At 49.7% G+C, this 71,186-nt stretch overlaps 1 protein-coding gene and 1 long non-coding RNA gene across 2 annotated transcripts; both read right to left on the bottom strand.

The window, feature by feature from the left end:
- Positions 1–46,847: 46,847 nt before the first annotated feature.
- On the bottom strand, positions 46,848–67,221 carry CIMIP2C (ciliary microtubule inner protein 2C). Its single transcript, XM_075063498.1, has 4 exons — positions 67,157–67,221; positions 65,263–65,536; positions 63,629–63,741; positions 46,848–47,791 (listed from the first exon to the last, which is right to left on the bottom strand). Exons 1-4 carry the CDS (start codon positions 67,219–67,221, stop codon positions 47,647–47,649), a joined length of 597 nt encoding a protein of 198 aa, XP_074919599.1. The 3' UTR covers positions 46,848–47,646.
- On the bottom strand, positions 54,289–63,256 carry LOC142046462 (uncharacterized). The gene is made up of 2 exons (XR_012655411.1): positions 63,209–63,256; positions 54,289–55,254 (listed from the first exon to the last, which is right to left on the bottom strand). It is a non-coding gene; the product is annotated as an uncharacterized LOC142046462 (long non-coding RNA).
- Positions 67,222–71,186: the final 3,965 nt, after the last annotated feature.

Here is a 71,186-nt window from a genome sequence, read left to right as displayed (position 1 = left end):
TCCTGGCACTACCCACTTTTCCATGGACTATCCAGTGCCTTCACTGTCGTCCCCCTGGTGCCAGGGTTCCCATCAGAGGTGACTAATGCATCCATACAGCAGCTTGCTGTGCAGGAGATGAAAGGCAGGGCGCAGGTTGCATACAAACATGCTAGGGGTAGGAATAGCTCAGTGGTTTGAGCATTGGCCTGCTAAACCCAGGGTTGTGAGCCCAACCCTTGAGGGAGCCACTTAGGGATCTGGGTCAAAAATCAGTACTTGGTCCTGCTAGTGAAGGCAGGGGGCTGGACTCGATGACCTTTCAAGGTCTCTTCCAGTCCTAGGAGAAAGGTGTATCTCCTATTATTAGTGTTTGTATCCCAGCCTCACGTAGCTCTGATTTATTGCAGGCTCTCACGTTCCTGACGAGGGCGGAAATTGTGCAGTAAATGAATCTTTAGGCTTTTTTCTTTCGCTTCATCACTGCTGCTGGGCTGTGGCTGTCACGTCTTCGGAGTGAATTTAGTGGTGATGAAAGTGGATTCACAGCCCCACAGAATGAAACCCGGGGCTTAGCCCGATGTGGAGTCCGCACAGACAGCAGCTGCACCCCTAGTGAACTTGTCTCAATCCTCAGCAGGCGGTCCCTTCCAGAAGAGTATTAAAGTATTAGGACCATTTAGGGGTCTCCATTAAAGGGTGCCCATTGACTTCAGTGGGGTTTGGATCAAGCCCTTAGATACAGGTGCCAACTCTGTGGGTGCTCCGGGGCTGGAGCACCCATGGAAAAAAATCATGGGTGCTCAGCACCAACTATCAGCCTCTCCCCCTCCACCCAGCACCTCGTGCCCAACACGGTTCAGCTCTTTAGTGGTATGCAGGAGGCGCTGGGGGGGAGAGGGAGGAGCGAGAGTGGGATGCGCTCAGGGGAGGGGACTATTGACCTGAATTTAAGGGCTAGTTTATTGTGGCTCACCACTGATCTGATCAGAAGATATTTTAGGTTCTTGTCCCAGTTCAGGCTACAGGGGTAGAGAACACAGTGAGTTTAGTATTGGGAAAGGACTCTCGGACACTTATACTGTGGACAGTTCCAACTTCTTAAGATCTTTATTAAAATGAATGAAAGAAGAATAAACGTTACAAAACGCAGAGTCACAAAGAAGTGATACAGTTCTATGACCCCTGGTGGTATCTAAAACACTGCTTAAGCTAGCACACTCCCACTCTTCCCTGGAGAGCTGGTAGCAGGAGATAGAGGAGCAGCCTTGTATCTAGCAGGCCTGAGGAACTGATGGTCCAGGCTTCCCAAGTGGGCAGGGATTGGGTTTGAGAGTCGAGCAGCTGGGCTGCATTGCGAAACTGAGCTGGTAGCTTGATAGAAGATAAGGAAAAGCGACCCCCTTGCATGGTTCTTTGCCCTCTTACAGGGTCCTGATGCTGCCCAATACGTGAATCTATGATGCCCAAATCTTATTTCCTCATCCACATAAACCTTCAGGTACACTTACTCTATAGGCTAACACTTATGACATATATCTGTAAGCAGAGTCAGGAAGAGCACTACCCTGGCATCTGATGGTGAATTGTAGGGAGTGTGGAAAGAATTCCAAGAATTTCAAAGGGTGTGGAAAGATTTGCATTGGTATCCACCTCACACTTAGCATAAGCCCACAGCAACTTGGGATGGTGATTTTAACAGCTCTGGGATCCCCAATTTCTTTGTTATTTGGGGCAGAAAAAAGAATAAGTTTGTTCACCCTGACTTGTATTGGTAATGGGAGCTGTGGGACTGCAATTGTGACGAATGACTCAACCCTCAAGTTGCGGTGGTACTTGCTAAACATGGTGGTGACAGAGGGTTCCAAAAACCCTGACAAATTGGAGAGAGGTTGGGGTTTGAGTGTGTGTACTTATAGAGTAGGGATGCCCCTTTGAGGGCCTGGAACACCAATTGCAACTACCTCCTCTCTCCATACTGTGTAAAGAAGTAGACGCTTAATTTGGATTCCATTAGGAGTCTATCCTAGGAAAGACGCTGAGAGCTGAATATTCCAATATGGCCAGATAGTGCCACTCCAGCGCACAGGGTCCCCCTACTAAGAGCTGAATCTGAGTGCTGTGTTTAACTAGTGGGTGGGAGGTCTGAAGACCTATTGTTAAGTGGCTGGGCAGAGCAGAACAGTTTGAGAGCAGCCCAATGGAACAGTGAGCAGAGTGAAGTGGGTTGCAAGGGTGGCTGGAGGAGTCCGGCACAGCTGTTGTTGGTTAGAGCTATCGGTCATGGGCAAAGCTGCAACAAAACTTCCATGCGAGAGGTGAAGCAGTTGGCCCCCTGGCCCATGGAAGGTGCCCCTTAACACCCTGTTGTGGACTTCTGGCCCACAGTTTCACCCCAGGCTTGGAGGGAAACTCTGGGCCGTTATAATTTCTGGAAATCTGGAGGGTTGCACTGACCAGAGACTTTTGGCGTTCTTGTGGACTTTGGGCGGATTGGACCTTAAGACCTTAAGGGAAAAGGACATTGGCCCAAATGTACTGGGGAGGTGGGTTTTTGTTTATGGTTTTGTGTTACAAACCTGTTTTGTGGTTGTTTCTCCATGGTGATGCCGCATTGATTCCTTCCTTTATTAAAAGGACTTTTGTTACACTCAGACTCCGTGCTTGCGAGAGGGGAAGTATTGCCTCCTAGAGGCGCCCAGGAGGGTATGGCATGTAAGTGTCCCAGGTCACTGGGTGGGGGCTCGAGCCGGTTATGCCTTGTGTTACTGAAACGGAACCCCTGGATACTGAACCTGGCCCTTGTTGCTGCCAACTCAGAGGGGCAGAAGGGTTACATATCCATATGTATTGGTATTGATTATCTCATTCCTGAAAGCGTTACCCTTGGCCTAACTCATGACTTACATGTTCTGCGGTGTGCCCTGCTGTTACCAGTCTGCCCCAGATCTCAGGTAGACAGATTCAGTTCTTTGTTCGGTTCCCCATTCAGTCCCCAGAGTTAAGCGAGGTGACCGGTAGCCATTTATCTGTGCCAGTGGTTACAAACACTCACACTGACTCGCTCTAGCTAATCATACAGGATACAGGCCTGTGGGTTGCTTGCATTACAGCCAACTATTATGAATAACCATGAGTAACTCTTATGAATACCATAAACTGGAATTCCACATAAACAAACCCAAGGAAATACTACGATTCACTAATAATAGGATATAACACAATAATATGAATCAAACCAGTAGGAAAACACATTATGCAATATAGCAAGCTAGCAAACTGGCCTTATGGGCAACAGGACGGAACAGGGTGGAGCTTGGATGGGAAGAGGCGGGGCAGGGTGGGGTCAGGGCTTGGGGGAAAGGGAGGAGTGGGGGTGGGCCTGGGGCCAAGCACCCCCTGACTGCACCTATGCCTTTAGATACCATGGATAGGCAGCACAGAAACAACTGTAACAATATAGGTGCTCATCCTGCCCTCACTACAAGTATGCGAGCCCATTTCATGCATACATTAAATAACACAGCTAACATCTGCTCCTCCTCCTGCACAGGGAGAACTGTGTGCCATGCAGGAGAGCTGCCAGCTTTTTTGGCGCCCTAGACGGCAGAGGGTCCTGCCCCTGAAATACCACCGATGACCAGGGCGGCTGAAAATCGGGCAGCTGCAGTTGCTGCCCCAAATGTTAGCACCCTAGGCAACCTAGGCGGTCACCTAATGGGTTGCTCCGGCCCTGGTGCCATGGTTTGTTTAGGAAGGGTTTTGTTTGTGGGGAGGGGGATTATTTTATTCAATGCACTCATTGCTCTGTGTTACACGAGAGAAGAAAGGTGCCTGCTGCTTGGAGGGGAAGATGGGCCGGTTGGGGTGGTCCTTCATTTCCAAGGGAGTTTGTTCCACAGTCTGGGACTGGCCCCTGAGTGGATGCTGCCTGCCACACAGAGGAGCTTAAAGAACATAAGAACATAAGAACAGCCGTACCAGGTCAGACCAAAAGTCCATCTAGTCCAGTATCTGTCTACCGACAGTGGGCAGTGCCAGATGTCCCAGAGGGAGTGAACCTAACAGGCAATGATCAAGTGATCTCTCTCCTGCCATCCATCTCCACCCTCTGACAAATAGAGGCTAAAGACACCATTCCTTACCCATCCTGGCTAATAGCCATTAATGAACTTAACCTCTATGAATTTATTCAGTTCTCTTCTAAACCCTGGTATAGTCCTAGCCTTCACAACCTCTTCAGGCAAAGAGTTCCACAGGTTGACTGTGCGCTTTATCCTGATGGTCTGGAGTTCATAGGTTGCATGCCCATCTAATCCTTGGCCTCTCTGGCTAATTAATGGCAATCACAGTGGTGGGTTTTGGGATACAGATACTTGTACAGTGGACTAAGAGCCATCAAATTCATTTCACCTAAGCCCTCTGTTTCTGGGTGACTAGTCCCTTGGAGAGGAGATGGAGCCAGCCACCCCTGGGCCATAATTAATTCTCTGCTTCCCAGCCTAAGGGGGTGGGACTAGAGAGGGTCAGATGAGAGATAATGGATGCCTGGACCTTAAAAGAGGGCTGAAAAAGCTCAGTGTGAGGACTGGAGCCATAGGGCATGGGCAGGGTCTTAGGGGAAGGCTGTGCGCCTGGATCTGAGAACAGGCTCTATGGGGTGGGCTGAAGAGAAGCTCTGAAGGGCAGAATAATCTTTTGGTTGTTTGGACTTTTGCTGCCCTGGAAGGAGATATTTTTTGTTCTGACTTGGTTGGTGGGCTAAGCCACATCTCCAGCTCAGAGCAGTCTGGGGAGACCTTGGTGAAGGAAACTGAGGCAAGGACTGCTGCAGTCATACTCCCTTAGCGGGGTGGGGTGGGGGGATGAGGCAGCCATGCCCCATGGCACCATGGAAGAGCCATGAGATGGTGACTTCTTTTGGTCACTGCTGACCAGTGTTGAATTCAAACTAATGTTTAAGAGGTGAAAGACCATAGCTCATTGCCAGTGTCACTTGTCCTGTTCCCCATTGTGAGAGATCGTATTTATAGGGACACCAGATATTAAAACAGAGGTAAATGCATGATACATTAAACATCTGAATCTTGATTCTAGCCTGGTTTTCCTCACCGTGAGCTCACAGATAGCGCTGTCACTTTCGCTGAGGACTGCAAACGGTTTTGTTAAATATTAACACTCTTCATCTCACCAGCATCAGGGTCTTTTGACTCAATTCATAGACGGGAGATTGTTCATTTCAGAGCCATACCTAGCATTGATTTCAGTGGGTTCCTGGTCGCGCTCTCTAACTTGCTGTCTTCTTTTTCAGCATTCATGACACTTTCAGGTGTTTGTGTCCAAAACTGAAAGATCCTAGAGAGGAGAAACTGACACTGGAGCAAATGTGCACCTGGCCAGAATTAAAGGTAGTCCTGCAGAGTGTCGATTCATACCGGCTTTAAAACAAGAGGAACAGAAAACAATTTGCAACCAGCATTGGGAAGTAGCATCAGAACCTCCACCTAAAGAACCTCCAGAGATCAATGGGAGTTTGGGATGGTCTATATCCCTTGCAGCGAGTGGCACTTGTAGTTATAAAAGAGCCTGGGAGTTGGAAAATCTGGGTTCTCTTCCTGGCTCTGTCACAAACTCTTCGTGTGAACATGAGTGGGTCACGTTGCAGCTCTGTGCCTCAGTTTCCCCTTCTGGAAAAAGGGGGATAATGAGACCTGCCTCAGAGGGCTGTTGTCAGGCTAAACTCAGTGATGTTTGTAAAGCATTTGGGGATCCTTGGATGGCAGGTGCTATAGAAATACACCGCATGGTGGGCTCATTCACACTGGAGTGGCACAGACCTGCAGCAGGGGCTCCACAGAGCCACACAGCCCCAGGCAGAGCGTTGGCAGGCACAGTCCCTTCGGAAGCATCAACGTGTGCAGTGGAAGTGCACAAACGTCATGTCTCTTAGCCCCCCTCTTTGCAGCTGCTAGCTCCACTTCAGGTCTCTGATCCTTTAAGGGTGGCTTGTTCCTCTGCTTGGGAGACCCCAAGAGTTGCCTTTGCTGGCAGGGAGAGGACTAATAAAGCTATTTTCTCCCCTTCTTGCCTGAGCTGCCCCCTGGCACAATCCAGGCATGTAGCCTCCCACCTCTGTGTGACAGCTGCTATTCCACAGCTGTTTCCAACACCACCCATCTGTCTCTAACTCGGACATAAAAACTGGCTCTGTGCTCAGAGGTCATGTGAGATGCCAGCCCAGGGGCAATATTTATTTTCATAATGATAAAAAAAAAAAGCAGGCTCAGTTCTTTATTATAATAGAACCCTGGGGGGACCAAGCCAGGATCAGGGCCTCTAACGAGATGATCTGCCCCTTTAAAGGCTAGAGGCCAGCCCTGTCCAATTAGCTCAGCTGTCATCCCTGGGATGGGACATGCAGGACAGGTTAATCTGTAGAACCGGCTGGCTATGGAGGGGCTGATTCCCCTGTAAAGATCATCAAGGGGGTGGTCAGGGAGTGAAATAACCAAAGTGAAGATGAAGTGAGTGACCTCAGGAGAGGCTTGCCAAGGCAGGGAACGGCTGCTGGGAGTGAGTGGCTCTCACAGGGAACCCTGAGTCGTGAGGGGAAAGGCTTCAGGTAGGGAAGGGTAGAGAGACCCCAGCTGGAAAGACTGGGAGGGTGGGCTTTATTTGGGGGTTGATTTTGTGACTTTGATAAATCCAGCCCCAAGGAGGGGTGAGGCTGAACCACAGAAGAGTTTTTGGTAGTTTGATTTAAGTGGCCTTGAGTTGAGAAGGAGGTAAACTGAGGCAGGGTGCCTGCAGAGTGACTTCAGACCGCAAGGAGGTGCTCAGGAGGCAGCTGGCTAAAAATAAGTGATTAACACTAGCTTAGGATGTCAGCCCAGTCTCACCCTGTGGTGGCAGCACAGACATAACTGTAGGTACCTAAGTAGCTTTTGAAACTGGGAACTTGACTGCTAAGTGACTTTGGTGCTTTTGAAAATGTCACCCCTAGTTCCTAATGATCTTTGGGTGCCCGGCTTGCGACACCTTGAGAAGGTCTGATTTTTTTTTTTTATTTTTCCAGGAAACAAGGAGCAGCTGTCTTTCCATTTAAGGTGTGCCGGGTCAGACACTCAAAACCACCAGCCGAGCTGGCAGAAATGGTTTGGTTGAAAAATGAGGTTTTGTCAAAACTTTTTTTTTTTTTTTTTTTATAGGAAAATGTCACCTTTGAACTCTGACAGGAAGTGAGGGAGTGGAACGGTATTTGTTCAGAATTGAAGGCTTGGATTCGCTTTTCAACAACTGGAAAATGTTTTAAAGTCCAAAACTTGATTCCCCCCCCTACATCTTTTGCTACTAAATTCAATAGAATCATGCCCAGTATTGGGGTGTCCCCCCGTTTTTTTCTTTTCCTTTTCCTGCTCTGTAACTCTTCAAAACATAGCCAGCTTTGGGGAAGTTAGAGAGCGGCAAAAGGAACAACAAGGCCAGTTGTCATTTGAAAATGTTCCTGGGGTTTTTTTTGGCCAGCTCAGACTGACCTGCTTAAATCTTGGCTCTGACCTTTATCGTCGCTTTCCTACATTTGCTGTCACCCATCAGAGCTGTGCAGAGGCCGGGTAAGCCCAGCAAGGCATCCATGCCAGGGGCAGAGCGCTGGAGTTTTTACATCGCCTGCCAAGTGTGAGTGTGAGGTTTTGTCCAACTGCTGCCAATGGTCCCTCCCCTCCCCCACTGTGTAATTAGACACCTTCATTATCAGCAGCCTGCTCCTTTCCCAGGGTGCTGGACACAATACGTCCAGATCACTGTAATAACAATCCCTGTTTGTTCATTACATTCTCTCTGTGTCATAGACAGAGCTAGGGGCTGGAGGGGAAAGCAGCTGTTCATTCTGAGCCCCTGCTCAAGAGGGAGGTTGGTACCTTGGGCTCTGAGATGAGATCCCAGGATGACAATTGAACGAGGAAAAGATTATTTCTGCTTTCCCCCTAGACACGCCACCCAGTGGTAATGACTAGCTAAACTTTCAGCCGGGCTAGGACATTGCTCTAATTGTCTAGCAATTACGGTTGCTAATTTACATGTCCTAATTACATGGATTTATACTAATTAGAAAAATTAGGATGAACTGTGGAGGGACAGTAACCATTGTGATCAACCCAGCAACTTTGTTCCAGCAGCGCTGAGTGCTCTCAGAATAGGGCAGAGACACAGACAGAGTAGACATGCTCAGGGTTGAAACCCAATCGGCTGCCCCCTTCTGCAGCTTACCACCCAGGCCACACACTTGACCTCGTCTGCCATGAAGACTTGCCCTGATTCAACCTGTGCGACTTCCTAGCGTAGAGGAGGTGCCAGTTCCCAGCAGGAGCCAGTGCCAGCAATGCAAATCGCAGCTCAGCTTGTCTACATGAGCTATATTGGGGGCTGGACTCGCCAGTGCAGACGAGGGTCAGTTCTATTGTTGCTGCCTTCTCTTCTGTTCTCCGGCAGTTTTCACCTTCTGCACTGGGGGAGTGAAGAGCCTTCTGGCTATCTCAGACTGCCTCCTTCTCCTGCCCCAAACCCCCCAGAGTAGAGGACCTCTCTTGATTCCAGTTACCAGTGCACCCTTTCCTAGAATCATAGAATCTCAGGGTTGGAAGGGACCTCAGGAGGTATCTAGTCCAACCCCCTGCTCAAAGCAGAACCAATCCCCAACTCAATCAATCAGTCCCAGGCCAAAATAAGGATTCTTGACTTTGGAGGGTCTTGCAACTTTTAGGGCATGACACCTTCGTGGCTCTTCCTTAACTATGGGGGTGGGTTTCCCTGGGGGAGGGAGGGGCTGTGTAGTGGTATTGTGAATCAGAGTTAACGTCAATGGAATTTCACCAGTGTAAGTGAAATTGGAAAAAGCTTGGTTTTTTCCATCATGGCCGGTCGTGGGTAGTTAGTAAAGCGTATGTGGGCTGTGTTCTCATACTTGTCTCTGCTTATCCCTCATCTCGTTTATCTGTAACCCATATTAATAGCAGCGTGGGTCTTTGTCTCCTTCTAATGACTGGACCAGGTAAAGACACTTCCGTCTGCCCCTCCTCCAAGCTAGCAACTAGGGCACTGCAAATCCATGGCTATCTGCTTTATAGCCGTGGGCCATTTTTGCAGCTCGGATGCAGATACAGAGTTTGTATCCACCCAGGGCTGTGCAGCACCGCTCACCCGAACGGAGTCACCCGGCCCTCAGGCTGCACCTCGGCTCTCTTAATCACACAACAATGGGCTGCAATATGGGGCAAACGCCCACTGGGCATTCTGGAAGGTGTAGTCCCCAGCTTGCTTGGACTGGACGGAGGAGGTAAACTACTTTAAACTCCTGGGTGGCGAGGGTGGGCACTGTGGGTGTTAGAGCCACCATGGCTGCGTAGGGGTGTCAAAGCCGCCCAACAAGAGGGTAGCGCTGCACACGAGGGCCCAGGATTGCAGCCTCCCCGCCCAGAGCAGGGAAGGAGATATGTGGGGACAGAGCGGGCAGCGGGTCAAGAGATCTCTGGGGAGAAGTGGGAGGTGGTTGGGGGTCAGGGGCTTGGCACAGCTCTGTGTCATTGCTGCGCAGCGACCTGTACAGCTGTTAGCAGAGTCCTGCAGATCTGCAGATATCCACTTTATAGCCACAGATATCTGCATCCGCGGACAGTTTTTGCAGGATGCAGATACAAATTTTGTATCCATGCAGGGCTCTCTTAATGACTCTTCTGCACTACCTGAACGGGCTTTAAATTGTGGTTGAGTCTAGAAACTAAAAGCCTCAGGATATTTTAAATGAGAAGCTGAATTTCCCTTTGTATAAGCAGGGGAATTCCAAGAGGGAGTAGGGAGGCGGTATTACTCTGGATTGGGACTTAATGAGAGCAGGTTTGGGAACGCTGCATCCAGTTCTGGTGTCCACACTTCAACCAGGGTTTTGAGAAATTGGAAAGGGTTCGGGAGAGAACCACGAGAATGAGCTGCGGTCTGGAAATCATGCCTCATAGGGAGAGACTTAAGAAGCTCTACCTGGTTAGCTTACACAAGAAAAGGTGAACAGGTGATTTTTTTTCCCCACAGTCTGCAAGTACCTGCATGGGGAAAAGATTTCTGACTCTAGACAGCTCTGTCAATTACCAAAAAAGGCAGAACAAGAGCCATTTCTGGAAGCTGAAACTAGACAAATTCATACTGGAGAAAAAAGTTCAAATTTTCATCAGGGAGATTAATTAACCTTTGGAACAGGGATGCAGTAGATTCTCCATCACTTGGAGTCTCTATAGCAAGGCTGGAGGGCTTTCTAAGGCCATGTCTACACGAGACCTTAAATTCGAATTAAACGGCTTTAATTCGAATTTATGGAGCACCCATCCACATGACGCAGCCCTCTAATTCGAATTAAAGGGCTATTTAAATCGATTTTAGTACTCCTCTATGATTGCAAAAGGATACAGGAGGGACTCTTTCCAATGCAGGATTAAAGTGAAAGAACTGAGACAAGCATACCAGAAAACCAGAGAGGGAAACGGGAGATCTGGAGTTGCTCCTAAAACATGCAGGTTCTATGCAGAGCTACATGCAATTTTTGGGGCTTGGCTACCAGTCGCCCATCCTTAATCGTGGATTCAGATGACCTGATTTCAGTTTCAACTGTGGCTGAGGATTCTGCAGAGGGGGAAGATCAGGAAGAGGTACATGAGGGAGACATTGCTGATACCACACAGCTCTCAATTACCAACAGCAGCCAGGAGTTGTTTCTGACCCAAGATTTAACCTTGCAGCAGGCTAATCAAGCCACTATCACAGAAAGTGAAGCCATGGAAGGGACCAGCGGTGAGTAAATGTTTAAATCAGTCATATTTAAAAACTAGCGTTTTTTAATTATCAATTTTTAAGCATGCGTTGTCATTTCTTTTTAGCCATTACAGTTACATGAAAAGTTCCTTAACATGTCTGGGGATGCAATGAAAATCCTCCCAAGAAATCTCCATGAATTGATATTGCAGGAAATCAAAGTGCCTTTTCAGTAAATTTTGGGGCAATGCTGCCTTAGCCGGTCCTCCAATGAAAGATGCTTTGCCCCTCCAGGCATGCATGCCTGAATTTGGAATCATTGCTTCACAAAGCATAGATGCATAAGCGCCAGGACTCTGATCACAGGCATGAAACATTCACTCTGCCTCTTGTGCTGTAACTCTCACCAGAGTTCTGTCGTTCATTGTGACCTGGTTTAAATAAGTAATTTGCTTTGTCATTAGGAGAGAAAACATGGCCATTATGCTCCTGTAATGCCACTCGATGTAGCTGGGGGGAGGGGACTTGTGCTGCGATGATGCTTTAGCAGGAAGGGGTGAGACAACATAAAGACTTACCATGGCTGCTTGGAAGCAAATTTATAATGGTAGTACCAGCAAGCTGCATCTGTACTGTGCTCTGAGCCCAGGGACAGAGTCTCCCAGTATTAAAAGATGAAAAATGTGACCTTGCAGTGAAATCACATGTCCTGCGTAAGGTGCATAGTTTTGTGCTGTGTGAGTGAGTGGAATCATTGTTCTAAGAAATGTATCTTTTTACATACTTCTCTCTCTTACCTCCACCATACAGCTGTGCAGTGTTCTTTACTCACTACCCCATCTGCCAGGCTACCCAAGAGACAGAGGAAAAAGAGAACGAGAGACGAAATGTTTTCCGAAGTCATGGAAGTCAGCCACAGTAACACAGCTCATCATAGTGATTTGAAGGAACTGATAGCAAAATACAAGAAAGATGCCAGTGACCGGGGACAGGAGAGACGCTCGAGATGAGAGGTGGCGAGAGGAAGACCGGCAGGTAGAAGAGAGGTGGCGCAAGGAAGACAGGCAGGAAGATCAGAGGTGCAGGAGGAAGATAGGCGCTGGCGTGATGGAACGCTGGAGCTGCTGCGTGATCACACTGATATCCTCAGACGCATGTTGATTGTTCAGGAACAGCAGCGGGGTTACAGAGTGCCACTGCAGTCCATGTTTAATCACCCTCCAAGCTCCCCAGGTTCCATATCTCCCTCACGCAGACGTGTTAGAACGCGTGGGGGAAGGCTTCCTGCACCAGCACACTCCACCCCCATGGAGAGCCCAACCAAAAGGCTGTAATGAAGCTGAAATGTATTTCATGGGCTTTTCCTTACCTGTGATCCTCCTCCCAAAGCACAGCTTTCAGGGATACCTAGATAAATCTGTGCCTCTGAATATAGTTCCTTTCTAATCAGACATACATCCAAGGGGGGAGGGTGCTTTTATTACAGGGAATGATCCTTTAAAAATGAACGCATGTTTTTAAAGCAATAACAAATGAGTTTTAATAAAGATTAAATGATTTTTAAAACATACTGGCTTTCTTTCCTTCAGCCACATGTAATGAAAGGGTGGGGGTTGATTTTGAAAGTCCTGCAGCAAGCTGTAAGTAAAGGGGGACGGTGGGTTGCTTACAGGGAGTCAATAGAGGCGGAGTGTTCATCAAGGGCAAAGAAGCACTGCAATCACACCATACCCTGGCCCCGCGACAAAACACATTTTCAGGGCTTCTCTGATGCGCACCGCCTCCTGGTGTGCTCTTCTAATCGCCCTGGTGTCTGGCTGCTCGTAGTCAGCGGCCAGGCGATTAGCCTCAGCCTCCCACCCCGCCATAAAGGTATCCCCCTTACTCTCACAGAGATTGTGGAGCACATCAGCAAGCAGCAATAGCTACGGGGACATTCTTTGGGCTGAGGTCTGAGCGAGTGAGTAATGATCGAGAAAGCGCCCCTTTAAACGCCCAAATGCACACTCTACCACCATCCTGCACTTGCTCAGCCTGTAGTTGAAACAGCTCCTGAGCACTGTCCAGGCTGCCTGTGTATGGCTTCATGAGCCACGGCATCAAGGGGTAGGCTGGGTCACCCAGGATAACGACAGGCATCTCAACATCGCCACTGTTATTTTCTGGTCTGGGAAGTAATTTCCTTGATGCAGTCGTTTAAAGAGAGTACTGTTTCTGAAGACGCGCGCGTCATGAACCCTTCCTGGCCATCCCACGTGGATGCTGGTGAAACGTCCCTTGTGATCCACCAGTGCTTGCAGCACCATGGAAAAGTACCCTTGCGGTTCACGTACTCGGCGCCCTGGTGCTCTGGGGCCAAGATAGGGATATGGGTTCCATCTATGGCCCCTCCACAGTTAGGGAATCCCATTGCAGCAAAGCCATCCACTATGACCTGCACGTTTCCCAGAGTCACAAACTTTCGTAGCAGCAGCCTAACGATTGCTTTGGCTACTTGCATCACAGCAGCCCCCCACGGTAGATTTTCCCACTCCAAATTGATTCGCGACTGACCGGTAGCTGTCTGGAGTTGCAAGCTTCCAGAGGGCTATTGCCACTCGCTTCTCCACAGTGAGAGCTGCTCTCATGTCAGTATTATGGCGTTTCAGGGCAGGGGAAAGCAAGTCACAAAGTTCAAAGAAAGTGCTCTTACGCATGCGAAAGTTATGCAGCCACTGGGAATCGTCCCACACCTGCAAAACTATGCGGTCCCACCAGTCTGTGCTTGGTTTCCCGTGCGCCCAAAATCGGCGTTCAATGGGCAGAAGCTGACCCATTACCAGCAGTAGCTCCAAAATGCTGGGTCCTGCGGTTAGGGAGAGATCACTCTCTATGTCGTCATCATCACCATCATTAACATCGCTCCTGTCGGTGCGCACTGTCCCTCCTCAAACTCCAGTCCTCCTCCTGTCCCTCCTCCTCCACCTCCTCCTCCCCTCTCCTCCTGAATTTTCAGGTCATGGCTCAGCATAGACAGCACGAGAGTGCGCGAGCTGTTTAAAACTTGCACGATTGCATTACTGGTGCTCAGCAGGGTCCATGGTCTCAGCAGGGTCCATGCTTGCTGTGCTATGGCGTTTGCTCTCTTCAACCCCAGGAAAAACGGCGCGGAATGGTTGGCTGCTGCTTTCACAAAGGGGGGGGTGAGGCTGTACCCAGCAGCACCCGGGACAAGTTTTTTGGTCCCAGCAAGGCAGGCACTGGGCTGAAAACCAGGAAGTGGGAACTATGGGATAGCTGTGTCACAGCTACCCACAGTGCACTGCTCCTGAAATCGAAGTAAGACCGAAGTAAGACATGGGCCATGGACGCACAACTTCGATTTGAGATTCGTGGTGTGGACGCTCTAATTCGAATTTATAAATTCGGTTTTATAAATTCGATTTAGATAACTTCGATTTACTTCTGCCGTGTAGACAAGGCCTAAAAGAGACACTCTGGCTCAAGCAGAACTTATGGGCTTGATACAAAAATTATTGGGTGAGTCTCTCTGGCCTGTTATACAGGAGGTAAGAGTTGGGAAGCGTAATGGTCCCTTCTGGCCTTAAAACTTGCCTTGGAGGAGCTCTCTAGCTCAGGCATTGGTGGCTTATGCATTTAGAACTAAAGGTTCCAGGTTCAAGCCTCACAGCTGAGCTAGCCAGGAGTGTACAGCAGGTGAATCTGTGATTGGTCCATAGTACCCCCCTTGGGGGTATCTAAGCACCAATCAAAAGTGCTGCTGTGGTTTGGTTGTTTCAAGGCTGATGCTGTGTTCTAATGCAAACAAAATTCTATCCTTTGTAATACAACCAGAGAGCAACTTTCACATTTCCAAATCACTATGGCAGAAAATGCACTTTTCCTAAGACCCACCCAGATGTACTTCCAGGATCACAAGGACCCATCCTGAATCTCCAACCCCAATAGTGCTTAATTATGTAGACACACGTGTCTTTACTGCCCACATTTGTCCATGGCATAAGAAATACTTTCCTCTTTCCCTGAGAATAGAGAGTTAAAAAAAGAGTTAATTGTACTTAAAGAGTCAAATGACTGCTTGGGCGGGTTTGATTAAAATCCAAGAAATAAATGTATTTAGATACACAGTACTTGCCGTGGGTATTGTTTTTACATGTTTAATTAAAGTCATCTGCATGGAGGGCTTCATACTGTGATTGTGTGTATTCACTGAATCTGAGTAACAGCTCTGCTCTGCCAGCACCTGGAGCGGATGTTTTACGAGAAACATTTCGATTGTCAGACAAATTCAGCCAGGTGAAAAACCCAAGAAACGTTGACAAAGATTTTCAGGGAGGGTCCAATAAAAAAAATTGTATTTTCAATACAAAAAAAATCATTACTCAACAAGCTGAAAAATTCAGCCAGCTGTGAAAATAACTCCTTGGTGCCATCATTACAGTAAAGGTGGGCAAATAGATTTTGTGTCTGGGCTGGTAGATTTTGATTTTGCAAGGCTGTGCTCTGGGGTGTTGATTTCACGCCCTCCAGGGACCACAGTGATCATCTAGATAGACCTCCTGTATCACACGGGCCAGAGAATTTCCCTAAAATAAGTCCTAGAGCAGGCCTCTTAGAAAAACACCCAGTCTTGATTTAAAAATGGCCTGTGATGGAGAATCTGCCATGATCTCTGGTATTTTATTCCAATGGTATTTTAATTACCCTCACTGTTAATTTATGCCCTAGACTGAAGAGCCCATTATTAAATATTTGTTCCCCAGAGGGTACTTACAGACTGTGATCAAGTCACCCCTTTAACCTTCTTTGTTACACTAAATAGATCGAGCTCCTTACGTGTTTCACTAGAAGGCAGGTTTTCTAATCTTTTAATCATTCTTGTGGCTCTTCTCTGAACCTTCTCCAATTTATCAACACCCTTCTTGAACGGTGGGCACCAGAACAGGATGCAGGATTCCAACAGCGGTCACAGCAGTGCTAAATACAGAGGTAAAATAACCTCTCTGCTGCTACTCGAGATTCCCCTGTTAATGCATCCAGGGATGGCATTAGCCCTTTTGATGACAGCATCGCTCTGGAAGCTCACATTCAGGTGCCTATCCACAAGGCCCCTCCACAACTTTTTCCAGAGTCACTACTTCCCAGGTTAGGGTCACCCATCAGGTAGGTATGGCCTGCAGTCTTTGTTCCTAGATGTATGCATTTACATATAGCCATGTTAAAACACACATTGTTTGCTTGCAACAATCCAGATTGCCCTGTATCAGTGACCTGTCTTCTCCATTATTTACCATTCCCTCAGTCTTTGTGTTCTCTGCAAACCTTCTGAGTGATTTTCTTTTCTTTTGGGGTCATGGATAACAATGTTACATAGCGTAGGGCCAAGGCCCAAACTAGAAATACACCCCCTCGATGTCAAGTATCAGAAGGGTAGCCGTGTTAGTCTGGATCTGTAAAAGCAGCAAAGGATCCTGTAGCACCTTATAGACTAACAGACATATTGGAGCATGAGCTTTCGTGGGTGAATATCCACTTTGTCAGATGCATGCCCCTCAATGAAGACTCCCTGTTACGTGTTGAGACCTATCAGTCAATTTTAAATCCATTTAATAGTGTGCCTTGTGAATTTTGTATCATTCTAGTTTTTTAATCATAGAATATCAGGGTTAGAAGGGATCTCAGGAGGTATCTAGTCCAACCTTCTGCTCAAAGCAGGACCAATCCCCAGACAGATTTTTTCCCAAATCCCTAAACGACCCCCTCAAGGATTGAGCTCACAACTCCGGGTTTAGCAGGCTAATGCTCAAACCACTGAGCTCTTAAAGGTTATTTGGTACCAAGTCCAATGCCTTACTGAAGTCTATGTCTGCTACCTCAACACTGCTACCATTATCAACCAAACTTGTCATCTCAACAACAACAAAAAAAAGATATTGAGCTATTTGACAATATATATGTTCTATAAACCCATGTTGCTCGGCATTCATTGTATTATCTTCATTTAATTCTTTGTTAATAGAGACCCATATCAGCTGCTCCATTATCTTGCCAGAGTCAATGTCAGACCAATAGGCCTATAATTGCCTGGGTCATCCCATTTATCCTCTTTAGATATTGGCATATTAGCTTTCTCCCAGTCTTCTGAAACTTCCCCGGTGTTCCAAGACTTAATGAAAATCAGCATCAGTGGTCTGGGAGCGTCTCAGCCAGCTCTTTTAAAACTTTTGGAGGCAAATTATCTGGACCTGCTGATTTAAAAATATCTACATTTAATAGCTTCTGTTTAACACCCCGTCAAGACAGTAGTAGAATGGAATGAGTGTTATCATCAGATGATCTGACTACATCATCTGTTCTTTCTCCAAATACAGAACAGAGAGATGTTCTGGCCATTTCTGCCTTTTCTGAAGTGTTATTGACAGTACTACCCTTTCCATCTAGTAATGGATCAGTACTGTTATCAGAATTCTTTTTGTTCCTCATATATTTGAACTCCTTGTTATCTTTAACTCTGCTGGCCATCAAATTCTCCATGTGTCCCTTTGCTTCCCTTATCCAAGACACATATGATAATCTTCAGAAGTTTGAGAGCAAGATGCACCTTCTAGGGCTTGGGGCTTCAGCTCTGTGGGGCACACCTGCTGGGGCTCTGGGCTTCAGCTGCATTCCCGCTGAAGCCCCGAGCCCCAGCGGGTGCCTGCCATGGGGCTGAAGTCTCATCCCTGCAGGACAGAAGCCCTAGCCCTACCACCCTGCTGCAGGGCAGAAGCCCTGAGCTCCTCCCGCCCCAGTCTGGTAGTGGAGAATGGAGGGAAGAGGGAGGAAGGGGGGGCTCTGTGAGCTGCACTTTAACTGTAAAAGAATTGCATGCGGCTCACTAGCCAGAGTTTGGCCACCCCTGTTCTGTACTGTGTTTTTTGATGTTTTTTTAAAGCTGCTATTACATCTCGTCTAAAACCAGGTCTGTGTTTTAACCAGTAGAATCTTCTTCCTCGATGTGGGACTGTGACTTTTTGGACATCTAGTAAAATGTGCTTAAACAATTCCCAATGATCATTCACATTTTTCTGATTATATTCTTCCTCCCGGCTGATCTGGCTCATACGTGTTTTTAGGCTTTATGAAATTGGATCTCTTAAAGCAGCAGGTTCATTACTGGTTTGGACTTTATTCTATTTGTACTTTATAAATGTGACCAAATCAGGGTCACTTGTACTGAGGCCACCATTACATTTTAGTTCTTTGATCAGTTCCTCTTTATCTGTCCAGATGAGGTCAAATACAGCATTCCCCTGTGTTGGCTGTAACACTTCTTGGATTAGGAATTTGTCAGCTGTAATATTAAGAAATTTCAAGAGTGGCTTAGTACTGGTAGCATGAGATCTGCAGCAAACTGGGAGGGATTGCAACTGCTTTGGAGGACAGGGTCAAAATTCAAAATGATCTGGACAAATTGGAGAAATGGTCTGAGGTAAACCGGATGAAGCTCAATAAAGACAAATGCAAAGTGCTCCACTTAGGAAGGAACAATCAGTTTCACACATACAGAATGGGAAGAGACTGTCTAGGAAGGAGTATGGCAGAAAGAGATCTAGGGGTCATAGTGGACCACAAGCTAAATATGAGTCAACAGTGTGATACTGTTAAAAAAAAAGCAAACGTGATTCTGGGATGCATTAACAGGTGTGTTGTAAACAAGACACGAGAAGTCATTCTTCCGCTCTACTCTGCGCTGGTTAGGCCTCAACTGGAGTATTGTGTCCAGTTCTGGGCACCGCATTTCAAGAAAGATGTGGAGAAATTGGAGAGGGTCCAGAGAAGAGCAACAAGAATGATTAAAGGTCTTGAGAACATGACCTATGAAGGAAGGCTGAAAGAACTGGGTTTATTTAGTTTAGAAAAGAGAAGACTGAGATGGGACATGATAGCAGTTTTCAGGTATCTAAAAGGGTGTCATCAGGAGGAGGGAGAAAACTTGTTCACCTTAGCCTCTAATGATAGAACAAGAAGCCCTGGGCTTAAACTGCAGCAAGGGCGATTTAGGTTGGACACTAGGAAGAAGTTCCTAACTGTCAGGGTAGTTAAACACTGGAATAAATTGCCTAGGGAGGTTGTGAAATCTCCATCTCTGGAGATATTTAAGAGTAGGTTAGATAAATGTCTATCAGGGATGGTCTAGACAGTATTTGGCCCTGCCATGAGGGCAGGGGACTGGACTCGATGACCTCTCGAGGTCCCTTCCAGTCCTAGAGTCTATGAATCTGTCGCTCAGACTGAAGTCTCCCTTGAACATGCAGATTTTCGTTCCCTACACATTGTATTATGACCAACTCCTTATGCACCTGCCATCCTGTTCCCTAGGGTGATTTGGTGGTCTGAAGCTGATTCCAGCTAATCCCCAATCTTGTGCTTTATCTGTTAGGACGCTGACCCATCAGCATTCAAGATCATCTTCCAAATTGTCAATAACTCAGAAACTGGTAATGCTCTTTTCAATGTATTATTTCCTGCAACACTTGGAGCATTTCCCACAAAATAGAACACCTGTTTGCTAGCTAGTTTTTTGTTAGTTGATTCATTAGTTCAGTTTTTCTTAATTTAACATTCACAATTGGAGCAAAATTAATCATCTGACATATTTTCACCATTTGTTATGCACCAGCATTTCTTTCCTTGACAACTTCATCTGTTAGTAGAGCCCAACGTATTCAAAGGATCTTTCTTTAGAAAGTTGGCAGGGGATTTACTTTCAGGAAGTTAAGGGTTTTGTTAAAACGGTGACTATGGGATGAAAATTATACCATCCCCACCCCAAAAAGATCCTCTTTTTGACTGACTTTCCACAATGTGTAGTTTGAGGGGAGGGTGTTTTTGGTTGTTGGGGGCTTTTTTGTGCAAAGGGCAAAAAACTCAGCAAGGCCTTTTGTGATTATTTCACATAGTCCTCGTGTTTCAATTACTAAGCCATTTCCTTGAGACTGTGAATGCAAAGTTTCCCTCAAATCCAAAGATTTAAACTACAGTACTGGTGTTTGCAATGCAACATATGTCTCAGAAAATGTTTTTGTTATCCCCACACAATGTCAGAACAATGCTACACTCTGTAGGAACAGTGATTATCGTTATCTGGATCACAAGCTCTTTCAGAGACGAAATTTAAAGTCAGCTTGTGTCCTTGGTGTCTGTCTCTGGATTCTCTGTTTCTAGCTGCATATTCAGTGGTCCTGCTGTTGATATTAAAGCTTGGATTCCCTTAAAAAGCTGTAGCTGTAGCGCTTCAGCGTAGACACAACCTATGCCAATGGGAGGTGTTCTCCTGTAGGTGCAGGCAATCCATGTCCCTGAGAGGAGGTCACTACGGAAGTGGGAGAATTCATCTTTTGATCTAGCACTGTCTAAACCAGGGTATAGGTCAGCCTAGCTATAACGCCCAAGCCCCTGAAAGACAGAGCTATGCCACTATAAGAGCCCAGTGTAGACCAGCCATCAGTGATAGTTTGCTTTATGGTCTGTTCAGTGTTGGCTGACAGATCTTTCCTCCTTCCTATTACTTTCTCAGCTCCTCTCTCTCTAGAGACCCGATTCGAAGTCCAATGTGCCCCCCGGAAAGACTCCATTGACCTCATTGGGTTTTAGATCCGCCCCGAGATGTCTTACAGCCCCGTGTACATGCATTGTCGCTTGACTTGGTGACTTACCATTTCTCTCTTGGAAGCAGCAGGAATTAGTGTGTCTTGGGGCTGGTCTGCCCTGAAAACTTACATCAGCGTAGATATGTCTCTCAGGGATCCACAGCCCTGAAAGACGTAGCTATGCCAACATAAGTCCCAGCGTAGACAGCGCTAGGTCAACTGAAGGATTCTTTCCTTGGCCAACCTACCCCTATCCGGGAGGCAGATTATCCATGCCAACTGGAGAACCCCTCCCCTCGGGATAGTTAGTGGAAATCTTCAAGTATAGACAAGACCACGGTCTCTCTTTCTAGCTGTCCTCAGGCAGGTCTTCACCTCATGGCCTGAGGTTGTGCTATAGGCTGCCCACCTCCATTTCTGCCTTCAAGGGGCTTCTTAAATAAACTCCACACAGGATTTTTATTTTTTTATTTTATTTTTTTTGTCCAATAAAACCCCTTTCCCCAGGGTCTAATTTATTAACCGAAGACACAAACCAAAACTTAGTCCTGGGACTTCTCTCTCCCCTCGAGTCTGCTCTCTGCAGCTCTTCCCTGCCTTGGCAGGCCACTCTCAGCCCTATCTGGCTGAGTGTCTTTCTGCTCTTGTGGAGTGGTAAGAAGTGCGGTGTAGTCGGTCAGGCCTAGTGGTCTGAGCTGGAGCCAGGTGTCAAGCTGAGAGTTGGAACTGGGAGTGGAGTTGGAGTCAGAAGCCAGAGGATGAGCCAGGACTGGTAGCCAGTGGTCAGGACAGAGCGTAGGCATCAGAGAGGAGGCATGAACTGAGGGCAAGGACACAGGAGCGAGGCAGAAACCAGGAGCAGGATCTGGGACCAGGGGTTGAATGCAGATCACAGGAGACAGGCTAAGAGTGGGGTCCGATGTGGGGCAACCCCAGAGTCTGTGGGATGGCTCGCACAGCCCACCCTACAAGCTTAGGTAGTGCATGGGGTGTTCTGACAGGATATCATGTGGGGCCCAACCTTCTGGGGCTGGAGGGGTGCTGCTCTGTCTGTCTCCCTTGGTGGTATGAGGGCATTTGAGACCCTGCAGCCCTGGATTCTAGACCTGCGCCCTCAGATCCTTATATGATATTTTCTGACCTTAGCCATCTTCAGTCTCTGCTCTTTTCTCTTCCTTTAGCCTCCATCCTTGCTGCTCTTTGCAGGGGAATGAGCTGCTCCCTGCTCAGGTGTCCCACCTCCGTAGTAGCTAGGTTGGCTGGCCCTAGGGCTGTAGCCCTCAGAGGGGCAAGCCTTCCTGTTACCCCAGTCTCAGTACTTGTGTGGCCCTGGTTACCACAGTACCTCAGCCCCTCACATCCTGCACTGTCATTATCCTCACAGCCCCTCGGGAGGTAGTACAAGCACGATGCCACTATCCCATTGTACAGATGGGAAACTGAGGCACCGAGAGGCTTCACTGCAGAGTGAGCCCAGGAGCTGGGCACCCGGCTTAGCCTAGCCTGGGGATGAACAGACACACTGCAAAGCCCTATCCCAATGACTGCACTGCGCTGCCCTGTGTGTGCTGGTAGGACCCCTGGGGCAATGTCCTGTGGTTCTTTGTGCTGTTCCAATTCATTCTGAGCGAACTGTGGGAGAACTTTCTGGTCCCTTGGGGCACCAGGGAAGGATTGGGATTTTTTCTGTCCTTACTGCAAAGTGGATGGGTTACATAGGGTTGCCAACCCTCCAGGATTGTCCTGGAATCTCCAGGTATTAAAGATTAATCTTTAATTAAAGATTGTCATGTGATGAAACCTCCAGGAATACGTCCAACCAAAATTGGCAACCCTAGTTACCAATCGCAATGAAAGCACAACCTGGCTTAGCCAGCCTGGGCCGGACCAGCTAGCCTGGGTTGAATACCCCACTAAACTCAGGCCAGAGGGTTTTGTGTGTGGATGGGAGGGAGTTAAAGGAAATTCCCAGGTCAAAGGCCAGACTAACTGCAGTTAAGACAGATCCTAAGGAACATGCCAAAGGGCACCCAAGGTGTCAGTGGCAGAGTGGGGAACTGAACCTGGCTCTCTGAAGTAAACGCTGGCACCACCCCATCGCTCCCTTTGCCAGACATCATCAGTTCTATTTTATTACTGCTTGACAGGGGTTATTTCTCCAGCAGAAGTGACTCCAAGCAGGGCTCTGGAGTCAGAGAGAAAGTGTCGGTTTCCTGGTCTCCAAAATATTTATCAGCCTGAGGCCGGAATATTCCTCCCACTCACAGCGCATCTGTCCTCTCACTGGGTAGATTCCTGGGGCTGCTGGTTTCAGGATCTCAGTGCCGCATGGTTGTTTAGGACTTGGCCGTTTCTCCCTGGTGTACCATGTGACCCTCTCTCTGATGGGTACAAGACAAGCTCCTGACTTTTCTCTCTGGGTTTTTACCCTGGCTGAAATACCCAGGTCACCCCAACCTGCCTGCAGACATGTGCAGCTCGGAGCTAATCGTTCTGTGAGCAGAACATTTACGGGGATATTGTCCATTTTTGTATATCGCAATCCCCGGGCTTCCTACAGCGCAGCATGGAGGGGAGCAAAACCCCCAGCAGGAGCTGTGTAAAAGTGGTGGCAGGTTAACGCTGCTTGAACCCCATTAACTTCCCTGCACAGTCTGTGACCTCTACCTCTGGCAGTTTGCAGAATGCAGCCAGGGACTGGTAGGCAGTAGCCATGTGGCTACCAGTCAGCAGCACATGCTGGCTGGTGAGGAGTCACCAGGGCAGTGCAAAGCTGAGAGGCACTGATTTCCTTTGCTTTTTCTAGCCTCCCCCTCTGGCAAGGGGAGGCGCATTAACTGACTTTAGTTCTTACAGAGTTGTGTGTTCAGAACTAGTTCTCAGCATGAGTCACCATCAGGGATTGAACACAGGAACGATGCCTTAAGCCACTGTAGTAGGCTTATATTCTCTTATGCAGACCAGCCACTTTGGCATGTTCCTGGTTAATATCTGCTTAACTGCCTTTTAAAGGGATGTCTGAGGTATAGACAGGTCCCTGCAACACTTTTTTGCTCAGGCTACAGTCACTAAACAACTCAAGATCGTCTCTTTGCACCACACCGAATGAGTCAGTCCTTTCTAATTACAATGACAGCAAAAGGGACATTTCATGAGGGATTTGTTCTGTCGGGCTCAGCAGATCCCTGAGCAGCCAGACGTGGCACAAAACTCTCCCTTGAACAAAACAAACTCACTTTGGGTGCTGGAAATGCCGGGGTCCGTGTTTCCTGCCATTCTCACAGACGCCATGGCCTCTGCTCAGAGTACGTGAGAGACGAGGGCCATCTCGCTCAGTGTCGTTAATGGATCGTTTCTGATGAATATTTTGTATTTGGTAAAAATTCCCTGTAAGCCATTCACGAGGCTGCCTCTGCAGGCATTACCCTTGCTGCAAAGACAGTAAAGAAGCAGCCATGCATGTGTGCATAATGGAGAAGCGGCGTTCTCCACCAGACACATCCAGTGCTCTAGCCTGTGTTATTTATGCAGATTGCTCTGTGCTGAGTATCTGTGCTGTGAAGAAATGGGCAATTATTCTCCTTTGTAGGAAAATGCTTTTTACAGAGTTGCACAGAGAACAGACAGACTTCTGCCTCTGCGCTTTCAGCTTTTGCCTGGTTTTTGCTGCTGAACTTTGACAATATGGGACACGTTATTTGTCTGAGGCTGGCCTTCCAGCTGAGATCAGTGCTAGGTGCAGCACAGATCCAGGATCTAACATTTCTTGCCCTGAAGAGCTTATTATCTAAACAGAAACGCGTGGGAGAGAGGATGTATCCTGCATCTTTGAAGGAGGTTCGACTGGATGACCCTTGCAGTCCCTAGTACCCTTGGCTCCAGTTCTCCACATAGATCTAAGGCACAGAAAGATAAAATGACTTGCCTGGGGTTGTCTGAAAAGTCAATGGTTCAGCCAAGAATCACACCCACATTTCTGCCCAGTGTCGTACCCACAAAATCACCCGGCCTCTCTCCATTGCTAATGCTGCAAACATTGACTGTCAGACCCAGCGCTTGCTACCATGAGTAGCCCCACTAGCTTCAGTTGCTTTGATCTGGGGCAGATGTAATCATTCAATTATTCAACCTACAGTGGAAGGTAAAATAAAATCACGTTTGGCTTTGTGGTCATGAATGTGAGGTCCTGCCTGTGCTGAGTGCCAGCTCGGCAAACGCCTGGCTAAATGAAGTAAGTAAGAGAGGACAGTCATGACATATAACATTGCTAATAAAAAAGCAAGCACAAATTGCGGGAGGGGGAACATGGGTGGCAGGTGAAGCCCCCCTTTGGGAAGGCTAGCCCCAGACTCTGCCCTTTCTGCCTGCACCCCCGCCCCAGGCTGGAGTCCTCAGGCCCCTACCCCTCTCACAGTCGGAATCCTGAGACCCCCCCCTGCACCCTCACGGCTGGAGCAATGAGTCTCCTCCGCCCCACCTGGAAGAGCCCTGAGTGCTCCCCCTTGGCTGGAGGAGCTGGCCAAAGCCCAGGGCGCCGAGTCCCCTGCCCCACCTGCCCAGAGGAGCCTTGACCAAGCTCCCCCAACACCTGCCGGGAGGAGCCCCGAGCCATGCCCCACCTGCTTGGAGGACCCCGAGCCAGCTGAAGCTATGCTGCACCTTCCCTCCCCATTCCTTCTCTAGCCCCCAAGCCACTTGGGGGAAGTCGCACCATCACAGCGTCTCTTCCTGAAGAAGAACCTGGGCTTTTGATATGCCTCATGCAAGTTCCAGGGCGGCAGAAGAAGTGGTATCTGCTACTCAGCTTCCTGGGTTCATCAGTAATCTCTCTGGAGTCCAGGGAGATGACTGAGGAGCCCTTAAAGCTTGCAGGAGGGATAGCTCAGTGGTCTAAGCATTGCCCTGCTAAACCCAGGGTTATGAGCTCAATCCTTGAGGGGGCCATTTAAGAATCTCTGGAAAAAATTTGGCTGGGGATTGGCCTGCTTTGAGAAGAGGGTTGGACTAGATGATCTCCTGAGGTCCCTTCTAACTCTGATATTCTTTGATTTAAACCCACAGCCAGTCATATAGCAGCAGCACCCATGAGGGGGAACTAGGGTTGCCCATTTTGGTTGGACACCTTCCTGGAGGTGCCATCACATGACATAATCTTTAATTCCTGGAGACTCCAGGACAATCCTGGGGAAAACTCATTCAAAGGGCATGTTAGCATGCAGGGCTGGCTCCAGGCCATAGAGCGCCACGCGCTTGCTTGGGGCGGCATGCCGCGCGGGGCTCTCTGCTGGTTGCCAGGAGGGCAGCAGGCGGCTCCGGTGGATCTCCTGCAGGTGTGCCTGCAGAGGGTCCGCTGGTCCCACGGCTCTGGTGAAGCATCTGCAGGCACACCTGCAGGAGGTCCACTGGATCCTCGGGACCGACGAGTGGCAGAATGCCCCCCACGGCATGCCGCTGTGCTTGGGGCGGCAAAATGCCTAGAGCCAGCCCTGTTAGCATGACAGACAGCAGGACTGAGGCTGGCACCCTCCACTACATTTCTGACCTCAGCGACAGTTCACAGCTGGTTTGCTGCAAACAGTGCTTCTCATTGTCTCATTGCATCCCCCCTCCCTATCCCTCTCTTACATGTGTCTGTCCAAAGAACAGGTGTAACCTCAACAACAATACTGCGATCAGCCAGTCCAGAGGCTCTCAAATTGGGGGTCGGGACCCCTCCGAGGTTTGCAAGGTTCCTACCTGGGAGGTTGTGAGCTGTCAGCCTCCACCCCAAACCCAGCTTTGCCTCCAGCATTTATAATGGGGTTAAATGTATTTAAAAGTGTTTTTAATTTATAAGAGGGAGTTGCACTCAGAGGCTTGCTGTGTGAAAGGGGGCACCAGTACAAACGTTTTGGACCCACTGATCTAGTCTGACCTCCTGCAGGACACAGGCTGGAGAACCTCAGCCGTTCATTTTGCGTCAAGCCCAGAACTTCCAGTTGCGCTAGAGCATATCTTTTAGAAAGAAATTTAAAGGTCCTGTCTACACTACAGACCTATTGTGACGGGATCCCCAGAGTACAGCCTAGACTGTGAGACCGCTGAGCCCCCTAAAACGCTTCAGCCCAGGCTCTCTCTCAGTGCTGTGCTAGTGACAAGTAACAAAACCCATCCAGGTGCTGTGATCCTGCAGCCAACAGGCAGGGACACCTCAGCTAAATTGCATGAATGCTCTTAAGCCACTCATGAATTATACAGAGAGAGATCCCAGCAAATCTCCCCAAGCCTTGCACCCCAGTGATGTCCTATCTTACCCTGCTCAAGACCTTCTCTCGAACAGCGCAAGCTCATTAATTAGTTCGCCACTTCGGCAAAGGGAAGTGGACATGCACCAGCCTTTGTAATCTGAGCTGTGACGTTACAGCCTATATGATTTTATAAAAATATGCTAATGGATGAATATAATATAACTGGAATATGCTTCATGCGAAAGGGCTCTCGTAAGGTATCATTACAAAGCTTATAATCTACTGAGTGTGGTCATCCTATTTGTATAAATGTAACACTCCTGCATCTGAAACTAGGAATATGAAATATAACTCTGAGGGCCTATTGTAATCATGCAAAGTTGGGCCATTAATGGTGGTTTGGAATCTGGATGACTCCCATTAACCAGGGCAATTGACAGGATGGCTCTGTTTGCAGACAGGCCTTCCTGTGAGTCAGGCTGGGAGGAATGAAGGCTTGAAGTCCTGCAGTGACACGTGATCATGTCACCTGAACTGGAATCCATCTTTAAACTGGTGTCTTTCCATTGAGAGGAGAGGGTGGGAACCCAGAGAGGGACAAAGGATTCCTGCCTTATGCAAAAGATATATAAAGGGGCGGAACAGAACAAAGGGAGAGAGGAGCCATCATGAAGAATCCCCTAGCGACCACCTGAGCTGGAACAAGAGCTGTACCAGGGGAAAGAATTGTGCCCAGGCCTGGAAGGGGTCCAGTCTGAGGAAAAACTTACTGAAGCATCTCTGAGGGTGAGATTATCTGTATTCAGTTTGATTAGACATAGATTTGCACATTTTATTGTATTTTGCTTGGTGTCTTACTTTGTTCTGTCTGTTACTACTTGGAACCACCTAAATCCTCCTTTCTGTATTTAATAAAATCACTTTTTACTTATTAATTAACTCAGAGTCTGTATTAATACCTGGGGGAGCAAACAGCTGTGCATATCTCTCTATCAGTGTTATAGGAAGTGAACAATTTATGAATTTAGCTTGTATAAGCTTTATACAGAGTAAAATGGATTTATTTGGGTTTAGACTCCATTGGGAGTTGAGCATCTGGGTGTTAAGACAAGCACATTTCTTTGAGCTGCTTTCAGATAAACCTGCAGTTTTGGGGCAAGTAATTCAGACTCTGGGTCTTTGTTGGAGCAGACGGGAGTGTCTGGCCCAGCAAGACAGGGTGCTGGAGTCCTGAGTTGGCAGGGAGAGCAGGAGCAGAAGTAGTCTTGGCACATCAGGTGGCAGCTCCCAAGGGGGTTTCTGTGATCCAACCCATCACATGAGCCATTTCCCCAAGCACTTTAGACAAAATCACAGGTAAGGCTAAAACATTAAACTAAGTTTATTAACTACAGAAAGAGAGATTTGAAGTGATTATAGGTGTTAGGCACGGAGGTCAAAGTTGGGTACATAACAAATAAAAATAGAATCACAGTCTAAATTCTAACTTTAACAGACTAAGCACTATTTGAATCAAACAGCTTTTCACACCACACTTCTCAGCCTGGGACCAATGTCCCCAGTTCAAGCCTTTGGCCTCCCGACAATCTTCCAGCTGTTGAGATGGGGGAGGAGAGAGGCCAAATGATGATGTCACTGTCCCTCTTTGATACTTTCCTCCAGCTGCTAGAAAGATCCTTGCTGTGTCACAGGAATGAGGCCCCCGTCCTTCGTGTCCATGCCCTCTGAGGAGTCTCTGGGAGGGCCATTGGGGGAGCGGATTCCTCTTAATGGGCCATCAACGCCTGTCTGGCCAATCTTGATGTAAATCTGTCTTGTCAGTTGCTGCTTTGTTGCCACTGAAAGGCTGGCTCTGGGTGTTTCCCGCTGACCACGTGTTTCAGCCACAAACACGCAGCGATACTTCATAGCCTCACATACAATGACCGAACGCACAATTCGTCAGGATAGTAACATTCAGCAGATCAGGACTTTTTGAGTGACATCTCACAGGGTGTACTTTGTCTGGAACATATTGTAATCATATCACAGTGGTGAATATGGGGGCGAGTTTGAGGTTCAGTGTCACACTTCTATTGGTATAATTAAGTCACTCAGGGGCATGAAAATTTCACACCCCAGAGCAACATCCTTATACCCACCTAACCCCCTGTGTCCATATTGCTATGTTGGAAGGATTGCTTCTCCCATCAACACAGCTACCGCCTCCTGGGGAGGTGGATTCACTACGCTGATGGGAGAGAGTTTCATTGAAGCACCACAGCAGCGTAGCTGCACCAGTGCAACATTGTAAGTGTAGACGTGCACAAAGACTTCAAGTGATGGAGAATCCACTCTGGCCCTAGGTAAGTTGTTCCAGTGGTTAATTACCCTTGCTGTTAAAAAAATGCATGCCTTCTGTCTAAGCTGAACTGGTCTGTGTTCCTCTAGTTCAGTGTTCCCAAACTAGGGGTGCCACTTGTTCAGGGAAAGCCCCTGGTGGGCTGGGCTGGTCTGTTTACCTGCCGCATCCGCAGATTTGGCCGATCGCAGCCCTCAGTGGCCATGGTTTGCCGTTCTCAGCCAACGGGAGCCGCAGGAAGCAGCGTGGGCCGAGGGACGTGATGGCCGCTGCTTCCCACAGCCTCCATTGGCCTGGAGCAGCAAACTGCAGCCACTGGGAGCTGCAATCAGCCGAACCTGCGGACGCGGCAGGTAAACAAACTGGCCCGGCCCACCAGGAGCTTTTCCTGAACAAGCCACGCCCCTAGTTTGGGAACCACTGCTCTAGTTATTATGTAGTCCTGCCTTGAGTGCAGGGGCCTGGCCTAGACGACCTACTGAGGTCCCTCTCAATCCTACCCTTCTATGATTCTTCTCTGAGTCCTTTTCATTTCTGTACAATACAGTTCTTCAAAGCGGGAAACCAGGTCAACATTTCTTGCTGGGATGGAAAGTGCTCTTTGGGGAGGGGGAGTGACTCCACTGTTGGCGTTTGGCTCAACGCGGCCTTCAAATCCTGTGAAAATGAAGAACCGTTTCACGTTTCAGTTCTGTGCATTGGAACATTTCTGCTTTGCTTGCTCTGTGGCGAGGAGTCCTGTGGTAAATGCAAACCCAAAGCCCTTTACTCCAAACCCCATTGGTCGGTTGCTGTATCTCAGTCATGTTTCTTATGCCCGCGAAACAGTCCTACTTCTTCCCATCTCTCTCCAGGCCTTTCAGTCATTCTCCTACCACCTGTTTCTAGACCCCCACTCACTTTCTACTCGGTCCTGTTTGAGAAGTGAACGCAGCATTTCCCGGGAGGGCTTCTTGTTCATGTCTCTAATTGTGTTAGAATGTTTTCAATCTTCTTTCCTAGCTCATTCTTTATTCACACTAATGTTTTGTTGGCTCTGCTTCACCCAACCCCACACACTGAGCAGATGTTTTCATTGAACTGTCTGTAATGATACCCAGGTCTTTCCTTTGAGTGGTTACGTGTCATTTAGAGCCCATTAATCTGTATGAATTGTTCAGATTTATTCCTCCCAATGCACATCACCTTTTGCCAACTCTGAAAATCATCAGCCATGTCCTGGTGCTGTTCAGTCCTTCTGGGGTGCTTCATGGCCTTCTGTAGCCTTAGCTAGTTTAAATAACACTGTTTCACCTGGCATTTTTCCCTGCTCACTCCCTGTCCCAGATCATTAATAAATATTGTTGCCTCATTGGCCAAGCCATTAGCCAAAAATCAGAGTCCTGAAGGGTTGTTTCTGTTAGGAGTAGACATTGGTGATATGAGACTGGTGAATTCTTGGCATAATCCAGTCTGGTTGCAATGGACGGGTCCAAAGGGTATGTCTACACTGGAATCAAGAGGCCATGACTGCAGCTCATGTAGGCTGTTCCAAGACAACTTTGATAGCTTAGATCAGGAGTCAGCAACCTTTCAGAAGTGCTGTGCCGAGTCTTCATTTATTCACTCTAATTTAAGGTTTCGCGTGCCAGTGATACATTTAAACATTTTTAGAAGGTCTCTTTCTATGTCTATAATATAGAACTAAACTATTGTTGTATGTAAAGTAAATAAGGTTTTTAAAATGTTTAACAAGCTTCATTTAAAATTAAATTAAAATGCAGAGCCCCCTGGACCAGTGGCCAGGACCTGGGTAGTGTGAGTGCCACTGAAAATCAGCTTGTGTGCCGCCTTCAGCACGTGCGCCATAGGTTGCCTACCCCGGCTTAGATCAAAATTAGCTCAAGTAAGAATAGCAGCATAGCCAAGATAGCCGGAGCAGTTGCATGGACTAGCCTCCCAAGTACATCCCCACCAAGGATCTTAGATATTTACTTGAGTGGTGAGGCCATGCTATGTAGCCATGAGTGGTAAGAAGGAACTGAGGGATAGTTGGCCAGGCTCCACCCTTCATGCCCTGAAGTTGGTGGAGGAGGAGAGGTGGGGTGATGTGAGGACATCTTGGCTACAGGCCTGGCCCCAGCAGACCAAAAAAAATCTGATCTCAGAAGCATGGGACACGTGCACCAAGAATGGAATCCAGTTGGACAACAGATCTCAAAGAACCACAGTTACGGTCAAGCAAGTAACCATTCTTTGCCTAACTCACAAATCACCAAGTCTGCCACTCTGGCAGCCACTGTGCCCAAGAAGCTCCACCTCTTTGCATCTTCTCACAGTCACTTTTACATTTCCATCTCCAGGCTTTTTGCTCCAACACACACAGAGTCACACAAGCCTGCCTCCAACCCCTGTGTTTGCAACCAGGGAAACTCCTCAGTCCATGCAGCTTGGCCTCTCAGATTGTTTGCAGCTGGTTTTACAGCTAGTTCGAAAGAGGCATAATTGATCCTTCTGGCAAACACACATTAGCTTTAATGAGGTCTGTGATTGTCTTTGGATCCAAGGCCTCACACCCATAGCAGCTATTAGCACCTTTCAGCATAACAACAGATGAAACAACATTGCTCCTAATACAGAACCTTCCAGCCTCCTGCTGCTAATCTTTGGCCATGAGGAAAATCCACCATTTTATTTCCTATCTCTTAGCCAGTTTCTGCTCCAGGACAACACTTTGCCTCTCATCCCAGGACCATTCCGTTTTCTTAGGCTACGTCTACACCACAGGATAAATTCGAATTAGCTTAAACCGATTTTATAAAACAGATATTATAAAGTAGATTGTGCGCTTCCACATTAGGCACATTAATTCGGTGGTGTGCGTCCATGGTCTGAGGCTAGCGTCGATTTCTGGAGCGGTGCACTGTGGGTAGCTACTGTAAAATAATGAGGCCAATAACATCCATTTGCGTCCACACTAACCCTAATCCGATATAGTAATATAGATTTTAGCGTTACTCCTCTCGTTTTGTAGGAGTACAGAAATCGATTTAAAGAGCCCTTTAAATCGATATAAAGAGCAGTGTAGTGTGGACGGGTGCAGCGTTAAATCAATTTAACGCTGTTAAAATCGGTTTAACAGCATAGTGTAGACCAGGCCTTACTTGTCTCTTGTGAGGGACTTTGTCAGAGACTCTCAAACGCAATATAAATCGCATCAGCCAGTTGTCCTTTATCCTCTGCTTTCATGATAAGCTCAAAGGCTTCTAACAAATCAGGGAGGTAAGAATTTCCGTTGCAGTGGCCATGCTATTGTCTCTCTTGTATCAAGTATCTGGAGTTAGTCTGTATTCACAAAAACAACGGGGAGTCTGGTGGCGTCTTAAAGACTAACAGATTTATTTGAGCATAAGGTGCCACTGGACTCCTCATTGTTGTCTTGTATCAGTGATCTTTTAGGTGTCTTATAATTCTATTTCAAATTGTTTCCACCAATTTACGTGACAGCAGCCCGTCAAAGCACATTAGGGCACTTTTAGTGCATGGCTGCAGGGTCAGCGTGGCCACTGGGGGGCATCAGGGCTCTGAGCCTGGGGCAGCTGACTTGGGCTCGCAGGGCTCAGACTGCCAGGCTAAAAGTAGCAGGGCAGATGTTTGGGCTCGGGCTGGAGCCCAGGCTCTGTAACCTGGTCAGCAGGGAGGGTCCTGGAGCCTGGGTTTGTTTTTCCTTAGTGTGTGGAAGGCTGGTGCCCTAAATCTCCTTACAGACAAGTTCTTATTACCAAGATCACCCGTCCAGCCTTTTCAACAGACAGAAACCGCACTTGCAGCCCTCCAGCCCTCTGCTATAGTAGCCAATGTTCTGTCTGACCAGTGCCGATAGGGCCCCCATGACCCTAGTATGGGAGCACCTCCCAATTTCTTAGTCATGTGCAATCTCGCATTAGCCTCAATTATCTGCTTATATGGCCCTCAGTGCTGTGATATCTGAGCATCTCCTCCTCATTCATAGATTTTATCTCCCCCCACCCCGCCGCCCCCATCCCTTTGAGGCCGGGAAGTGCTGTTCTACACATTAAACCAATGGGGACCTGCGGGGTAGGGTAGAGTTAGTGACCTGGCCAAGGTCATGCCAGGAGTCTGTAGCTCAGCCAGGAACCGAACCTGGGTTCAAACTGTTAACAACGCCATTGTCTTCTGCTGCATGTTCCACTACCACCCCCTGCAGGAATCCTGGGGGTACTGCAGCCAGTAGGAGTATCTGCTTTAGTGCAGCCATGCTGTTAGGGTGCTGGGCTGTTGATTCTCTCCCCTTCCCCCCGTTAAAGCTTGCAGCACTCCCTTTTCGGGTAAGCATTTGGATGCCATCTTTACAGCAGAGTTCTGGGAAAGGTTCCTTGCAGGAGGAGCACTGCCCTCCTCAGGACAATGGGATGCATTACTAATATCAATGGAATACAGGGGCCCACAGAGTTCAAAATGTTGCATCCGCTCGCCAATAATCCACAGTGTCAAACAAGGCTTGGTGTACAGTGACCTGACACCACTGATTCTATGACAGCTATGCCGGCAAACTCTTTCCACTCTAGACAAAGTCTTGGGATCGCTGCTATTTCAAATGCTCCGTTGTCCCAGCAATTGAGGGGATTCACAGACAGCCTAGTTCTTACAGACAAATGAAGGGTCTGATCCTGCAGACACTTAAGAAGGTAACTTCACTCCCATGAGTAATCCCATTGAACTCAATGGGGTTGCTCCTGTAAGTAAATGTACTTTGCGTGTATAAGCGTTCGTAGGCTGGAACCTGTAAACTTGCATTTTAAGTGTTCCCAATTAATATTTCGTGGCTAAAGCTAAGTACTCAATAAACCAAACTTGGTTTTCAGCTCAGTTACAGACAGTTGAACTGACTGCAAGCCCCTGGATGATGCTTTGAATGGCAGAGCCAAACTTTATTCAAAAGAAAAATGACAAGTTCAGCAAACAGGCCTATGGTTACCATTGGCACTGGTGTTACCATGATACACACACAGAACAGTGGAACAGTGGACTGGTGTATCCATGGGTGATCCCCTGACAACAGCATGACCAGCCTTATTACCCTGTAACCTAACAGTTCCCTTTGGCTGTTAATTGGAGCTCTCCTAATTTAGCAAGGCCACTCATTTAATTCTCCATGATAATGCTAACTCATCTTAAACCCACCCATTACCATATTCACATTTCAGCCACTTCTTTAGTGACGGTTTACATCACACACTATTTAAATTAACATCTGTACCAAGGCTTTCCCATGCTGTCACTGTAGGTAGCATTTCAATAACACATTCCACATCCTCAAACGCTTACTACAAACCCTGTTAAAACCAGTTAGAACCAAAACGTGGCCCCAGTATAACCTGGGCGGTGTCCTTGCTAACGTCAGTTTTCCCATCTTATTGTCTCCAGCTCAGCTCTAACTTTTGCTCCCACTAACAAACACAATTTCCCATACTCCTCTATTCTTAGTCTATCTTAGGTCAAACCCTAGCATCTACTTATTCCTTAACCTAACACATTTTATAGGCTCCAAACCCCAACAGTATTTGTGTGTGTATCAGGGTTACCAGATCTCCAGCTTTTGACTGGAACACCTGGCCAAAAAGGGACCCTGGTAGTTCCAGTCAGCACATCTGACCAGGCATTTAAAAGTCCGATTGGCAGCACAGCAGGTCTAAGGCCTGCCTGGCTCTGCGCACCTCCTGGAAGCAGCAACATGTCCCTGCAGCCCCTAGGCACAGGGACGGCCAGGAGACTCCACATGCTGCTCCTTCCCTGAGCGCCAGCTCCACAGCTCCCATTGGCCGGAAACTATGGCCAACGGGAGCTGTGGGGGCAGCACCTTCAGGCAAGGGCAGGGTGCGGATCCTCACTGGCCCATAGGGGCTGCAGGGACAAGTCACCACTTCTGGGCACCGCCTCAGGTAAGCACTGCTTGGAGCCCGCCCCACACCCTGAACCTCCTCCCCCTGCCCTGTGCCCCCTCTCACACCCCAATTCCCTCACAGAGCCCACACCCCACACCTCCTCCCATACCGCAACCCTCTGCCCAGCCTGGAGCCCCCTCCCACTCCAAACCCCTCATCCCCAGCCCCGCCTCAGATCCCACAGCCGCAGCCGGAGCCCTCACCTCCTTCCACAGCCCTGCCCCAGCCTGCTGAAAATGAGTGAGTGAGCGAGGGTGGGGAAGGAAGAGGAGGGATGGAGTGACCGGGGGTGGGACCTCAGAGAGGAGTGGGGCAGGAGCAGGGCCTCAGGCAGGGGGGCCGGGCAAGGGTGTTCGGCTGTCTGCAGTCAGAAAGTTGGCAACCCTAGTTGTGTGTGTGAGAGAGATCCCCTTGCCTTAAACATTTGTGCTGGTTTTGACACGCTTGTTTTGTAACGTGACCTTTGTAACTTGCTGCTGCTTGGGGTTGAATTATTCGCTGTGACCGTCTTGCTGGCCTAATACAAGAGTCCTCTGGTTCTAGCATCTTTTTTCCATGTTTGTGAGCACGTCTAGCTGTGAAGCTGGCGGAAGAAAACCAAACCCTATTTTTAATGTTGCTTAAAAGGGGAAATAAATGTTTATTGTCTGTAAACAGGACGTGCGTTTCGATTTCCGTTGCAGTTCCCTGGCCTGAAAAGGGGAGTCCCTCCCCCCTCTAGATGGCAGCAGAGCATCACTTGTCATTTGCATTTCTTCGTTTTGCTCTGGAAGGACTAGTGCACCTTGCGCCTCTGCAGCGCTGCCTCAGTGAACCAGGCTCCCCAAACTCATGAGATTTGGCTTAGCAATCATGATCTTTTAATTTGGCAACACTGGAAGAAGCCCAGCCATAGTCCCAGGGCCCCAGAGTGCTGAGTGCTGTTCAGACACAGAACAAATGATCACCGCCTCATTTTGCAGCTCTGCTGTTTGTAAGAACACTGCTGGTCTTACAGAATCATAGAATATTAGGGTTGGAAGGGACCTCAGGAGCAGGAGCGGCTCTAGGAGTTTTGCTGCCCCAAGCACGGCAGGCACGCTGCCTTCCGTGGCTTGCCTGCAGACGGTCCGTTGGTCCCACTGCTTGCGGGAGGTCTGCCGAAGCCGCGGGACCAGCGGACTCTCCGCAGGCAACCACGGAGGGCAGCCTGCCTCCCACCCTCGCGGCGCTGGCAGAGCGCCCCCTGCGGCTTGCCGCCCCAAACACACGCTTACCGTGCTGCGGCCTGGAGCCACCCCTGCTCCGGAGATATCTAGTCCAACCCCCTGCTCAAAGCAGGACCAATCCCCAACTAAATCATCCCAGCCAGGGCTTTGTCAAGCCTGACCTTAAAAACTTCTAAGGAAGGAGATTCCACCACCTCCCTAGGTAACCCATTCCAGTGCTTCACCACCCTCCTAGTGAAACAGTGTTTCCTAATATCCAACTTAAACCTCCCACATTGCAACTTGAGACCATTCCTCCTTGCTCTGTCTTAGCTGACGCTATGTGACATACTCCATCATCTGAGCCAGCTGGGCTCCAAGAGTTTAATAATTCTGAAGGGGATTTGTATAAAGCTTTCGAAAGGGGTTAGGGGAAGGGGGAGAACTCTAAGATTTAAAAGAACAGTCACTGGTATTGCGACACACCCAGGAATCAGTTTGTTTAGTAACAACTTTATGTAACCTACATGTATGAACAGTACAGCAGATGCTATTCTCTGTCCCTGCTAGTAGATAGCTCTCCCTATATAGACAAACCATATGCCCTGAGACAGCATTTTTGTAATGGGAGGCATGGGGAGAGGGAGAGGATGAGGATGACAGTGCTGGGAATCAATGGTTACTTGCTTATGGAAATAACGTGGTAGGTTTGAGACCTTTCAATTCCCTGGGTTTGTACAAATGGCAGGTATGGATGTATATATCCCTTACCTGCGTAGGGCTCTGGGCCCACCACCAGACAAATAATACCTAGTTATAAAGGATGATTTGCAAATAGTTTATTTTAAAGTGTGTTTATTTGTAGTGCTGCTCACCCAGAAAATGAGCACCTAATTAGAGGCCAACTGTGACAATGCTGGTTTCAATGACTTGCCCAGCATCACACAGGGCCTCTGGGCCAGAGACAGGGACTGAATCTAGTTTTCCAGTGGAGCATTCAACTGTCTTACCCGTGAGATCCCCATTTTTCTTCCCACAATCTCCTGCCTCATTCGCTGCACATCTGCCACTTTTTTGCAGCGACAGTCAGGGAGCCTACAAACAACAGCCTCTTTCACTACAGAGCCCTGATTTCATTCATCCAGCCTGTGCATGGAATGGGGCAGGGGTCCTGTGGGGAAAAATGGTATGTTGTCATGTAATCAAAGATTTTAGCATAATGCACAAGTGGGCAGAGTTAAGGTTATGCAATCCCCTTGCTTTATATTGCAGCATTTGGTACTCTGGGCCATGGGAGGGGCCAGGGATGCTCAGGCGGTATTGTATATGCCTTTACCAATCACTGCACCACCTTGGATACAGGCTAGAGACTTGTGTTTCTCCAGCAACTGAGAGGACCAGTCAGCTACTGGCCCAAGGTCTGGCAGCTGCTAGCTGGGGAGCTCCCCAGAGAGTTTGTTCACTGCCAGGGTCTGAAGTGTTTGACAGGACTGAGAGACGCTGCCATTTCTCGAGCTCTGAAGAATCCAGGTGACTCACGGTTACACTACTCTGGTTACACTGAAAAGAAGATCAGAAGGGAATGTGTTTTGACGTGTGAGCTGATGTACAAAAAATGTTACCTGGAAACCTTAGATGTGAGTGTTTGAAACAGAACCAAAAGGGGGAGAATCAGTACACGAAACACCAGTAGACTTACTGCCTAAAAACTTTTGTTTACAAATTATTCCTAGTATTCCATATTTCATATTATTACAAGATGTTCTGTGAGTATTACGTGTTTCTTTTACTAAGAAAGTGGCTGCTGCTTCTCCATGAAATGACTGGGAACTATGACCCTCCATTTTACACACAATAGCTCTGAAGTTTAACACTGTGTAATGCCTTCGGAGAAGACAGCAGTCTGGCCTATACTTCAGCCCAGAGTTAAGCTCTGAAGAACACAGCACCTGCTATGGCCATGCTATAGAGACTGATCAATCATCTCTGAGAGCAGATCAGAGAGAAATGGGTCTGTATGTGTTTGTGATAAAGTGTGTTCTGTTGAAAGGATGTCCTGAAATATGTGTAAGACAGCAAAGCGCCGCTGTCAGTGTGAGTGACACCAGGAGATTTGCAGTCTGCTAGCTTTTCTTGAAGAGTTAGCCAGAAGTATTACAAAGACCATTTACACTGCTGGGTGTGTACTAAATGGTTACTAAGAAATTGTCTCTCTCCCTTTGAAGCTGACTGGGAACTAGAATCACCTATGTTCAGGGTTTTGCATGCAGTAAGCATGAGGTTTAGCTGTGTGTAATGCTTGCTGAAAAGTCATGAAAAGACAGACTCTGGCCTGTGATTCAGCAAAGGGTCAAGCAGAGGCGCAGGGCAAAAAAACAAGAGCATAAAGGTATGGAAAATACCACTTAGTCCATTACAGTTGTCCACATAGCCTTAATTCTGGTGTTTCTGACATGTCAAAAATCATTTTAAAAGAGGGTTTGGATGGGGCAGAGGATTGTCTTAAAAATATATATATATAAAAAAAAAATTCCCCTCTCACCCCTATGGGTGGTATGTGTCTTCCTCAACCTCGGGTCCTCTACCAGAGGCCTGGGAGTCTGAGGGTTCTGCGCAGTATCTTAGCTGTTCCTAGCACTGCACTCTTCTGGACAGAGAGCTCTGATGTTGTTCCTGGGATCTGTTGGAGCCACTCACCCAGCTTAGGAGTCACAGCCCCGAGTGCTCCTACCACCACTGGGACCACTTTGGCCTTCACTTTCCACATCCTCTCTAGTTCCTCTTTCAGGCCCTGGTACTTCTCCAGCTTCTCATATTCCTTCTTCCTGATGTTGCTGTCACTTGGCACTGCTATATCTATCACCACCGCTGTCTTCTGCTCCTTGTCTATTACCACGATGTCTGGTTGATTGGCCAGTACCTGCCTGTCCGTCTGGATCTGGAAGTCCCACAGAATCTTAGCCCTGCTATTCTCCACAACCTTCTGCGGAATCTCCCATCTGGTCTTGGGAGGGTCTAGCCCATACGCTGTGCAGATGTTCCTGTACACAATGCCAGCCACTTGGTTGTGCCGTTCAGTGTATGCTGTTCCTGCCTGCATCTTACATCCTGCCACTATGTGTTGGACTGTCTCTGAGGCCTCTCTGCACAGTCTGCACCTTGGGTCCTCTCTAGTGTGGTAGACCCCTGCTTCAATGGATCTGGTGCTCAGTGCCTGTTCCTGTGCTGCTATGATCAGTGCCTCAGTGCTGTCTTTTAGTCCAGCCCTTTCCAGCCACTGGTAGGATTTCCCAATGTCAGCCACCTCAGCTATCTGTCGATGGTACATCCCATGCAGGGTCTTGTCTTGCCATGGCACTTCTTCAGCTTGGTCTTCCTCCCATGTCTGCTTCTGCCTCAGGCATTCTCTCAGCAGCTCATCTTTGGGGGCCATCTTACTGATGTACTCCTGGATGTTCCGGGTTTCATCCAGGACAGTGGCCTATATATATATATATATAAAACAAATCCTGCTTCTTTTCCTACAGGTGAATCCCTTTAGGGACAGAATTTGCCAAGTGTTCTCCACCGACGGCACCTTTACGTTGGAGGATGTCCTAGGCATGGCCTCTGTCTTCAGTGACAAAGCTAGTCCCCATCTAAAAATAGAATATGCCTTTTGTATTTACGGTAAGAGGTCCCACTTCACCAGCAGCAAGATTTAACACGCCAACAAAGCACCAGGCAGTCCTCGGGTGTGTGGAGAGATCGTGCAGGGTTTCATCTGGGCTCACGGGACACAGGGTTTTACTGTGCTGGTGTTGTGACAGATGAATTAGCTTTTGACGCGTGCGTTTTAAGAACCCATGTGCTTAAAGCCTGCAGCAGCCACTATTTTATGCATTGGAACAAATAGACCAATTTTTTAAAATGTAACGAGTGAGTTCGGGTGCCCGACGTGTGCCACCTCCAAGGGGGCGGGTTTTCAGTCAGTGCTGAGCAGCCCTTTGAAATGCAGCCAGTGACACGCCTCTCCACTCCCTGCCCTTTGAGTCAGGCAGACTTGTCTGTGCCCGCTGTGGATCAGCTCCCTGAAATCAACAGCCTCTGGCAGCGCAAACGGTGCCCTCAAGGCCCCAGAGCGTCTCTGGACACTCACAGAACTGCCAGCAGAACAGGGCACACCGGCCTGTTAAGTCTGACTCAGGATCAGCACTTTGCCTCTCACCACAGCACTGAGATAGATTGACAGTGAAAAGAAAAACAGGCTTATTATCAAAGACTGGTGATCCAAGGGAGAGTGAATGGGGATATGGTGAATAAATGGCGACATGAGAACAAAATCAGACCAGGCTTTCTAGACACCAGACTTGACTAACAAGTCACGCTCTGGTCTGAAAAAGCTTATCTCACCCACAGTTCTCGCCACATCTGACTGAGACCCTTTCTCATGAAGCAAAATCACTGTCCCTTTTTCCCATCAGTGAAGGGTGTCTGGGCATCCCCTTTGCCCCCACCCCAATATATACTCAGACAAACCTTTGATATGCACCTCAAGATCAGGTTCTCTTCCTCAGCTGTGTTTCTCTTCCTGTTCATTCTTTTTGGAGTTCTTTCTTACACTCGCTCATTTGCATTCAGTCCATACTGGTTACAGGGAACCCATTGGGAAGGAGACAATATTCAGTTTACATGAAAACAGATAGATGGGAAGGCAGACACTGTCTCTTTCATTACCTCTTTGTCACCTTGGCTGATGCATAATACCTTGATGCAGACTTTAAGAACATATTTTCACTCTATGTACATAACTCCTTATATAGGATCTGTACACACATTTCACAGTGATATCAATGGCTAGCGTGACACCAGCTTCCATTTGAGACCTGATATGATGTGCTTTGGTGCACCTTAATGTACAACCAGAAGTAGGAGATTCATAGAATCATAGAAGCTCAGGGTTGGAAGGGACCTCAGGAGGTATCTAGTCCAACCCCCTGCTCAAAGCAGGACCAATCCTCAGCTAAATCATCCCAGTCAGGACTTTGTCAAGCTAGGCCATAACAACCTCTAAGAAAGGAGATTCCACCACCTCCCTAGGGAACTCATTCCAGTGCTTCACCACCCGCCTAGTAAAATAGTGTTTCCTCATCTCCAACCTAGAGACGCAGGGGAGAGAGAGCCGGGACTACTGGACTGCAAACCTCAAAGCCTGTCTTGCACTTTGTGAAACCGAGGCCAATCTAATCATATGGTGTTTGTTGTCTCCTGTCTCTCTGGGAACACAGCCTGGGGGGGAAGCAATTTACAGGGAAAGAAGCAGAGAGGAAGCATGGACCAGTGGTTAGGGTGCCAGGGTGGGACTGGGGAAACCTGCTCTACGACTGTCCTCACCTCACTATTAATCTTGCCCCTCCAGGGAACCCCGAGTCCAGCTCTCCTTGGGTTCAGCCCAGCTTATGGGGCATGAGGCTGCCAGCCCTTGGCACTGAAGCCTTCGCACTTGGCGGGCCAGGCCTGCCCTCCGCCCTGGGTTCCAGCCCAGGCACTCGTTTGTTCAGCCCCTGTGCTGCATCCCTGGGTTGCTTCCTGCTGGGGCCTTCTTCACTCTCTTCCCGGCTGGCTCTTCTGCAGGTCCCGAGACACAGAGGAGCCAAACGCATGAGGAGAAACAAAAGTCCTGCCCCAGGGAGGTTCTAGTCCCAGCCCCTAGCGGGTCCTTCCTTCTAGGCAGCTTTGAGGCAGCCTCTGGGTCAGTTCTGGCCCCAGCCGAGCTGGGGAGCTGCCCTCCCTCCAGGCTTGGCACCTGGCACAGGCTGCAATGGGGTGGGGCTGGCTGGGCCCACAGGCCCCCATTAACCCCTTCCTGCTCAGTGTGGGGCCTGTACGGGCTCCTCATGTCCATTGAAATCAATGTGGTGAGATGTCTCCTCCATCAGCCCCAACCCCTGCCCCCCAGCCTGGACACTGCTACAGATTCACAAAGTCTCAAGGGGGGGACATACGGGGAGTGGTCCCGGCTAATCCCAGTCTCTCAGATGGGGGAGAGGTCCCGGCCTTTGGGGATGGGAAAGGAGCTGATTGAAGGTGTCAGTGCCCAGCATGGCCTGGAGCATGGACAGCAAGTCCTCCTGGGGCTCTGGCCCCTGACGCCCCCTCTCCCTCCCCCCCACGCACACACACACACACACCTGGCTCCCTGCTTCCCAAAACCCAGGGCCGCCATCCTCTCCAGCTGCTTCTGTGCCCAGCCTGCCCGGGGTGGGAGGAGAGATGGCAGCTCAGCGAAGACATATGGGTGCCATGGGGCAATACAAAGTGAGGGAACCCCTTACACACACACACTGCTTGGCAGGTAACCCGGGCCCCTCCTTAGGACAACTGTGGTTTTGCCTCTGTCCTCCGCACTGGCAGAGAAAGAGTTAACGGAGCCAGAGTGCAATCAGAGCCCCCGGTTACCCCTTAAGGGGGGCCAGGGTTAGAGTTAGGCCCAGCTGAGGGCTGCCTTGGGGGGTGGGTCCCAGGGGAGCGGAGGAAGGCCAGCAGGGCAGGAGAAGGGAACTGGCCAGGCAAAGGGGTGGAGTGAACTTGGAAAGGGCCAGACCCAGGGAGGCAGCCCAGGCAAGAGGTTCTGCCCAAAGAGCCGTGGGCAGACAGAACTGGGGAGCTGGGTCTGGAGGGGGCATTGCTCTGCTCCGGAGCCGTACAGAATAGGGCCAAGCCTGGGGAGGGGTGAGCCCACAAAGGGGCTGGGGAAAAGGCCCGGAGACAGGCGGAGGTGGCAGCAGATGTGGGTTTTGGAAGGTGGTGTGAAAGGTCCCTGAGCCGAGCAGTGTACAGCCCACTGGGCCCAGAGTCAGGCTGAAGACCTGGACTATTGTTTGGGGGACTCCCTGTTACCCAGGACAGGGAGACTACAAGTGACCTGGCTGGAGAGCAGAGTCATGAGGAGAAGCAGACCAGAACAGGGCCAGAGCAGCTGTGGGTGGGGGTACTGGGGAAAGCCCCTGCTATGACACCCCCATCACAAGGGGCATTGGGAGGGTGAAGAGGACTATCCCTTTGGTTCCCCAGAGCCAGTGGTGAGCTGGAGCCAGTTCCTACCAGTTCCCAAGAACCGGTTGCTAAAATTACACCTCCGTGGAGAACCGGTTGTTAAAGGGCCAGGGGTGGGCAAAGAACTCCCAGGATTCCCAGCTGGGGAGGCTGAGGCTCCCCCGGCCCCTCCCCACCTCCCTCCAGCTGCAGCGTGGCCAGCTGCTGGCACCAGGTGGGCAGCTCAGCTGAGCTCGGGAGGAGTCCTGCTGATGCTTTTTGAGCGGCCTGGCAAGGTGTGTGTGGGGGGGAGGTGCTGCTGCAAGCTCCAGGGCTGGTCGGAGGAGAGGGGGCAAGTGGGGCAATTGTTCTGGGCCCTGCAGGGGCCCCCGGCCCCATGAGCATGTCTCCCCCAACCCCGGCCGCTCCCTCCTCCCCTTTAAATCAGAACTTTTTATAGGGAACCAGTTGTTAAGATTTTGGCAGCTCATCACTGCCCAGACCTGATGAAAGTTCAGGGCCCTCAGGGCTGTTCCAGGTGGGAGGGGAAACTGAGGCTGGAGGCGAGTACCTGTGGCACAATCTTTATTTACAAAGGATGTACAAAGCCGTGTGTTCTGGAGCACAGGAGGCACCGAACAGCAGGACGCAGCTGCCGTGTTCCCAGCACCAGCTCTCTGACCCCAAACCTCTCCAGTCATCTCCCACGCACCGGTCCTGCAGGCCATGGCTGCTTTTTCCTGCTCGCCCTCTCCCTCCTTGCGTGCCTGGTCCTTGTGCTGTCTGACCCTCTCCGCCCCCCATGACACGCTGAGTGAGAAAACACTCCTCCGCCCAGTGGTGCCCCGATCCCGGGAACTGTATCATTTCACACAGTTCACTGGAAGGAAAGGTGGCTATTAGCCTCAGCAGTTTCAGGGGTTATCCCAACAATCCCTTAAAGACTATGGGGCCAGCTTAGTACCTTAGGTGGCTTTCTGTGCACAGCTCCCCGGGAAGGGTTCAGCGGTGCCCTCTAGCCCAAGGCTGTGGTTGGGAGCAATGCCAGTGTGGGGATCCTGCCTCGGGGAGTCCCAAGCCCTCCCAGAGCAGAGGGGGAGATGCTCTTTTGGGGGTGTAGCGTATTCTCCCCTCGCTAAGGGTGCACCCGGCTTATGCTCCCCAGGCTGATGTGGAAGGGGGATGGGGCCTGATCCCTCACCCTCCTGTTCTAAGACTCTGGCACAGCTGCGCTAACAAGAAATGGGAACAGGAGTCTCTGACATTAGCCCAGGGTCGATATCCCTGACGGCCAGTTTCGTGGTTACCCCCGTGGGGTGTCTTGTGCCCCCCAGGTGTGAGAACTGGTGCTGTGCGGATGTGCGAGAGGAAAAGGCAGCTTCTTCAATACTGCAAACCCCAAGTGTTCAAAAATAATGAGTCAGGGCCCCTAAAATCATGCCTGGCCTAAAAGAAGCCTGAGATTGCGTCACAAAACACACACGTGGGCTTCTTTTCATTTGTTTTCTGCTTTTTGAGCCTTTAGGATTTGCATTTTCAGCCATGGGAACTAGAAACTGACTTGCATTTTTTAAATGAAAGCTGAGCTTCTCACATGATCACCTGACTCCAGGAGCTGGGGCTTGGAGAAAGACAGAGACTATTGCTGGAGCTGGCAATGCTGCTTCTTGCCTTCTTCAGACTTACGTGTGACTCCAGTAGAACACAAGGCCTGAGCTGGCTCTGTTTGAGAACAGCAGAGTGGGGAGGTAACGTCAATCAACTGTCACTAAAAATCTGCGGAGCCTGGGCAGGCAGCAGGTTCTTAGTACAGAGTATATCTCAGCTGCTGACAGCCTTCAGTTCATGTCTTCAGATGCTCATGCCTGACCCCAGCAAGCCAGCCCCCCGCCTACACCTCCCAGCACAGCCTGCCCCTGCACTAAGCACGATTCCTGGAGCCCTGCCTGTAGCAGAGATGATGCTCAGTTACGCAGCATGGGCACTAGTCAGTGTCTTTCTTTTTAGACTGAGATTTCCAAAGGCGCCTAGAGGAGTTGGGTGCCTGAATCCCACTGAAAGTTAATGGGAGTTGGGAACTCGTCTGGGCTCCTTTCCAAGTCTCAGACTTAATCCTCACAGTGAAAGAGCCGGTTTTGCTGTGGGGAAGTGCCTGAAGCAGACACAATCTAGCCTTGTACGCATGGGACTGCTTTCCTGAGACAGGCTCCTCAGATGGCGAGAGTCCCAGAGCTCGGGCTCCAGCCTGAGCCTGGCTGTCTACACTGCAGTTTTATAGCTCCGCAAGCCCAAGTGAGCTGACCCGGGCCAGCCACGGGTGTTTACTGCAGTATAGACAGACCCTTCAAGAGCTCCAGCCGTTTGCCTCATCAGAAAGATTGAAAGGTGGCTTGATTACAGGGTTCCGGTACCTCTCTGGGGAGAAAATAATGGGCACTACAGGGCACTTCAATCTAGCAGAGAAAAAAATAACAAGAAGAACCAGTGGCGAGCAGCTGAAGCCAGATTGTCACAAGCTGAGGATGATGCAGTTGTCCTTGTAATGTGTGTCTCTAAGCCTCTGACAAGGGGACCAGTGCTGGGACTGGACAACGGGATGGATCACTCGATAATTGCCCTGTTCTGTTCATTCCCTCTGAAGCACCTGGCATTGGGAACTGTCAGAGGACAGGATACTGGGTTAGCTGGACCACTGGTCTGACCCAGTCTGGCTGTTCTGATGTTCTGGGGAGTTTCCTTTCTGAGTAGGGCCTAGGGAGCAAGGCTGGCTCAAGGAAGGCTCCCAAGCAAGAGCACTGAGCTAGGGGTTACAAGGAGCAGAGAGATCCCTGTGGGAAGCAGCCAGAGTCCTGGAGCAGGAAGGTAGTGGAGAGAAAGCCTGCGAGGAGGAAGGGGCAGTGGAGAAGCTCGGCAGGGTCCAGGAATAGGGGCCGAGAAGCCGGGAATGTCCGCGAGCCCAAGAGAAGCAGACACGGTATTGTCTGGATGTTCAGTTGGACCTGTCATTACTGCGGAAGGGGCTGAATTTAAGAGGAAGGCCTAGAGCCAGGCCAAGGAAGTGGCCACCAGAGGCTGACAGGGGCAAAATCCCCTGCAAAACCACCCGCTGCTGGTGGGGGCACTCCGCCAGGAAGAGGCCTACATCACACAGACATATTCAAATTAGCAGTAAGACCACAGGGAGGGCGACTAACCATTCGAACAAACTCCCAAGGGAAGAGGCAGCTTGTCCATCTCTCCATGTCTTCAGATCCTCACTCCTGGCCTGGCAGAAGGCATCCCTCAGCCATGCACAAGTGGCTGGGCTCAGGACGGGGGAAACTGGGTGAAATTCTCTGACTTGTGCCACACAGGATCTCCTAGCCCTAGGACACTCTGAATCTAGGAACTGCCTGGGAAACACAGCAGCATGAATCATGATCTATAGTGCCAAAGAGGAGCGATAAGGTTTATATTAATGGGACCTCCTGACTCACAGTCCCCTGTCTCTGGGGCAGCTTCTTTCACCATTTCTGCTGCTTTACTCTCACTGTTCACCCAGACGGCCCAGACAAGCCCTATGTGCTCAGGTGGGAGTTCCTGTGGCTGGTGAATTTCACCCTGTGCGCCTGACATTGAGCTGGCAGGCAATCAGTGTGGGGCTCGACAGACTATGCTGGTTCCTGTGCTGGGCTGCGGGGCTGCACTCTGGCTCTTAGGTTTATGAGGGACTGCTTTTTTTTTTTACAAAAGATGGAAGAACACTGAACATAGAGCAGTTTTTATATTCTCTGCATAAAAGTTCTCCCAGGGGGTTGGCAAAGGAGTCTGTTTCCCTGCTGCCTGCCCTCTTTGCTCCAGAATCTAAGCTTTCATTTAAAAACAAGTCTCTGGCCCTTATACTGGAGTAGAAAAGCATCCAGTTGTGTCCCTGAGTCCTCACAGAGCCTGAAACAACAACTCTGAGAGAAGCGTCAATGGTTCTATTTACGCCGGTGGGCGTTAACCCTGAAGCCTAATGGTGACCATTTAATTGTCCACATTATTAACTATTTCTCTTCCAACAAACTATGTGAGGAAGGGGAGAGGAAAACCTACTATGGAGGCCTGCCCATCTGCTGTGAGTGGTGCCTCTTGGTATTACGAAAGAGCTAAGCCACGATTGTTGGTACAGTTTGAGTTGTGGGTGGAGCTTCTGCTTTGACCCTGATGTCTCTGGAGGACAATAAAAGGCTGTGCCGGCCAGAGCTGAGCCTCTACATTCTCACGGACAGGTGCTGAATCTGTTGCATTCAGTGCTCACCCCACCTGTCCTTTATCTCTGTGTAAAATGTACATCTACATTGGCAGGCGCATGGTCTGTGACTTATTGCAGCCACATGCATAGCCTCTCCTTGCACTGCAGGTGGGTAACAAAAGAGCTGTCCTGTTTAGAAACAGCCGCAGCCTGGAGAGAGAATCCAAGGGGTCGCTAACTCCCAGTGCTTTATTTCTCACCGTTCCTTCCTCATCTAGGAACCGGCGGTGGAAGGGAAACCTCTCTCCTCATGCTCTGTATTCAAAATAGCTGTCTCTGACTTCTCTCTCCTGGGCGGTCACCCTCTTCCCCGAGGGGAAGGTTTGATATGTCCGCAGATTCTCCGGAGACACGCGGAATAAATGCCATTGGGTCTTTGCGCTCAGAGGTGGGCTGGGGAGAAACAGAAGAGCAGAACGTGGATTAACCCGCTCGGGATCAGCCCCTGAAAGCTCAGCCCTGCCCCAGATGTGTCCAGTGGGAGAGGAAGGGTGGGCAGGGGAGACGTGCACAAGTGAGTTCACTGGGTACGTACATGCTCACTGGTACAAATAAGGGTTGCACAGTCTGGCCCTAACTGCAAAAATGTTTAGGCAGGTTGGAAAGGGAAATCCAGTTGGCTATCACAGCTGAAGTCCCATGGATCTTCTCAAGCGCTCTTGGATCACACTTGGTGGAGGATGTGTGTGCGTGTGTGTATCTTAGGCTCTGCTTGTACAAACGCACCCATACAGCCCTGAGTATCCTCCCATTTCATTCTACTCAGAGATGGCATGCAGCGCGCTCAGGGGTTGGCCCTAGCCCACCTTCCATCTACACACACAGCTCTCTCCATCCGGGGCTTTCAACCTGGGCTAGCTGGCGGTGTGCATTAGAGCCCCAGGGGCTGCTTTCACTGAAGCTGGCAACCCACCCCCTCGAACACTGCCAGTCCTCCAGTGCCTTCCCCCATGCAGCCTGGGTGCCCAGAAGGACAGACAAGCTCTCCCACAATTCCCTAGGAAAGAATCACAGAGCGGCTCTGCTTCCCATGGGATGTGCCCCGCAGGAGATCCTGCAAGGCACATGGGCTGGGGAGCCAGAAGTAACACCAGTGAGGGCACACTAACGCGGGTCAGGCTTTGCAGTGTGCTGGTGTGAAGACATGGGCCAGTTCACACTCTTCAAGGGTAACAGCCATGTTCAAGGGGCTGAAAATCAGCCCAGCTTAGTCTCCATCTTGATTCCTTTGGGCATGTCTACATGGCAAGTTACAGTGCTGCCAGACAGGATGTGACTCTGCAGTACACCTGACCATCAATTTATCCCCTGCTAAGCTCTCACCCAGGGGCGCCATTTCAGATTTTGGGGGGTAACTTTAACCGTGATTCCAAAGGCTACTTGGGCACCTGAAAACTCTTGTATTTTTGCAGATAATAACTTAGAAACAGTGCTCCTGTCGGATATTAATTTCTAATTCCTATATAAAGAAAGAAAATTAAAAAGAATACTGTATTAGACCCACCCAGCTCTAATACTTGTGTCAATTCATTTAAGGGACACTGATTAGGTTTAAAAAATTAATGTATATTCTTACTTTGTAAGTTCACCTTAACTGATCACTCTCCTTACAGTGGGTATGGTAACACCCATTGTTTCATGTTCTCTGTGTATATATAGATCTTCCTACTGTATTTTCCACTGCATGCTGGGTAATGTGAAAATTAACCTGCATCCCAGCACTAGATGGCATCTGTGCATCTTGGTTTGAAACTTTTAGCATTTTGCAGCCCACAAGAGGCCCGGGTTGAACTCCCACTCAGACAACAAGGTAGAGGCAATTTCTGTCTATCTCAACCCACCCCCGAGACTGGCAGAAACTGATTGCAGTTAGTCTTTTACTCAGGAAACTTTAAAGACCAAAGTCTGGGAGTTGGGGATGCTGAGCATCATATAGTCTATGAAGAACAGACTGAGATCGCTGTATTTATTTCTATACAGCATCACCACAGAAATCATTGGCAAATTTTGAATGCTCAGCGTGCGTGTAAGGAGAAGGCAGGGATGCATCTGTAATAATGTTATGGCTTCACATGTACAACGATCATGTTCATTGGCAATGCGCATCTGTAATTCCAGCCTCTTGTGCGTACACATTACAATACATTCTTTAACTACACACTCAGATATTTTTTCCGCAGAAGGCCTGTCACAGTGAATGAGGCAGGGTGGTGTAGGGAGTACAACTGGGCTGCAGAAAGGAACAAAAGCTTGATTCTCGGATGAAGTTGCAGAGGGTTTTGAACAAGGGGCTCTGGGGAAAACATAGCATCTGACTGTAATATGTTACCTTGCAGTATGTGAAGCAGCCGCCAGATGTCTGAGTGCTATGTGGAACTGCAGATATGTTTTCTGGCAAACAGACTACAAAGCTGGAACTCAAGCTATGTGGAAGTCTGTTTGTCTGTGCCTGTAGCCTGCACTACGTGCCTCCAGTTTCACGTAGACTGTGCTTCTATATGTCATGACAGTCCTTAATTACATGATCACTATCTCGTAATGCATATGCACAAAGGGGCAAAGTTAAGGTTGCCCAGGAAACCTTACTTTGTCACTTCCTGACTATTGAGTGCTTCACTTTGCAACCCTAGTGTCCTTTTGAAGTAGGTTTTTACTTTTTAAAAAAATGAAATTATGTATAGTTGCTTCTCCTTGGAGAAATAATCTAATCACTGTGTCTATGTTCCTGGGATTTTTACTTTTTATACTCATGAGCAGATGGCTAGACACAATGTGACAATTCAAATCTGCCATCTGTTCCTGAAACACCTGGTCCAATATTTCCCTCAGGAGAAGAAGTATTTCCCTCCGGAGAAGAAGCCTCCCAGTGCCATTATGTGAAACAAGAGGCATTTTGACACACACCGGAACAATGCGCTCGCAGAATGTGGTGGCATCATGTTAATGATTTGGTTTGTGGGTAAGAACTGGACAGTCAGATCCACTAATTTATTCCATAGTTTAAACAGATCATTTGGAAACCTCGTGTGTCTTCCCTGCAGGTGTGGAACAATCAGGAGATCAAGGAACTAAGGGGTTGTCTCCAAGCAGAGGAGCTTTCTTGTGATGACTTGGTCTCCCGTGATCTGGACAGGGCTGGAACATGGAGTTGGGGAGCTGTCTCCCTACGGAGCTCCTGATGGGCTCCCCCACATTTCCAAGGTGCTAGCAGGAAGGTATGCCTAGCACTTTCAGGCCATCTATGGGAAATGGTCTTGTGTCCTTCTGACCACCCAAGGACTGACCATGACCCCTAGCCATGAAGAGTAGGAGAATGAAGGATCAGAGGTGGCTCTGTCCATATCAGGGTGCAGTATGAAATCTCCCTCAAAGCATACTGATTAGGGTTCCTGGGTGCTACAATGAATAACCACCATAATAATGGCAGGTTAATGCCAATCCCGCCACAGAAATGTGCAGATGAGTCAGGTGAAGCTTGTGAAGTGCTTTGAGATCCCTGGAAGAATGCACCGATGACTATCAAAGTGAAGGCATATCACATAATGAGGGCAGGTGTCAGCCGCCCTGGAGCTGGCATTACGGCTGCAGGCCAAGCGCCTCGGTGGGCTAGGCAGATACAGCTCATTGGCCAAAGGGCTGCCTCAATGCATCCGTAAAGATCATTCGTAAATACACCGGGAGGGAAGAAATTGCCATGTGAGATGGTTCCAAAGCTGTTCATTCCTTATTAATGCCCAGGGTCCCTGGAGACGAGACATGAGCAGTTCTGCAGTTTTTGCAGAGTCACTTTTCTGCACTGCAGTACAGGCATCAGCACTGAATGTGTTATTGAACAGCGTTTGACACACAGAACACCGTTTTCATAGGAGGGAATAATTCTTATTTCCCCAGCACATCCCTCTGGCCACAAAAGAAATAAAACCTCTCTCTTCTCTTCAGAGTGCTTCCCAGTGTCAGAGCTTTGTACAAAACTGAACCGAGTCTCAGAACGTCCCAGGTAGGTAGGTACATCTGCACTGTCAAGTCACTTAGTCTCTCTGTGCCTCAGTTTCCCATCTGTGCAGTGGGGCTTATAGCACCTGCCCCCACCTCACGGGGGTGTGGAGAGGATCAGTGCATTAAAGGCAGGGAGGGGCTCAGCTTTTATGGGGTTGGGGGCCATGTCACACCTAAGATGGGAGACAGACAGTATTAGAATCCTGTCACTGGCTGGCTGGGCCCAGTAAATCAAACAGGTCTAGGGCCCCTGTGCCAGAGCAGGTGCTCCCATTTGACACATTAAGAGGGCAGGGCAACACCTGGAGTCTACAGAGGACCAGAGACTGAGCCAGTGAGTCAAGGGCCGCCTGGATCAGAGAGAGACAGGAGATCCGGTGACAGTGAGAGTCAGGCTGGGTAGATGGGAGCTGCCAGAGCCAGACGGTGGTTCCTGGGGGAAGGCTGAAGGCAGCAGAGCAGTAAGGAGGGGTTTCTGTCTGACATCCCCAAGCCAGAGGGCCAGGGCTGGAAAGCAGCAGAGGAGCTTCCCTGCTGACATCTCCAGGGCCAGAGAGCTGGACCCAGGGAACAGTGGGAGGGCCGGGGGGACTGAGGGATGCTCCCTGCTAAAGATGATCTCCCAGCAGAGTGTCTGCGGAGGCACCTGCTGGGAAGAGCAGGGTTGTATCCTGGGGTGGCTATCCTGGTACAAGGACAGGAGATGGCTATGCTGGATAGGTGGGGGCAGGGGACGCTGTGGGGCTAGGGATGGAGTGGGGTGAGGGATGCTGGGGCTATGCCAGACACTCGGAGCTGGGTGAGGGACACTGGGGCATATGTTGCATTTACTGTAAGAACTCTGTTGGGGGAATTCTGGGGTACTGAACTGGGACTTCTTATGATTTATGTGCTCAGGACTCTTGTAACAAATGAACCCCAGGATATATTTATACTTGGCAAGAGGCTTTGGACTATTTCTGGGGAGTCTGCAGGAGGGAAACTGAGGCAGGTATGCCTGTTGTGTAGCAGCCTACCACCGCAGGGCACTCTAGGTGGGGTGGCCCTATGATGCACCCCCATTTTACAGATGGGGAAAATGAGGCTCTGCGAGGTTTGTTTAAAGTGACTTGTCCAAGCACACCCAGGAAATCAGTGTTGGAAACAGAACCAAGGTCTCTGACACCTAGGCATGTGCTTGAACTACAGCTGCTCAGACAATTTCCATCAGGATGATGTTCCAGGGTAACATTTCTGTCTGCCCACAGAGCTTTACCCACAGGATAGAACAGTGGCACCAAGCGCCTGAACAGCAGCTCCTGTGAGGAAAGCGTCCCTGTGGCAAAAAGCAGGTTAATGTCGAACTGACTTGAAATGTAGCACATTGGGTCCTTTCAACAACCAGAAACCAACCAGCTGGATTTCAGGAAGGTCAAAATGTTTCAACATTTCTGAATCAAAAACCTTAGAAGTTCTGTACCACAAAATCTTTCGATATTTCAACGTTTGGTCCTGATCTGGGTTGAAGACCAGTGCTGAAAATATCCACCTCAGCTCTAGCTGTAACCGCTAGGCAATGCTCCTCTATAGCATCCTACCAGCATGGCAACCCGACTTTTCCCTTTGGTCACCTTTCTTGGCTCTCCTGTTGTGAGGGCGGGGTTGGGGCTGGCTGATCAGAAGTCTGGGGGGCTGGATGGAGCCACAGGAACTAACGACCAACCCACGCAGGAAGGAGGGGCCACAGGAGCCAAAAATCACGCGCTTGCTTGGGACAACAAAAAAGAGAAAACGAGACTGAGAGGGTGGGTCAGTGGTATGAAAGAAGGGTGAATGATGCTGGATTGAGCACCCGGGGGCTGAATTCCTCTACGGCAGGGGCACCCACCCTCACTGCCATGCCACCAGTCAGGGGGCACCGCTAGAGGGCAGACAAGAGATCCAGTCTCCATGGAGATTGCCAAAATCTCCAGCCCGGGGTGATCAGTTAGTGCTGCCTGTGGTGGTGGTTTGTGTCCTGAAGGCACTGTGGTCCTGGTGTAACCCAGTGACATGAGGGGAGTTACACCAGGCACGAATTTGACTCACCGCTCCAAGCACGGTTAAAGCAGGCCTAGGGGCAGCTCCTGTGGATGGTCATTTGAGGCTTTAAGGCAGGTCGAGTAGCCACAGGGGCAGGGAGCTGGCCAAAGCAGCTAGGAAAGCGAAGGTCCTGAGGCCTGGGCTGATGTTTGGAGGCGCTGCGATTGGGAAAGCTGAGCACAGCAGGGTACTAATGCAGCCTCGGTCTGTGAGATCCCTTTGGGTGTGTTCCCGATTCGCAGCTCCCAGGGGCAGGCAGTCCAACACGTGGTGAGCTCTGCCTCCTGCGGGAAGGCAGTGAATGAAGGACGTGGGGAAGATGCCAGCGAGAGCAGATTAGTCCCGTAACTCCGGAACTCCCAGGCCCCAGGGTTCCTAGCACATCATGGGGCCCAGGTGCGGCCCCCCTCCCAGGGTGATTCTGCAGAGCTTGACATGCACCTGGGAGTGAGCTAAGACCCTCAGTCGGATCATAAGATTGTTAATCTATTGGCCCGGCTTCAACTCCACACTGCTGGGCCGGCCCACAGGGTCCCTAAAGCCAGTGTCACCACTGCATGGACCGTCCTGCAGGCAGTGCTGGCATCACGGCTCCTACGACATCCACCCTGCTGCTGATATAAAGGGGCCAGGCAAAGGGATCGGGGGTGTGGCCAGGGCTTCCCCATAAACAAGGGAGAGGTTATATTTGACCTCTGTATTTGGCATTGGTGCAACCGCTCCTGGAATCCTGTGTCCAGCGCTGGAGCCCACGATTCAAGAAGGATGTTGAGAAATTGGAGAGGGGCCAGAGAAGAGACCCAGGAATGATTAAAGGATTAGAAAACCTGCTGTATAGTGACACATTCAAGCAGCTTGATCTATTTAGTTTAACAAAGAGAAGGTTACAGGATGACTTGGTTACAACCCATAAGTATTTACATGGGGAACAAATATTTAGTCATGGGCTCTTCAATCTAGCAGAGAAAGGTCTAACACGATCCAGTGCCTAAATGTTGAAGCAGAACAAATTCAGACTGCAAATAAGGCATCCATTTTTAACAGTGAAGGTAATCAACCTCTGCAACAACTTACCAAAGTTTATGGTGGATTCTCCAACACTGACAATTCTAAATCAAGACTGGCTGTTATTCTGAAAGCTCTGCTCTAGGAGTTACTGTGGAGCAGGTCTCTGACCCGTGCTATACAGGAGGTCAGACTAGATGATCACAATGGTCCCTTCTAGCCTTGAAATCTATCGACCACTCAGGGATGTAGCCGCCCAGCGTAAATTGGAGCAGCCTTCTTGCTACTCTAACTCAGGCTGCAGCCCAATCCAGCACAGAGTCGGCCCAGAATGAGCTGGGGGAGTGCCCTGAGCCTGAGTTGTACTGTGGCTAAAGACTGGGCCCTGTATTTTTGAGTCCCAGATGCTAACCCTGCATCACATGCTCGGTAGCTCCAGAGGTAACCAGCCAAGGAGCGCCACCAGCTGGCTCTGTACTTCTTGGGCAAGGATGCACAAAGCCCAAGAGGTTTGCCATTTTGTGCCTACTTGTGTTTTGCCTTAGAAATACTGGGAATGTCAAGTCTGATCTTCCCCAGTTTTGCTAGGGGACTGCTGGGTGCTCTGAAATGTGCATCGAGAGAGCCAATTTCAACAAAAATGTCCTTTCTCCCAAGTGTTCTTTAGGTAGCAGAGTCTGACTAAAATCCTGTCCCGTCTCTGGTGCTCACTTTCCAGGCTCTGGTGTCGTGCGATGTCCTCGTTTCATTAGTTCTCCAAAGACCCTTCCAGGGCAGACATGCCATGAATAGGGCTAAAAAGAGTTTAATGGAAAGAAATATTACACAGCTGGAAACAGAAAAAATAGTTTGCTGGAATATTAAGCTGGGCCTCTGAAATCCTGGGGTAGGTTTTATTCTGAACCCAGTAATCTATTTCCACTGTTACAAGTGCCTGTGTCCTTCCACTGCTGAGAGTCCTAACAAAGAGCTGGACAGGTGAGTGAGGACTCTGTCAGCAAAGCCAGTGGGTTACAGTTCACACTTCTTCCTCAGAGGCAGAGTCTGCGCCCCCAATTGCAAACTGTACAAGAAAGAATGAGATTGGCTAGGCAGGTTTTAAGCAGGCACTCTTCAATGCGTCCCCTTCCCTCCATCACAGTACCTACGTGCCAGGCGCTCTCCCTCTTCACTCACAGATCAGCATGTCAGGGATGCCCAGCTAGACTGCAGCTGCCAGGTGGCTGGCTCTCTCAAGGGTGTACAGACAGAAAGTGGCTGCATGCGCCAGGTCTGTCCATGCTGAGCTCACCTGCTTCACAGCTAAACAAAAGAGGACAGCCAAAGCCGCTGAGCACTGCTGGATGTGCTGCAGCACACGGAGATGCCCATGGAGCAAGGGTGTGAACGTACCAGGGACTGGTGCAAGGGTCTGAACGTACCAGGGACTGGTGCTTTCCCTGTGTCTGAACATTCCAAAAATGTCTTAACTTTCCATTTCTCCTAAAGGATCCCAGACGGCCAGAGGCTGCACAGCAGGTGCAGTGGGGGAACCAGCACCCAAAGAGTTAATTAAAACAGGCTCAGTCGAGCCTAGGAAACTGGGAAGAGAAGCCTCCTTCTTTGCAGCATGTCAGGTAATACGAAGGGCTCATGTTTGCACAGAGCCCACCTCAATCCCCCCAGACAAAATCAGTGCCTAGAAATAACCCGTGTGTTTTATCCTACGGGAGCAATGGAAACATGCAGAGGGTTGTGCCAGGGACCCTGCTGGGGCGGGGGAGGAAAACGCTGCTGAAAAGAACAAAACCAAAACACTGGCAGTGAAATGAACAGATACTTGGAAAGGAGCGGCTTGCCCAGGCTTTGTGCACCCAGCTCCCTGCCTGCCCTGGCCCCGCGCCACTCCCGGAAGTGGCCAGCATGTCCGGCAGTGGCTCCTGGGGATGGGGTGAGGCAGGTGGCTCCACCACGCACTGCCTTCACCTGCAGGTAGCACCCCCGAAGCTCCCATTGGCCGCGGTTCCCCCTTCCCAGCCAATGGGAGCTGTGGGGGGTAGTGCCTGCAGGTGAGGGGAGCACACAGAGCCCTCTGCCCCCTCCCCCTGCCAGGGGCCACCGGGATGTGGTGCCGGCTTCTTCTGGGAGCAGCACAGGGCCAGGGCAGGCAGGGAGCCTGCCTTAGCCCCACTGCGGCCTGGGGCTGGCAATCCCGTGGGCCAGACTGAAAGCCCTGATGGGCTGGATCCGGCCTGCAGGCCATAGTTTGCCCTCTCCTGCTACAGAAGATTCTGAAGGACCCCCACAAAACTAACCTCTGTGCCCACTGGTTAACCCTGGGTGTTTAACCCTTTAGGGACTTGCTGGTTGGCTGGTTTGGGGAGCTGAAATGTTGTGCCAGGGCATGGAGGGTTTCTGTCTGTAGGGAGGTGGGACTGCGCCTGGACTCTTGGAAGGAAGCAGTTTAAATCTCACCTGCCTCCCCTGGTTTGAAACAGCAATGCTACCAAACGGGCAGTGTTAATGTTACCACATGCTATTAACACTGACCGCCCTGGATAGCTCGGGCAGGGGGAGGGGAGTTGGCCATGGCTTCATTGGATCTTTTAATTCAACTTTCTGGGGTCCCGGCCTGGAAGCTATTTCACCTCAAATGTGGGGTGGCCGGACTTGCAGACATCCCGTTCCAGCCAGTGTAACCGTGGCAGGTCACTTGCTGGTGTAATTTTGAATGTGAAGCCTGGGCCAGTCTACTCTCATGCTTCAGGGCACTGCTGATTGTTGGGGGGTGGAACAGGAAGGAATAATCCCACCCTACCATTTCCCCCTCTCCACTCCCATTTACAGCAACGCACAACTGGCCAGGTGTGTGGTGAGGTTATTTTGCCTTCCTTCCAAGTGTTGCTATCAGTTTAGAGCTCCCATCAGGTTGCTAGGCTCCTCCTAGAACAGCACTGTCCTGAACAGCCTAGACGACAGGCTCAGCAGCTGAATGAGGATGTAACACACCAGGAAAGGGCCAGCTTACACAGTTACTCAGGTCAGGCGGACGTGCCTTTGGATGGCTCATGATTATTGTTACTGAAGGACAAATGTGCCCCTTTAACCAGGCAGGGCTGCAGAAGTGTGTGAGTTATTAGCTCTCCTTTGGTGTCTTTTGGTCTTAGAGCACAGCGCCCATTGCAAAGGAGAGTCATCACCCCCATTTTATAGCCAGAGAAACTGAGGCACTGAGAAGGGACACGATTACAGAGAATGGACATGTGAATGAGGCGAGGGTGGTTCCTAACTGCCGGGCCAGAGACGGCTGGGGCGGGAGGATACAGACCGGGCACCACGGCTGGCATACAGATGGCATGGAGATCACCAGGCATGGGGCGGAAGGAGAGATGGGGAACACAGAAGGAGAGCAGATCAGAGATGGAAGTAGGAGATGAATGGCCCTGAGAAAAAAGACAAGAAGGACAAGAAGAAGGAAGCGACTCAAAGGGAGGTTTGGGGCCATGCTCAGAGCTCTGGGAGAGCAGGATCATTCAGGCAGCGTTTTAGAGGCAAACACGGTTGGTTTCAAAAGGACCCAAGCAGAAGAGACTGCAGCAGTTGTGGTGGCAGAGGATTAGGGGGTGGACAATGTGCAGGGCAAAAGAAGATCTGCGCTAGGCGTAGGAGAAGGAAATGGGAGGATGCAGAAGTTACAAGACTGGGTGGAGAGAGGGGAGCAGGTTTGGGAGGAAAGACTGATTTGACCCTATTGAGCTGGAGGGGACAGTGAGCCATCCAGGATGAGACTCACTGGGACCGGGAGTGACAGGAGAGTGAAGGGCAGGAGGTGGGGCTGGGGGGCATGTATCTGAGACTTTACAGGATGGAGGGAACGGCCAAACCCTGAGAGTGGATGGGGTCACTCAAGGACAAGGGGTAGATGGAGAAGAGAGGGATCATGGGAGTTCTTTGAGATGTAACAGTGACATGCTCAGAACTGATGGCAACTCCCTCCTAGACAGAGCACCTGGCTGGTGGGGAAACACTTTCCAGGGGCCATAATACTGGAGCTAGCGGAAGAGTCAATGAAAATCCCCCACTGTGGGACGGCATTTCAGGAGACACCCCACCTGATGGAGTCACGCCTGCCCCGTCACGGTCTCCATCCTCGCTGCTGTAGGGTGTGCCAGAACCCAGAACAAGCCTCACCCCCTCAGCGAGCGCCCAGTCTGGCCAGTGCTGGCGATGTCCGTGTGAGTTTTACTGTATCTGCTGGAGACCTAAATGTTCATACGAGCGTAGTAGCTGCTACGCTTTAGTGCCCTTCTCATTCCAGAGAGCTTTACAAACAAAAGCAACGATCCTTGAAGTTTTAGCTTTGGTAGCACTTGGATATCAAGCCATAACAACAGCAACACTGACACTGCCTGAGTAGGATCACTTCACCCACCAGTGACATGCCCCCACCTCTGGGACAGGACAAGGCAGCTGTTTAACAAGAGATCAGAACAGGAAGTGCAAAGTACTATCTCCAGTTCACACTACTGGGGTAATTGCTAAGGCGGCTGAGTGCAGTTACCCAAACTGGAATCAACCAAGGACACTGTGACTAACATCTCAGCCCTCATTAAAGTTCCTCCTATTGCAATGGCCATGTGTGGTCCAGGGCTCATCATTATTTCTATTACAATAGCCCCAAGCGATCCCAGCCAGGCTGTGTTGGATGCTGCACAGGCATAGAGCAAAAGACAGCCCTCTGCCCAAAGAGCGTATAGTCTTAGAACCTCAGGATGGATCTAGTCCAACCCTCTGCTCAAAGCAGGACCAATCCCCAGACAGATTTTTTCCCTAAGAGGCTCCCTCAAGGATTGAACTCATGACCCTGAGTTTAAGGAGGCTAATGCTTAAACCACTGAGCTATCCCTCCTCCCTTGTCTCTTAGACAAGATGTAACAGGTGGGGGAGCAAGCTATAAAGCCCAATATATTCTGCATTGAAGAAACATCAGTTGGTGTCCACTAGGACTCATTCCTCAAAGGGCACAAATCCAGGTGAGCAGCTGAGAGCCAGCGGTGCAGAGGTGGGAAGGCCGCACCTCTCTGCAAACGCTTGGGCTAGCTGGAACAACAAGGCCAGGTCTAGCATGCCGTTAAAGTCACAGCCCCACCCTCTTCTTCAGCGGGAAGGGGGCTTGAATTCCAGCCACTGGTGGGAGCCTGAAACCTGATTCCCATTTGCCAGCTAGACTGCATGATGTAAATCGCCAGGGGGAGATCCATGCACTGAGTCCAAGCTCCCCTGACTACATAGGCATCAGGTTAGTCCACAGAGGAACGTCCATTCGGCCAGAGAAATTCCAGGGGTTGGGAGTGCCTGGGAGCAGTTGTTGTAGGGAGACCTATTCAGGCAATAATGAACAAACTCATGTCCTGAGCTCCCTGACTGTTAACCTGGCCCCACGGTCCTGGTGTTTTGAGCTGAGTAAAATTTTAGGATCAACATTTTTTTGGCCCCAGAATGCAGAGCTGGTGACTCTGAAACATTTCACCAATGCACATCGATTTCGCCAAATGGGTTTGGTCAAGCAAACAAACAAAAAAAAAAAATCAGAAAATAACTAGCTATTCTGTGTTGACATTTTCAAAAAGAAAAGTTCTGGCTTTTCACTCTGGAATGCCTGTCCAAATGTCCTTTCATTTTATTTTTAAAAAAATTGTAAAACAAAAAAAGGCTCGAAATCAAAACAAAACATTGTCTTTGACCCCAAACAATTGTTTCCCTGTTGTTTTGGGGTTTTTTGGAATTGCCAGCAAAACAAAAGCCATTATTCACCCAGCTCTCCTTCTGTCCCTCTAAAAGGCTTTGCTGCTCTGCAGAGATAGAAGGAAGCTGAGCGCTGATGTAACCTCCTGCACTGAAACCTGCACTAAAGACCCCTTCCTCTAGGGACTACCCCATGTCTAAAGTGACCCTCTTAAAAGAGCCCCAGGAAGTTTCCAGCTCAGGTTTGCAGGACCTGCTTGGAAACCACCTTCACAGCAAGGAGCATCTTTAGGGTGAGGCAAAACAGCCGACCCAGTCAAATCCATCTTCCCGGCTGCTGAAGCTGCTATGGATGGCTACCACCAGAGACACTCGCCAAATCAACATCCTTCCTCCGAGAACATTAACGCTACGGCTTCCACTGCTCCCACTGCCAGCTCGGCTCTCCCTGGGAGGCAATCCTCTCCCCTCTGCTTCCACCCTTATCCTGCCCTGGTTCCCGCCACCCTGGCACATGGTGTCCATTACTGCTTCTAGGCCCGGGTCCAGACTACAGTTAAAGCTGCAAACTTCCTTGTGGCCAACCCCAGTGCACTGTGATCTGGTTTGTGAGGGAAGCAGACCCCTGTGGGGGGAAGGGGGGAGCAGGGCTGAGCCCTCCCAGGGTTAACAGGTTTGTCTGTTTACAAGGACAGTGGGAGCTATGAGGACTCAGACTTACAGCACAAGAGAGACAAAGGGGGTAGGGGAAGTTAATTATAGCCAATCAAAACAAAATGACAACAGACTCAAAGGCCCCCTCCTCCCCGTCCACGGCTCCAGTTCCTCCCAATGCCCTTCTGCTCTAATTACTTGACTTCTGTTGCAGGCAGGAGCTGATGGCAGCTTAGGCCTGAGTCTGCACCCCCTGAGAGGTGCCAAGCTCCATCAGTCCCACTGGCTGAGCCCCCTCCGCACCTGGCAGGATCCAGGCCCTGATGAGCTCAGGGCTGAGGCCTGGTTGAGGGGTCTGTTTGAAGCCACACCTCAGGCAAAAGCTGATGCAGCTTTTTATGAGAGGCGATGCCAAGGGCAACTGCCCAGTTTCATAAAGCAGCAGTGTGAATCCACAATCCACTGGCTGAATCCTGGGCAAGAGCAGCCCAATGAGCAATACAGACCATCACAGCGGGGACCAGAACGCTGTCCAGCTTGCACACAGAAGGGTCGGGGGGGGCAGCCACTAAACTTCAATGAGGCAAATATCTCTGAGGCTGGGGAGGCACCAGAATGATCACCCCAACCTGGGAAATGGTTCAAGAGACACAAATTGGGGCAAATTGAGCCCAGAGTTTGGGATTTCTAAAAAAACTTGAGATTCATAGAAATATTCCCAGGATCAAAAAACCAAACCAAAAAAAAACAAAACCCAAATCCCAAAAAGACTTGAGGAGTTTTTAAAAAAAAAGTTTCCAGAGCTAGATCACCCACGGAAAAAAATTAGTGGCACCCCACCCCCCGCCAGCACCGGCAGCCCACTCCACCTTCCCCCCAGCACTTCCTGCCCGCCTGCTGCCCCGCTGATCAGCATGCCTCCCGCTCCCTCCCACCAGCGCCTACCACCCACCATGATCAGTTGTTTCACAGCGTGCAGGAGGCTCTGGGAGAGAGGGAGAAGAGTGGGGATGGGGCACGCCCAGGGGAGGGGGCAGAACTGAAGAGAAGACGTGGGGTGGGGGCAGAGAGTGGGGTGGGGGTGAGGTGGGGTAGGGGTGAGGTCTTGGGAGAAGGGGTGAGCGCAGGGCCTGGGGCAGAGAGTGGGTGGGAAGAGGCAGGATGGGGTGGGGGCTCGGGGGAAAGGGTCAGGACCTGGGGCAGAGTGGGGGGTTGAGCACCCCCAGGCCCAGAACGTGAAACTGCCCAGCAACAAAGGTGAAAGTGACCTGCCAGGTGCAATGCAGAATCAGCAGCAGTGAGGGAAGCACATTCCAGTTTGAAATGGATTTGTGCTTTCACAATCCTGGGCGTTGCTAGTCCCTCAGGGCAGGGGTTTGCTTTTTAAATCTCGGTGGGCTAGAGAACAGCGGCGTGGTGACGCGGAGTCCAGCACCTCAGCCCCCTGCACAATGCCTGGTGACAGTGAGGTGCCCCAGAACGAGAGTCACAAATGCCGGCACGCAAGGCAGCCCCTCCCCTAACCTACCAATGGGTGGGACCAAGCTGGGGGGTGCAAAGCCCCACCCCGCCCCTCTGGTGGGAGATGCCTCCCTCCACTTGGGATTCTCAGCTGAAAACTCTCTCTTGGAGTTAGGTACCTACACCCGTTTTAACAGGAGCAGAGGGAGAGGGGGGAGAAGCACCAACCTCATGCCTTAGCTCAGTAGTCAGAGCATTCACCTGGATGTAGGGTGACCCCTGGTTCAAATCCCACCTCCACCTGAGGGGGAGAAGGGATTTCAGTGGGGATTTGCCACTTCTCTGGGGAGTGCTCTCACCATGCAGCTATGGGAAAATCTGGTGTGGGGCTCCCACAGGCCAAGTCTACACCTAAAACTTAGGTTGACCTAGTGATATTGTTCAGGGATGTGAAAAATTCACACCTGAGAGACGCAGTTAAGCCAAACTAAGCCCTGGTGTAGACAGGGCTAGGTCGATGGAAGAATAATTCTTCTGACCTAGCTCGTGCAGGTGGAGTCACTACAGTGATGGAAAAACCCCTTCTGTTGCTATAGCAACCATCTACACTACGGGGCTGCAGCTATACCACTGTAGTGTAGACATCCCCTCACTCTCTGCTGGTGAAGCTGTTCCACTGTGGATAAACAAGGAAAGAACCAGAGAGAGAGAGCGCGCCACTTATACCACCAGCATGCATTAGAATGGCTCTGTAGCCTAGTGGTTACAGCACTCACATAGGACTGGGGAGACCAGGATCCAGCCCTCTGCTCCAATGACTTTTTAAATTATTCCCCTACAGCTTCAACAGGCAAGACTGAGAAAGCCCCACATCAGAATAACCCAGAGCCCCAGGGGTAGGGCATTCACCAGAGAGGTGGCAGATCCATCTTCAAATCCCCTCTCCAGGGCCAGCTCCAGGTTTTTTGCCACCCCAAGCAGCAGGGGAAAAATAAACAAAAACAAAAAAAACCCACGATCAGCAGCAGCTCCATCACACTGCTTTCTTCTTCAGCAGCAGGTCCTTCCCTTCGGGAGGGACCGAGAGACCCGGCGCCGAATTGCCGCTGAAGAACCCAACTTGCTGCCCCTTCCCCTTGGCCGCCCCGAGCACCTGCTTGCTGGGCTGGTGCCTGGAGCCGGCCCTGCCCCTCTCCTCCTCAGCTGGAGTACAATGACCACTGGGCTAAATGCTATGAGGATGGTCTGCCTCCTTCTCCCCTCAAGCTTGCCTATAGGGCAAAGGGCTGCTACCGAGCACACCTTCTGGGAACTGCTTTTGCTACTCACAGATCAAGAGGATGGGGGTACTTGTCCTTCTCCTTGACCGGCAGCACAAAGTAGGGAACCACATACTCTGTCCCAGTCTTGTCGCGGTAATGCTCGCGGTGCCTCTGGGAAAGCTGCAGGACAAGCAAACTACTCAGAACCCAGGCTTCCGTCACAGGGCAGAGCTGCATTAGCTGGCCAGGCAACTGAGGAGTTAAAATACCAAACAGAAAATGCAATGGGAAAAGATAACAGGTCTTCTGCTGCATCCCTCCTTCCTGCTGCCAAGGGACACTGCCTATGCAGGGCCCAGGGCCCAAAAGCCTTATCCACTAGCCGGGATAGATTCCTTAGGGCAGGGTCCTCTCTTCGTAGAGATGTGCAAAGCACAACATGCTCTCCACTGCTAGAGAAATAATAATAACCATGTTTCTAAAACTCCCCTCCCTAAGGTGCTCTCCGGGCAGCAGAGTAAGTGACAATGGTGATAAATCACATGGGGGCTTGGCTTGGGAATTCGTTGATGCAAGCTGTACTTATTCCCAATGCACCATGATGGCAGCGTGGCTCTGTGCCTTCACTATGGCTGAGAAGTGGGGAGACAACACTGTGTTTTGGATGCAAATCGTAAAATGTCCGACTTGGCTGAGTCAGATGAGAGAGATGCTGCTCTCTTTAGCACGGGGAACATCTCCCATGTATATTCAGACGCACCCAGGCCCCTGCATGCTCCAACAGTCACACACACATCTGTCCTCCTCTCACACTATTTATTACTGGGATAACATGCTCTAGGCTCCACCTTCCTGCTCCAGTTCCCCCTCCCGTTCCAGAGTGAAGATTCAGGGAGACAGACAAAGTTTTGTTGTGCTGAGCAATGGGGCTATGCTCCAGCTGTGTTCTATGCTGTAGGGTGACCAGATGTCCCGATTTTATAGGGACAGTCCCAATTTTTGGGTCTTTTTCTTATATAGGCTCCTATTACCCCCACCCCCAACCCGATTTTTCACTTTTGCTGTCTGGTCACCCTACCTATGCTGTGAGCTGCGCTAGCTGGGTTACACTCTCATGCCTTCCCCCTTTAGCTGCCACGTCCTCTCAGGCAACTCAGCAAAGCTCAATGACTCCTCAAACAGCTCCCCAGGCAATCCTGCCCACAGCAGCACATGCAGAGATGTCTGCACGCTAACCTTGGGAGGGGAGCCCTGCTCTTCAGCAACCACCCACTGCTTTCCACGCTGACTCCTCCCTCTGCATGCCAGTCACACACATGCAAACCGTTGGAGACGGGACGACCAGCACCTCCCCTAGAACAATGCCAACTGGGTTTTCTGGGGACTGTCTTTATGTTCAAGAAGCTGCCTTCAGAACCAGTAACAGGGCAGTGAAAAAGACCATCTCAGTGTGGTGGGTGGGTGCCAGAGGCCGAGGGCACTGGCTTTTGGTTGTGACTAATTATATATTTGTGTTGATTGCATTTTGGCTCAGTCCAGGCCATTTCTGAGGCACCTCTCACTGGGACATGGGGGTGCTGCCCAGATGGGGCTCTGATGGCTTTGCGCTGGCTACTGTGTAGCGCTCAGGTGCTGTGTGTTGGATCAAGCCCGCTGTGTTGCTGCGTGCAGGGCATGCCACCATGAGAAACGCCTTCTCACCTTGTAAAACTCCTTCAGCTCTTCGGAGCGGTTGAAATCCAAGTTGAAACGGGAATAGGAAGGGGCATGCAGCCACCTGTCCCAGCCCCGCACCCTGCACCCCAGCACTAAGCCAGGGTCAGGCGAGAAGAGGGTGGGGAACTGGCCGCCTTTGCTGTAGGGGCAGGAGCTGGTCTCCATGGCAGCATTGCGGAAATCCTGGAAGTATTTCAGAGTGGTGTTCCCGTAGGTGTCGCCAAAGGAAAACACCGTGCTGGGGACATGCCCACGGTACCTGCAGAGGAGACAGCGAGCCAGTGAGGGACAGGGAAAGGCCGTGGGCACCCCCTGGGGACAGGGCCCTTGTCTCTCCTTCTAAATGCAGCTTGCAGAAGTGAGGGGCTGATGGCTCTGGTTTAAATACCTCAGAGAGGGGCCATGCAGCCCTTCTGCACATACACTCTGCGGCCCCCAGGTCAAAGTCCCACCTTGCTCCTGGCTGATTGAGCCACGCTGGGAGGGAGGAGGGAGGGGCTCCTCCCAGGTCCTGGGGGCCAGCAGTTTACACTCTAAAGCCTTTTCTTACCCTGATCTTCACATGCATAACTGAAGATATTATCAGCCATCCACCTGGCCAGCTGCTGGGACTGCCTACCGGTGAGACGCATGGGAGTGGAAGCCAGGAGCTCTGTAGCCAGGGTCTCAGCAGGTCCTCACACTTGCCGTCTAAGCCTGGCCCCACCTCCTTGGGTGGGTCCAACTGGAGACTCCTAGGGCCTGCTTTCCAAAAGTGCTGACGTCAACAGCTGTTACTGGTGCTCAGCATCTGTGGAACTCAGGACCCGGTTGGACACCTGGAATTAACAGGCACTTGCAATGTTGAACCTTAACCTCCAGTGTCTCAACTTCCCCATCTGCAGAATGGGGCTATGACCAGCTAGGGCTGAGGAGGGGGTTGGGGGGGTTACCGAATCTTTGCACAGCCCTCTGAAGAGATGAAGCATTGACGAAACGCTCTTGTCAATTTAAAGATCACCTTGGCCGGATTATAAATCCCAAGACTGTTACACATTCATGATGTAACAGAATCACGGGCTGTCCCATGGCTAAACACCTCACAGATGCCTCCGTACTGGGCTCTACACTTCCGCAAACATGCAGCTTATAAAACAGACTTTGGCAAGCTATGATGTGGGATATGAAAGGCATCTGCCAATAGTCAGACTGGAACAGATTGGAGGGTGACGGCAGAGACATCTTCATAATGGCTTTGGTCTTTTCATTGGCACATTTCATGTGTGATGTTCCATAGGAGGATAAATTGCTATCTGATTGATACTGGCCTTCTTGACCCAGGACATGTGCAGTCCTTCATCTTCCTCATTAATTGCTCTTCCTTGACATCGATAAGAGCTACCCCTCTACAATGAACAAAGGGATCAAACAGACTCCCTGCCAACAATGCCAGGTTCACAACGGACAGGGCTGCATTCAGCCTCAGAACCGTTGTGAGTTAGGCGCTTTCAGTGACATGGGGGAGGAGGGACTTCAAATTTCCTATGGGCCAAAGCTCTAATTTTATTAATAATTTTCACATCTCCCTGGTACCGTTCGTGCGAGGATCTCAAAGCACTTGATTAAGCCTCACAACAAATAGAGAAGTGAAACCGAGGAACAGAGAAGTTAACGGGACTTGGCCAAGACCACTCACCAGGTGAGTGGCAGAGCAAGGAATGGAGGACTCCAGCATAAGGCTGAGGGGCCAGTGGGCTCGCTCCTGTGGTACAATCCATGGGGAGGGGCTCTCTCGGTGAAAATCTCCATGAGGAATGCCTTGCAGAGTTTTCCCAACAGCATGTCATTGGAGAAGGGCTGGGTTTGCTCTCCACCCTGTGAAAGGATATAGACCCCTCACTTGAAACTGGGTGGGGGTCCCGGGATCCACATGGCTCCCAGAGATCCAGGAGAGGCTGAGGCCATCCCGCTATCCTTGCTCCACCCCTGGTGGTCCCATCCCCCAGATTCATCACAGCGTCCCTCAGGTACCACCCGAGTGGAGCTAGATGAACAAGGTAATACAGGGTGTACGTAGGGCCCATTCACATAACACTCCTACCCCACACCCACATCCTGCTTCATCACCATGGTAAATATGTAAAGCCAGATCCTCAGCTGGTGTAAACTGACATTGTTCCATTCACTTCAGGATCTGGCTCATCAAATAGATTAAGTGGAATTCCTGATAGCTCTGGCAACATTTATCAGAGGGTTAGGGTTAGGATTAGGGTTAGGGTTAGGGTTAGGGTTAGTCTGGATCTGTAAAAGCAGCAAAGAATCCTGTGGCACCTTATAGACTAACAGACGTTTTGGAGCATGAGCATCTGATGAAGTGGGTATTCACCCATGAAAGCTCATGCTCCAAAACGTCTGTTAGTCTATAAAGTGCCACAGGATTCTTTGCTGCTCTGGCAACATCTGTAGCTGAAAATCTTACTAATAATAAAGAGCGTAAAGAGTAGCTATGAAGCTGTAATATATCTCCTCTTCTACCCTCCCAACCCCCCAAAAAAGCCATTTATGCCTGCAGTAACTCTGCACAGAATTTACACAAGTTGACATTATTCTCGCTGTGGCTCATTGTAATGATTGCATGGAACCAGCTTTACTGCAACACTAATACCCTTAGACTTTCTGATTTCACAGGGGAAAATTTACATTACAGCGAAAGCAAAGTGGGCAAACTTGTGATGGATTCACAGACAGTGTGTTTGATCCCTGGTTTTGATTCCGCACGAGGCTGGATTGAACAGAGCATTTGGCTTTTCTTTTTGACTGTTAATTCATAGGGGGATCCAGAGTGAATTTGGCTGCAAGATAAAGATTTTCTGCATATTGCCTCTAAAGAGGATTTTGGGTGGTGAAAAATAACCCAGTGGTGAGGTTGTAACAATAGGATCTTGCCAAATAAGATGCTGTTTAGAAATCTAAGGATATATGCTTTGTAAACAACTGAAACATCTCAGAGGAGAAGGGAGAAATCTATCCAATAACTACTGTTACAGTGAACAAAAAAAGACAAAAAACAAAAACAAAAAAAATAGATGCAAAGGAACCCAAAGGGTCTAGAAAGGAAACCAATTAAATTCAATGGGAGGTGGGTTCCTAAATCCCATTGGTTCCTGTGAAAATCTCAGCCTGACTGTCCCTGTTGCAAGGGACTGATGGGGAGAGAATCAATGTGTATAATTCACGGTACGTGGGATGCAGACATGGAGTGAGAACAAGATCAATTTTGCTTTAAGATAAACATTTATGACTCAACACATCTAGATTGTCCTGGGATATTCTTTTCCCCGTGTCTCAGTGGTGGAATCCTGAGAGACACTAGCCTGAGACACATCCCTTGAAGATAGTCCTTGGTGTTGCCAAGTTCTCCTAGATCTCAGTCAATCCTCATTACACAGATGTACCATAACTAGCAGTTATTGTACGCCTCGTATAAAATCATCCTGTGCTGCTTATTTGATGGACAGAGTGTTCCAAATTGCTGCATTTCTCCAGATCCCAGAGGGGTAAAGAATCAGTACCTATTCCAGCTAGCTCCATTCTATCTGCACTGGGGGGAGGGAGAAAACCCAAACTCTACAACTAACTGTTGTTTTTTTTATTTCTTTCTTCTCCTATCAATCCAAATGTCTTGTGCACAAAAAGGCCTGGATTGGCATGGAAAATCTAGAGCACCCACTGGGTTTTCAGACAGTAAGTGCGTTCAGTGCTGGGAGCTTTCCTGTGCTCCTATTTCAAATGAGAGGCAACATCAAGGTCTTGCTCATTCATGGTCATTAAAGGCCCCAGGACACTTTTCATGAGAGCGGGAGAGTTAATCTCAGGGTCCTTGGCAAAAAACAGCTATTTCCAACAATGGGCCAGATTCTGATCATCTGACGAAGTGGGTATTCACCCATGAAAGCTCACGCTCCAATACTTCTGTTAGTCTATAAGGTGCCACAGGACTCTGCTGCTTTTTCTGATCATCTGATTCATGTTGAGTACGAGACTAATCAGCATGAGCACCTGGTCCTTTGCTTCCTCTGTACTCTGAACACTGTATTCCACTGCCTTTTACAGCGTGGAGAACGGTAAATAACAGTGATGCAGCCAGATTTGGGTGCAACACATGGCGCATGGGATGGGTGGGGGAGTCTTCTTCCCACCTCCTACCCCAAAATGTGGCTAGAGCGACTGTGACGGCGTAGGCCAACCCCACATTGGCTAAGAAAATGTTAATGAGCTGCCTGTGGCAGATGCCGGGCTGGGAGGGAGAGAGCACAGCTCAGCCGAGTGGGAAGGACAGCGGATCTGGAGCTCGCACTTCCTAAGAGAGAGGCCAGGTTGGGAGCAGGAGCTGCACACGAGACTGCGGCCTGCCAGAGCCTCTATGAATGTAGGCAGGCCTGAGCTGGGACTACTGTTCATTTATCACCAGTGACGTACCCTCTGCTGCTGGGTCAGTCTGATGCAGGTGATGCCCTGTCTGAAACTGGCTCCCACCACGCACAAACTTGCCTGAGATCAATGGGAGTTAAGGGCCAAATGCCTTTAAAAATCTAGCCTAAGAAAAAGAACAGGGAAAGAAAACAGACGAAGATGGGAAGAGCGGTGGTAAATGGTACGGCACCGTGTGCTGCTCTCCACACATATAGGGAGGAAGAGCAGATACTCATCTGAATTCCCTGGGACAGGCTGTTTCAGGCCCAACGGAAGATAAGTAAAGCTAAAAGCAGGTGAACTACTTTCAAGACATGGTAAGATACCGCAGTAGAGTGTGTTTGAAAAGTGTCTTGCTCGATCATGTAACGTATAATGTATCAAAACAGAAATATTAATGAGGTGAGACAATCCTCCGCAGTTTTCTTCTACCACACAGTAAAAAAGGTACCTCTGACTCATGCAATCACCTTAAGAAATTAACGACATGGGATTTGAACTTAATTAACTGTTCTGTTCCCTCCCCTGAGGCTCTGGGACTGGCCACTGTCACAGACAGGATACTGTGCTAGGTGGACCGCTGGTCTGACCCTATATGGCCGCTCTTCTGAAAACAGGTTGATCCATTAAATGATCTACAAGGACAGTCTGACCCTACAGAACCCTCAGACTTATTACTGAGACTAGACACCACAAAACTGGTCCTACTATAAAGCCCTAAATTTCAGCTGGAGAAAGCCTGCGAGTTGCAAGGACTTTAAAGGACACAGATGAAGCTCCCTAGGAATGAAAAGCTTTGGCCGGTTTATGGAACACTGTAGTTGAGAATTAAAAAAACAGGAGGTGCAAAACCATGCATCCTAAAGCAACCATATCTTGGCCTCTCTGTGCATGTGCAGTGTTCTGCATGACTAAGTGCTGTTATCTAGGGGACTGGACCCAAGGCTGGGAGCCAGGAGACCTGGGTTCTAATCACAACTTAGCTAATGGTTTCCTGAGGCTGATGGTCTCACATCCCATCTCTCTATGCCTAAGCTGCCACATCTGTCAAGGGATGCTAATGATACTTGCTCACATTTGCAAAGCACTTTGAAACCAATGATTGATTGATTTCTATTATGGTAATGCCTAGAGGCCAAACTGAAATTAATGCATGGATGAAATGTGTTCTCTAAATGCAAAATGTTATTAATTGTTAAATATCTCTCTAATCTATATGTGCAATGCAGTTAAATTATGGCTGCTAAGTCAACCATACCTGCAATTATTTCCCAACTTTGATTTGATCCAAATCTCAACCTTAATATTTCTGCCTCTTGACTTTCCTTGGGATTGTTTAAGAACTATTTTTGTGAAACCCACTAGCAAGGTGTGGACCTCATTTCCTACTCCCATGCTGACTGGGTCACTTAGAGGATAACAGCCTACTACTGTTAGCTCAAGTCAGAGAGATCTGG

Source organism: Chelonoidis abingdonii, chromosome 3 (genome assembly GCF_003597395.2).
Source record: "Chelonoidis abingdonii isolate Lonesome George chromosome 3, CheloAbing_2.0, whole genome shotgun sequence".
NCBI lineage: Eukaryota > Metazoa > Chordata > Testudines > Testudinidae > Chelonoidis > Chelonoidis abingdonii.
The sequence above is the reverse complement of the archived record's forward strand: the minus strand, read 5'-3'. Positions and strand labels throughout refer to the sequence as shown.

Excerpts from the sequence above, each read along its gene's own strand:
- CIMIP2C (XM_075063498.1), bottom strand. The coding sequence starts at position 67,221 with ATGGCCTCAGCCTCTCCTGGATCTCTGGGAGCCATGTGGATCCCGGGA. Across the intron at positions 65,537-67,156 it reads GGACCCCCACCCAGTTTCAA|GTACCGTGGGCATGTCCCCA; the intron begins GTGAGGGGTCTA and ends TCTCCTCTGCAG. Across the intron at positions 47,792-63,628 it reads TACCCCCATCCTCTTGATCT|CCCACCTCTGAGCGCAAAGA; the intron begins GTGAGTAGCAAA and ends GTTTCTCCCCAG.